At 53.6% G+C, this 61,274-nt stretch overlaps 5 protein-coding genes across 6 annotated transcripts in view; all 5 read left to right on the forward strand.

Moving 5' to 3' along the window:
* The window catches only part of LOC123032649 (solute carrier family 22 member 6-A-like), a 9,977-nt gene extending 4,147 nt beyond the window's left edge, over positions 1–5,830 (forward strand). Inside the window, exons 4-10 of the mRNA XM_044448720.1 lie at positions 917–1,085; positions 1,873–1,996; positions 2,326–2,441; positions 2,656–2,870; positions 3,620–3,728; positions 4,806–5,009; positions 5,743–5,830. Of these exons, the coding sequence (XP_044304655.1) occupies positions 917–1,085; positions 1,873–1,996; positions 2,326–2,441; positions 2,656–2,870; positions 3,620–3,728; positions 4,806–5,009; positions 5,743–5,830 (1,025 nt within the window). The remainder of the gene's footprint in view (positions 1–916; positions 1,086–1,872; positions 1,997–2,325; positions 2,442–2,655; positions 2,871–3,619; positions 3,729–4,805; positions 5,010–5,742) is intronic.
* Positions 5,831–10,144: 4,314 nt separating this feature from the next.
* On the forward strand, positions 10,145–17,815 carry LOC123032642 (solute carrier family 22 member 6-A-like). Of its 2 annotated transcripts, none has more exons than XM_044448702.1 (9): positions 10,145–10,546; positions 11,606–11,709; positions 11,895–12,049; positions 12,696–12,864; positions 13,432–13,570; positions 14,366–14,466; positions 15,450–15,664; positions 17,148–17,256; positions 17,608–17,815. In XM_044448702.1, exons 1-9 carry the CDS (start codon positions 10,145–10,147, stop codon positions 17,813–17,815), a joined length of 1,602 nt encoding a protein of 533 aa, XP_044304637.1. The 2 variants fall into 2 exon arrangements, with proteins under 2 accessions (XP_044304637.1, XP_044304638.1); XM_044448703.1 differs by having other exon boundaries at positions 13,432–13,555; positions 14,351–14,466.
* Positions 17,816–24,385: 6,570 nt separating this feature from the next.
* On the forward strand, positions 24,386–32,538 carry LOC123032475 (solute carrier family 22 member 6-A-like). The gene is made up of 10 exons (XM_044448371.1): positions 24,386–24,793; positions 25,466–25,569; positions 27,142–27,296; positions 28,351–28,519; positions 29,467–29,590; positions 29,993–30,108; positions 30,579–30,793; positions 31,150–31,258; positions 31,712–31,915; positions 32,454–32,538. Exons 1-10 carry the CDS (start codon positions 24,386–24,388, stop codon positions 32,536–32,538), a joined length of 1,689 nt encoding a protein of 562 aa, XP_044304306.1.
* Positions 32,539–36,602: 4,064 nt separating this feature from the next.
* On the forward strand, positions 36,603–43,801 carry LOC123032645 (solute carrier family 22 member 6-A-like). The gene is made up of 9 exons (XM_044448711.1): positions 36,603–36,998; positions 38,400–38,503; positions 39,089–39,243; positions 40,119–40,287; positions 40,587–40,710; positions 41,627–41,742; positions 42,120–42,334; positions 42,712–42,820; positions 43,594–43,801. Exons 1-9 carry the CDS (start codon positions 36,603–36,605, stop codon positions 43,799–43,801), a joined length of 1,596 nt encoding a protein of 531 aa, XP_044304646.1.
* A 5,095-nt stretch (positions 43,802–48,896) lies between these two features.
* LOC123032476 (solute carrier family 22 member 6-A-like) lies at positions 48,897–60,684 on the forward strand. The gene is made up of 10 exons (XM_044448372.1): positions 48,897–49,304; positions 50,960–51,063; positions 52,520–52,674; positions 54,583–54,751; positions 54,976–55,099; positions 55,931–56,046; positions 57,031–57,245; positions 58,016–58,124; positions 59,358–59,561; positions 60,588–60,684. Exons 1-10 carry the CDS (start codon positions 48,897–48,899, stop codon positions 60,682–60,684), a joined length of 1,701 nt encoding a protein of 566 aa, XP_044304307.1.
* The last annotated feature ends 590 nt before the right edge of the window (positions 60,685–61,274 follow it).

Below are 61,274 nucleotides of genomic sequence, written 5' to 3' on the forward strand. Positions count from 1 at the left end.
CCTAATCGCAAGCCCTGGACATTTATCAAAATGATAATGACCACAGAATTAATATTATCCTCATTCCATTGGTGTGCGAACTCTTCACCAAGTAACAGAAATAACAAAATAGGTGTTTCCACCACAATGTGAATTTTCATAAGGGAAGGACTGTAGTTCAGTGTGGGAAAGAACATAAACCCAGAATACGGAAAAGCTCCCTTTGGTCTCTGGATTGTTTGTTGGTTCCCAGAGAGCATCTCTGTGGATGAGGATGGACGAGAGAGAAGAACCTGGACCACTCCGGCACGTCTCACTGGCCGGGGAGCCGACGGCAGGCTGCATCTTGGGGACAGGGGTTGTGCCCTTTCCATGTGCAATGCTATATTTTTAAAATTTCAGGCCCGCAAGAACTGCCCCCAGATTTGCCAGTGCTGCTTTGCATATGTTCTGAAGTCTGTCTGGGAGATTCTAGGGGGAGCAGCAGGGGGCTTTTTACCTGTGTGCAAAAAGCCAAGAGATCCGACGCAACCGTTATCTCCAAGTGCCCCTGGATGGCGAGCCAGCGGGGCAGAGGGTCTCCCAGAAGTCCAGGCCTCATTTCTCGTGGGCTGCCCCTCAGTACCACCTCCCCACATCTTCCCCTGGGTGCTTCAAAGATCTCAAAAATAAGATAGACAAACTAGCACATGAGAAACGTCCTGCCCATGGGTGCCCTCTGCCTTTCTGGGCCACCATGTCCTGTTTCATGGTGGCCCCCAGCCTGTGCACGTGCGCACCCTCGGCCTGGGGACCGGTGCGTGTCTGAGCCCAGGAATGGCCCGGCACTCACCACCCACCTCCGAGGACCATGTTGCACAGCCCTGGTGCCAGGCAGACCGAGGCCTGGACGAGGCTCTGCGGATGAGGGTCCCACAGCCGTGCCTTTCCTTTTCAGTCGTGGAGTGGATTCCCACCCGGAGCCGCACGATCACCATCGCCTTCACCGGCTTTTCGTACACGCTGGGCCAGATCCTCCTGGCCGGTTTGGCGTACAGCATCCGCAACTGGCGCTGGCTGCAGTTCACCGTGTCGGCACCCTTCTATTTCTTCCTCTTCTACTCCTGGTATGTGTCGCGTGGGCCGAAATCCATCCCTCACTTCCCAGGGATGCTTTGGCTGCGGGGGAATGCTCGGCGGTGCTCTAAATCCGGAAGTTTGATTCCCAGAATTCCCAGGTCAGCCCGAAAAAAGCTTATCTCCTGAACCCTCGCAGGACGGTTGTGGCCGACCTTGTTGACAATACTGTTATGTCTCCATTCCCAAGTTCTTGTTTTATTTCTGGAAGCAGAGCAGATCAGGGGTCGTTCAGTGGCCAGACAGACCCTGAGCCCTTCCTCTCTCTCCTGCCAAATTCACCCCCAAAGTGCTGGGACAACGGGACGGCCCTTCCCCAACGATTTAAAAACAGAGGCAAGAAACTGGACAGCAAGAAAGCAACTTGAAACTGCCGGCAAAAGAATGGAAGCCGCAGAGATGAAATAATTTTTGACTGCAACATCATTTAAAAGGCCGAGGAAAGCGAAACATCTTTCTTTGGCATCAGGAAGATTGGAAGCAAACTGCTCGGAGGGCGTCCCTGGGGAGCGCTCACAAAGCCAAAAGCTGCTCCCGCAAAAGACAGCATGATACGGGTTGGCTGAGCCTCTGGAATCGTGTCGAATCTCTATTCCGGGCACACACGTGCCTGAAAACCATGCTCAGATTCAGGGAACACCGAGTCCAAGTGCAAGAGCAGCCAGGCAAGGGAGAAGCGAAGAGTTTCCTCCAGCCCCCAAACGCAACTTTGTGGGGTGTGCGTGTGGCTTGCTCCTGTGGGTGACGCCTCGGGGGGGTCCCTTGTCTTTTGTGCAGGTGGTTTGCCGAGTCCGCACGGTGGCTGATCCTGGCTGGGAAGCCCGGCCCAGCCGTTGCGGTCCTGCAGAGAGTGGCGCGGATCAACGGGCGGGAGGATGCCGGTGCACGCATCACCCCCGAGGTACGGACGGACGAGGGGCTGGTCCCACCGGTGGCAGCATCTGGGGCGGGAGGCCCGTTTATCTGTTTGCTGTCATTGCATGCTGCCCGGTAGCCCAAGGACTGCCTGGGCAGCTCAATAAAGCAAGAATGACAAGATCAAAAGCCACATAAAATCCAGTTTTTTATGGGCCAAATCAGGGAAATCGCAGAAACCGCAACAAAAGCCATGACGAAACCAGCAGCAAAAATGGCATTAAAAAACCGTAATTTGAGAAGCAAGTGTGGAAGGGCAGCCCTTACTCTCCGCCTGCATTTTTATAGCCCACCTTCTCTCTTGGTTTTGGGCAGGTTCTGCTGTCCAGCATGGAGAAAGAGCTCTCCACGACGAAGTCTTCGTACACCATCTGCGACCTCGTGCGCACGCCGGTCATCCGGCGCATCTTCTGCTGCATCTCCGTCGTGTGGTGAGTGGGCCAGACCAACGCGCGCGTCTCCGGGAAGGGAAGGGAGCTGATTTGGGCGTCTGGGTGCCCTGGAGGGCCTCTGCACACCGTTTTGGGTGCTGCGTGTCTGTCTGGTTGGGGATTCGCACGCGGCTCTTCGGAACAGCTCCTCCAGACCTGCTCCTCGCACGGGTCTTGTGTCCCCTGAACCTCCCCGTCTCCGTCTGTGTGGCAGGTTCTCCACCAGCTTCTCCTACTACGGGCTGGCCATGAACCTCCAGAATTTCGGGGTTAGCATCTACCTCATCCAGGTGATCTTTGGGGCCATCGATATCCCTGCCAAGGTCGTTGTGACCATCACCATGAGCTACCTCGGCCGGAGGATCAGCCTGTCCTCCTTCCTCTTCACGGCCGGCGTCATCATAATTGTGAACATCTTTGTGCCCACAGGTGAGGCTTTGCTCATCTGCTCCCACCTTTCCCCTTCCGCTCCCAGGTGGAAGGCTCCAATAGCACAGAAACACAGAAGCAGCGCGAGCCAGAAGGGGTCTCCGGGGCCATCTAGTCTGACCCCTGGCTCCAGCCAGCCCCACTCACGACACGCCCGCCAAGCATCTCCCCTTCCTATTTCATTTCAGCTGTCCCTGATCCTGGATGGTTATTACGTCTAACTTCCTCCATTTTATTCCCCCTTTTATTCGTAGTATATTCCTTGGCATCTTCCCTTTGGTTGTTATGAGGAAGCGTGGTAGTAACGCAATGGCAGATCTGGTGACGAAGGAGAAAGTACCTCTGCACATGCTCAGAGGCACTCGCTTCTTCAGTGGTGCAGCTGTCTTCAAAAGCACCGGCTGCAGCATGTGAAATTTCCTCTGTTGATACTTCGTTCTGTGGTTGCTGAGCGATGGTTTCTAAGCTTCCCCCAAGGAGGCTGGTGGGGGAGCGTCAACCAGCCTCTGGTGTTCAGGCCGTGCTTTCACTATTGCATTATTCCTTTTGCAAGGAATTCTGGGTGGCTTACCAGGTTCCCCCCTCCCTGTATTATCCCCACAACAACAACCCTGAGAGGTAGGCTAGGCAGAGACGTGGCTTGAAGTCACCCGGGCAGCGTCATGGGAGGTGAGGCCTCGAGCCCGGGTCCCCCGAGTCCCAGGGCAGCGCTGCAGCCGCTCGGCAACCCTGGTCTCCCCTCTCCAAAGAGCTGCAGACTGTCCGGACGGCGCTGGCCGTCGTCGGGAAGGGGTGCTTGGCCGCGGCCTTCAACTGCGTCTTTCTCTTCACGACGGAGCTCTACCCCACGCCTGTCAGGTGAGGAGCGGATCGGGCCCACTTGCTCTCTGGCGGGGGAGGCGGCTGGGAAGTTCGGAGATGGGACCCCCTGAACCACGCTATGGCCTGGGGTCCACCGGCCAGTGGAAGCCCCTTTTCTGCTGGATCACCGAAAATCTCGATGGCCCGATAGTCCAAGCTCTCTGGGTCAGGGCACTGCTTTGGAAGGGCTGGAAGGAAGGAAGGAAGGAAGGAAGGAAGGAAGGAAGGAAGGGTGGATGGAGGGGAAGGGAGGGGAAGGGAAGGGAAGGGAAGGGAAGGGAAGGGAGGAAGGAAGGAAGGAAGGAAGGAAGGAAGGAAGGAAGGAAGGAAGGAAGACACACACCCTTCCAAAAAGGAGGATGCTCATTTGGACTGGGTCAGGGAATTAGTTTCCTTTTCAGCCTCTGGCTGCCAAATCTCTCACGCAGGGCCTACCGGGCAGATGTATGCAGCATCCGGCTTTTGTGATTTCCTGGGAGCAAGATGGGCCCTTAAGCAGCACCTTCGGTGATCTGGGTTGCTCACTAGCTCTCAGCCTGGCCTGCCTCACAGGGGTGTTGTTGTGAGGACGAAAATTGGCACTAGGTTGCCTTGGGCTTCTCACAAAAGGAAGAACGTGAGCTTTAAATGCTGTGTGATCATAACTGATAAATTATAATTGAGACCCTTTGGGGGCAGGGGGAGACACATGCACCCAAGCACCCACCCCCAATCTCAGTGCAAGGCCCTCCGTCTCCATTTTATCCTCACAACAACCCCGTGAGGTAGGCTGGGCTGAGAACCCCAGGCCGACCAAAAGTGTTTCCTGGCTGAGTGAGGACTCGAACCCGGGTCCTGAGCGTCCCGGTCCAACATTCTCCCGCTGCGCCACACGGGCTGCTGTTTTCAGACCTCTTGGACTCCGGCATCCAAGGCCCTCCCTGGCACAGCCAACGGCCATGCTAGCTGGGGATCATGGGAGCGGGAACCCCACCGGTCGGAAGGGCGCAGGGCCGGGGGAAGCTGCAGCGGGAGGGCTGGGGGCAGCGCTTGCCCTGAGGCGCCTTTTCTGCCCCACTGTCTCCGCTTCCCCAGGCAGACCGGCTTGGGCTTCGGCAGCACCATGGCCCGGGTGGGCGGCATCGTCGCGCCCCTGGCGGTGATGACGGAGGACTACTACACCCCCCTGCCTGCGATCCTGTACGGGGCGGTCCCCATCCTCTCCGGCATTGCCGCTTGCTTTCTGCCGGAAACCCTCAACGTCCCGCTGCCTGATACCATTGAGGACGTGGAGAACAGGTGGGCGGTGTGCCATGGGGAGGATGGGGCGTCAGCAGCTCCTCGGCCCATGGGGGGGACCCGCCCCCCGGGGATGCCAAAGGGGCCGTGCCCCCTTCTTTCCCGCCCCAGGCTGGTCTTCCTGCTTGTGGGGGTCCCAGGGCAGGTCCGCATCGGCGCATTGGCCCCACTGGAGGCACGGCAGCGGGAACATGCGTTCAGGGTTGGGAAGGGAGGCTCTTCTCGTGACCGCTTGGGGAGTCCCCGAGGAAGATAAAAGCGACTGGGGACCTGTGTGTAAAGGACATTCTCTGCGCCTTCGCTTACGGCGTGGACTGACGCCGAATTATCTCCCTGGGGGTACTTTGGGCCACGAGATGGGCAGGGGCTATGCCCGCAGCTGCCAGGGCCTCCCTGGGTTGCTCCTGGTACTTGTCCCAGAGAAAATGCCAAGTTCAGAAGCCTCTTTTGGCTTTTGCCCTTAAAGAAGAGACACGGGGTCTCTTCTCTCCCCAGGCCCTTGAGTGGTGGGTGGGTTTCCCGGTGCATTTTTCGTTGTTTTGCCTCCTTTGCCTCCGGCTGTGCCCGGCCCGGGAATGCGGCCCCCTCCTTCTTGAAATCCAACCCTTAAACAGCCCCCAGTCCTAAAGAGACACCACCCACCCACCTGGGCATTTAATGAGGACTTGCACGGAGGGAGCCGGCGGTGGCAGAATTCCTTTTGGCCAACTCGTCTTTCCTTTTTTCTGAAAAGGGCCAGAAAGAAGAACACGGAAGAAGCCGCCCAGGAGAAAGTCCTGCTTCAGAGCCAGGATAAGACCTTGTTCAAGGAAACCTGCTGATCTCCACTTTCCCCCCACACTCATCCCCGGGGAGACACTGTGAAGGTTTAAGGGGATCTAGACTTTTTGAACGCACGTTAAAAGAGAACGAGAGCACCCTTCTGTACTTGTCTTCGCTCCCCTGCCCTTCTCAGGCCCTGGTCCCGGGGATGGGGAACAGGCAGGGCTTAAGTGGAGCCAAGCCTTTCTCTGGAGATGCATAGGGTGTCTGAACACGCACCAAGTGCTTTCCCTCACCCCAGGACGGGACCCCGTTGCAATTAAGGGCGACGCTGCTTTTTCTGGACGTGACCCCGCAGCCTGCAGCAATTTTGTTGCTAGAAACGCAGCTAGTCGCCACTGGTTCTCTCTAGCATATTATTCAGCACGGGGTGGGCAGAAAGCTGATGTCTGGGCACTTTGGCCCTGAGCTGCCTGCATTTCTGGCCGCGGGCTAAGCCAGCAAGGGCTTTTGGGAGACGTAGTCCCAAATGTCTGGAGATCTACCTTCTACCCATCCTGCATTAGCTTTTCCCACCTTGCAATCTACCTACCTTTTGAATTTGGGAGGCCGGTGACTCACCCTGCTTAAGCACCTGAGCTATGTTGTGTCTATCAGATTTTCAAAGAATAGTGGAATAGCACAGTTGGAAGAGACCGCAAAGGCCCTGGGCAGGCTCCCTGCTGTTGCAGGACACCCATTTACACTAACCCACTAAGATGTCCATCCAGCGTCACTTTGAATGTCTCCAGTGTGGGAGAATTTGCTCTGACAGTGAGGGAACTTTTCCTGATAATTCACCTGAATCTGGGGTGTCGCAACTTGAACGGATTACTCCGTGTCCTCCACTCCGGTACCAGCAAGAAGAGATCTTGACCTCCCTCTTTGTGGCAGCCTTTGAGGGGCTTATAGAGGGATATCATGTCCCCCTCAGTCTTTCCTTCCCAAGGCTGAACATGCCCAGTTCCCTCCGCCTCTCCTCACAGGGCAGTGTTTCCAAACCCTGGATCATTTTTGTTGCCCTCCTCTGGGCCCTTTCTAATTTTTCTGCACCTTCCTTAAATCTTGGTGCCCAGAACTGGACACGGTATTCCAGATGGGGTCTGACCAGTGAGGAGCATAAGGGAACTACTACTTCTCATGATTTGGAAGTAATACTTCTACCAATGCATCCCAAAATAGCATTTGTCCTCTTTGTAGCCGCGTCACATTGTTGGCTCATGTTTAGCCAGCTGTCCACAATCACTCCAAGGTCCTTTTCTTTTTCCATTCTGTATTCCCCATCTTGTATCGATGCCTTTGGTTCCTTTTTCCCAGGTGGAGAACTTGGCCCTCGTCCCCTTCTGTTGCTTTGGGCCCAGTGTTCAAGTTTATCAAGATCACCCTGGATCTTCATTCTGTCTTCTAGGGTGTTTGCTATTCCACCTCGTTGTGTATTGACTACATGAAAATACGTCCATGAAATTTACTACCCTGAGAAATTTGGTATTGCCTTCCTATGAGCAAAAGTAGTTTATAAGTCCTGTAACAGGTTAGTCAAAGAACTGAATTTCCCCCCCGGAGGGCTGCCTTGATCTCTCCTTCGCCAGCCCACGCTCTCCCTTCCGGGGAATTTTTGCTCCCCTATGGCGACCTGGAAAGCGGATCAGGGCGATCATGATCACAGGCCGCCTCAGTTTGCATTGTGTTTCTACCTTCGCTCATTGGCGAAACAATCTCAAAGAAGCCGATCTGGGCAAATCAGAGTGTGAGCATGGACTATGAATTCATATCCCAATAAAGCATGACGTATTCGGCCTTCCCTGGACTCAGTTCTTGTGTTGTCTCATTATTCCTACCAATAGTAGTATTATTTATTTATTACATTTTTATCTCACCTGCTTCAAGGAAATCAAAGCAGCTTACATAATCCACCTCTCAGTCTTATCCACACAACAACCCAGCGGGGTAGGTTAGGCCGAGAGGGAGTAACGGAGCCCGTGACTTCATCACTGGGAAAGGACTAGAACCCTTTGCCACAGTCCTCTGACGAAGCACGTGCTGTTTTTAATGCCTCGCTTTTCTGGGTTTCCCATTAGACTGAGCGTTTTTATATTCCGATGGCTGTTCTCAACAAGAGGCAGGCATTGCCCTGGCGTGGCTGAAGAACTGCGGTGCCTAAATATTTTAAATAAACTGTCGCACAATGCTAATGAAGAGGCTCGCTTTTTAACCGCAATCAAACGGGGAGCAGTGGGCGACGGAGAACAGTAGCTTAGTAGTTCCCCATGAGCTGGGCTATACCATATCAGTGGTCAAGGAAGGACTGCCCCAAGCCATGAGCGAGAGAAAGTGGCGGAGGCAACCACGGCTAGCATTGCCAAGCCCCCCGCCTCCCTCTTTTTCTCTTTAGCACTTAGAAACACAATCTCGGTACAGAGCGTAGCCAGTTAAAGCGCAGTATAAATCAAAGTTGTGCTCTCAAGGCAGGGCAGAAGCCTTTGCCCATGTGAAGAGTCAAATCCAAATGGAAACTTCTCTTATATTAGAAAATAATTCACCCAAATCTGTAAAGTTCACCATATTCAGGGCAAAATGGAGATTTAACGGTTCGGGTGCAGAAGGAGACAGAAGGGACGGATCCCTCCATCCGGACCTCGGGGCTTGAGTGCTTAGCACTTAAAAGTCTGGGTTTTAAGTGCTAAGTCTGGGTTTTAAGTCCTTATTCGGTCAAGTTTGGGGTGATGGTGTTGAAGTACCCCTTCATTTTTCTGGCAGGTTCCTCAGCTTGAACAGATACGCAGTAGTATTATGGGAATTATTGAATGTGGCTGGTGAGATTCTCATTTGTTGTAAGCCGCCCCGAGGCTTCGGCGAATGGGGCGGCATAAAAATGTTTTAATAAATAAATAAATAAATAAATAAATAAAAAATAAAACCGTTGGCCACTTTCGGCCTCGTGTACACTGCCTTTGCTCCTGCCCGTCTCTGGAAGGTGTCTCCCAAAAATTTCCAAAAATTCAGCCCTTGGAGTGAAGAGGTCCAACACCCCTCTTACTCACATCATCTTCAGGCAATGCACACCAACAAATTCACCAGCGCTGCTTTCGATCCAAACACTGAGTCTGAGGTCTTTCGCAATTATACCCAGGGGGCTGCAGCGAGCCATATTCGAACTGGGCAGAATCCCCAAATGGGCCGTGGCCAGCCTGAATTTGGGCCAGCACCTTTCTGCGCCTGGCATCCGTCTGTCTGTCTGTCTGTCTGTCTGTCTGTCTATCTTTAGAGCATTTGTATGTTGTCCCATCGCATAGCCTTGGGACGGCTTACATTAGCACCGGGAAGTTCTCCTCTGTTGAGGCACCAGAGAATGGTTTTCTAAGCGAGTTGAGAAAACATTTGGCTAAGTACCCAGCACACCAACGCCACTCCCCCGCTTCTGCCTTGACGGTGAAGTCTGTCTTCCTGTGTACCTCTATCTCCATTTATTAATTTCACGCTGACCCAAGGCAAGGAGGCAAAATGTTACATCCCAGGGAAAGCTCTGCAAGTTTGGACAGAGATTATTTTGAAGCATGTTTCTGGGGTTGTGGTAGGACAGCCGCATCTGTCAGAAAGCCGACAAGGGTGTGGATAATGCCCGGCGATCCCCCAACATTACTGGGGTTCACGAGAGCCTTCCACCTGCACTCAGGACAGGCTGGACCGGTCCCAACGCCAAGTTAATTCCTAACGCGGTTGTGTGAATATTGCATTTAGAAGCATGAACCGTGGGTCACAAAAAGCCCATTCTCTGGCCAAGGTCCCCTCTGTGCTGAAAGTAATGTGAGACATTTCCTGCCTTTTCCCCCATTGATACCCTTGGCCCGACCTGCTGTCACACTTTAACCAAGAGGAAGGCTCTGGTCTTTATAAATATCTCACCCAGAGGTGATCAAGTCCCAGCTAGTTGCTGGCAGGATGAGAAAAAGCAGGGGGGTGGAACAAGGCCCCTCGTGACCCCGTTCCCTGTCCAGGGAGGGGACGCTCTCTCAAAAGGGGCCCCATAACCACAAAAGCTCCCCATGCGGGGATGTGTCCATCACCCAGACAAGGAGACGAAAGCGGCTGTGCCAGACCAGGCCTGAGAGCCCCCCTCTAGCAATCCTGGGAAGTTTCTCAGTTTCCCGGCCTTTAGGGAACCTCCACAGAGCTCTCCTGGAAACCCACGGATGGCTCATCCCGTCACGGAGTCCAAACATCTGGGGGTCGCTGGAGGCTGTTGGTAGATCGTGGCCAGAAGCGTCCAACAGCTCCGTTTCCACCCACCTAAGCTGCTTGCGTGGCACGGCCCCGAGCCGCCCGTGTTGCTCGCCATGGGCTTTGCCGAGGTCCTGGAACTCGTCGGCAGCATGGGGCGCTTCCAGGCAGTCTACGTGACGCTGCTCTCCCTCCCGGTCTTCATGATGGCCAGCCACATGGTGCTGCAGAACTTCACTGCGGCCACGCCGGACCACCACTGTGCTTTCCACCACAATGCCACTCCCGGGAATCGCAGCCTGGCACCGGAAGACCTCCTCCGCGTCGCCATCCCTCTGGATGAGAAGCAAAGGCCGCAGCGATGCCGCCGCTTCGTGGACTATCAGTGGCAGCTGCTGAACGCCACCCTCTTGAACGGGACCGGCGTTCCCGGCCCTGCGCTGGAGGCGGCGACGGAGCCCTGCCGCGAGGGATGGCTGTACGACAGGAGCGTCTTCCGTAGCACGGTTGTCACCGAAGTGAGGCAGCTCTTTGCTCGTTTCCTGCCCTGCTAAGCAGAGATGGATGCATCTAACCATTCCCGCTTCTCTACAGCATTCCCTTTTTTCCAGCCTCCAGTTTAGGCTGTCCACATGAGCTTGGCCTCCCTTCCCTTCCCTTCTCCTTTTTCTTGTCCTTCTCCTCTCCTCTCCTCTCCTCTTTCTTGTCCCATCCAGTCTCATCCTGTCCCTGCTTTTTTGCTTCGTGCTTCGTGCTTTCGGCTTCTCACCTCTCCTTTTCTTTCATTTCATCTGCACAATTCTTAAACGTTTGCACTGCTCTTCTCTTCCTCCGGCAGGTTGGGGTGAAGTTCCCTGCTCAGGCTCGTACTTAGTTGTATGATGTCCACAGAAGTGGTCCTACTGTTTAGTTCTTCTAGCACGCTGGCTAATGGATGGCAGTAAACGTCTCCCCATTCCAGCTACTTCTACCTGCTATTTACCGTTTTCTTTGTATAAACCCAAATGCACCCCTTCCAATTAGCCCAGAAGGAAGCACATGGGCTGCCCTTTCTGAGCTTGTATTTGGCCCTTGGAGGGAGAAAAATGGACCATGAAATGGAGTGCACCCCCCCACAACCCAAACCTGAAGCCACGGGAGAAAGCAGGACTCTGCTGACTGTGAATCAATGCAGGAAGGTTTCTGTCGGAACTTACCTGTATTACCTGAATATGGATTGGAACAGGCCAGGGAAACATTCCATCCAGCAAGGCCTTTCCTAGGGCAGCTTGGCCTCAAGAGAGGCGAGTTTGCACCTGGAGTGCAAATTTCGCTGGATGCTTGTGTTTTCCTGCACCGCTTTGCCCGGCAGAGCGAGATCTTGCAAACCGTTTGCCTGTTTCAATGCACTTTGCCTCACGGTGTCTTTCCAGGCGGCTGGAGAGCCTGTTTGGCGAATGGGGTGGGATATAAATCTAATAAATAAATAAGAGGACGAGCGCCTGCTCCCCGTGGGTTTGCCCATGGCACGAAGAATCCACGCAAGGCCCCGGGCCTTTTCAGCTCGGCTTTGGTTTCTCTCTCCGCTCCCCCTGCAGTGGGACCTGGTTTGCTCGGCACGGACTCAGAAGCAAATGGCCCAGTCCCTCTACATGGCTGGGGTGCTGCTGGGCGGCATCGTCTTCGGAGGTCTCTCGGACAGGTGAGCGCACGACTCCCAGTCCAGGCGGAACAAGCCGAGGGCTCCGTGCTTGTGCGCCATCTCAGGCGGCGCGATGAGCCGGGGCCTGGAGCCGCTCCCCTTCTGCACCGCCAAAACCGTCTCCCCGGCACCCGCGTCCTGGTTTCGCCTCTCAAGCTCCCCTGTTCCCCCCCGCCTCCTCCCAGGTTCGGACGCCGGCTGATCCTCACCTGGTGCTACCTGCAGCTGGCCGTCACCGGCACCGTCACGGCCTTCGCCCCCAGCTTCGTGGTCTATTGCATCTTCCGCTTCCTGTCCGGGATGGGCTTCTCGGGCATCGTGCTCAACGGCGTCTCCCTGTGTGAGTGTCGGCGGCGCCCCCCCCACCCCCCCGGTGCAGCCAGGCCCCCTCGGCCGTGCGGGTGGAGCCAAGCCAGGGCATGAACGCTTTCTGAAAAGAGCGGGTCTTTCTGGCGCTTTAGCCACCGCTTTGGCCTTCAGCTCCACCTGCCTCCAGGAGGCGCCCGAGAACGTCTCTGTCGGCCTGGCAGGGGTCACACACCCTTGCTCGGAAAGATGCCGTGGGGATGGGGTGGGGCGGGATACACAGTGTGGGGCTTGTGGGCACCAGTGCACCCCCGGGGCCCTTCCTCAGGGCTCGCCAAGGGCCTTCCTCCTCCAGCTTAACCACAACTCATATTTTCTGACTGAAAACAGGGCTGGCGGTGAAATCGATTTTTGTTGGCGCTGGAACTCTGGACTTGACGGGGTTCTTCATGGCGCGGCGTCTCTGCCCCACCTCCTCCCTGGACTCAGTCCTTGGGGCAGCTTCCTCCCCCTTCGCCGTACCTCCCATGGCAGCCATTTTGTGGGAGCGCCCAAGAGAGTGTCTCCCGTGGCTGAATCGGCCCATGGTCCAGGCAGGCGGTCTGTCCTTGGGCCGAGAGAACGCTCTCTCTCATTCTCTCCCCACCACACTGGCATTTCTCCCCCCTTCCTCCCTACAGGTGTGGAATGGACACCCACCAGGACGCGAGCCGTGCTGGGAACCTTGAACGGCTGTGCTTACACCACCGGGCAGATCGTCCTGGCAGGGCTGGCGTACCTGATCCCGGACTGGCGGCAGCTGCAGCTCACTGTCTCCCTGCCTTTCTTCGTTTTCTTTTTCTACTCCTGGTAAATCCCCGAAGCAATCCATCCATCCGTCAGGCAGCCGATCCACCAACCAGCGCCCAAACTGGGCAGCTAAGGACCAAAATGTTGATTAGAGTGCAATGTAGAAATCATTTCCTCTAACTCAGTTCGACTTCTTTGATTCTCTAGAGAGGTGTTTCTAAAGGCTCCGTTTTATAACTCAACCTGGGACTATTCAGAGCCGGAGAAGGCATCACTGGCTTGAGGACGAGGGGAATTTTGTTCTTGTTGGCAAATTCACGTGTGCACTAATCTGTATTCGTGCCCAATTGCACCAATGTACAAATGCACACGTGCTCATATTCCCCAGACAACTAAAAAATTGGGGTTTGCAAGTCCATGCAGTCCTTCCACTTAGCAAAAGCAAGATATTCCTGTTGGCTGGAAGAGGGCGATTTCTTGCTGTCTTTGGTATGTAAACCTCCTTTATTTTCCGTGGCTTCTCAAATCCCTTTTTCTTGCCTGTTCACGCTTGGCCAAGCCTATTAAGCAAAAAAGAAAAAGAAAAAGAAAGACCCCGTGTTAATGCGATGCTTTTCTTGGACTCAGGTGGTTCGCTGAATCTGCCCGCTGGTTGGTGACAGCCGGTAAACTGGATCAGGCCGTGAAGGCGCTCAAGAGGGTAGCGGCCCTGAATGGGAAGCGCGAGGCGGCCAACACGCTGGACATGGAGGTGAAACTGGGAAACGTTGGTTCGGTATTTGCTTCTCACAGAAATCCAGTCTTCTCCCATCTGGTGGCTTCCGGATGGCTTAGACGGCAACCCGCAGCATCCCCAGCCCATGGGTTCCCAGCGGCTCCTTGTTCACAGCCTTGCGGTTCTTCAAAATCGCAGTGAAAGGCGCTAGTCCTCATTGGTTGTGGAGACATTTGTGAAATAGTTAAACACATGCTGGCTGGCTCTGATGGGAGTCTCAGTCTGACCTGTTTTTAGAGCATCAGGTCGAGGACGGCGGGAGGCAGCTCAGACACGTGTGATTCTCCATCTTTTATCTCACAGTCACCCTGTGAGGCAGGCTAGGCTAAGCGAGAGTAACTGAGTTCACACAAGTAAAACTTGGTTAGCAAACCATGTGGCAGGGTTCAGACAAGCCAACAAGCCAGCCTTGGGTTATTGTGTTGTATGAACCCTGCCTGCTTATGCGTCTGGGCAGAGACGGGGAAATTCCAGGCCGGAACCGGTGATGACTTGTCCTGCCCTCGCATGGTCTGAGCCGTCCACGTTGGTGACACGTCCCACATCAATGTTGTAGGATTCTTCGGAGTCCCAACCCCAAGGGACTCTAAAGCCCAAGGACTGACCTTCGCAACAGTCCCAAAAGGATCCATGGGGGTTGTGGGGGGATCACACTGGCCATACGAAGTACTAAAATCTCCGCGTTCAGAGGATTGTGGGGTGATAGGACTTCAGAAATGGGTAATTCCTCTCGCTGTCTCTTCATAGCATCTCCTCCTTTCCCCCCTCCAGTTCTTGAGATCCAAGATGAAGGAAGAGATGGCATCCATGAAGTCGAGCTATTCCATCCTTGACCTGGTGCGGACGCCGACCATGCGCCGCATCTCTTGCTGCGTGTCCCTTGTGTGGTGAGTTGTAGCTGGAGAGAGCGGGGAGGCCCCGGGGGTCTGGATTGCACATCGAGTGCATTCTCCCGTTGGGCTGAAGTTGCTGGCATTGCTTCATCCACAGCCACACTGCTGTCGTAAATCACGGAGAAAGGCTCTAGTCCTCATGGTTATGGAGAAATACATGAAAACATGTTAAAGGGCCTCTGGTCTTTCAGTGGTGGAATTCCAAAAGTTTGCACACTTTCTCCCCTCCCCTTCATGGCCTACTTTGCCAGCACTTTGATTCCATATTTGCATTTTTTTTTTGGAAGTGGGGGTGCTTTGCAGCCTCAAAAGAAAGGAATTAACACATGCATATTTATCCAAATTACGTTGGATAAGGGCAGAATGGAAGCATTTTCAATGTGATTTTAGAAAAAGTCAAGCCTCACGCCTGACATTGTAAGTTTATCATCTCATGAACTTTCATGAAATACAGTCCATTTTATCCACTGCCTGAAATTCAATCAGATGTAGAAACAGGGAGATAAGTGAGAGAAGTAAAACAAAACCGAGTAGAATAAAATGAAAACATCGCAGTGCCCCAGGTGCTCCTGTTCAGGCTGGGAGGAAACCAGCCAGCCACAACCCTTCCAGAATATACCGTTCCATCCCTGCAGATGGGCCACATTGAAATTGCTTAATTTGCTTAGGATTTAAATAATAAAGCTAAACTCGGTGAATGCTGATCCACAATCTCCTTAGCGTCCTTCAACATACACAGGGGAAGAGACATCCCTGGTCTTGGAGGAGAGAAGCAAACTCACGGGGTCCATTCTAGTTTGCTCATTTTGTGAGCTCTTTTTCTTCTTCCAAAAGTTTGGTCGAAATCTCCGTACCGGGTTCTCTTCCTGCCCTCACAAAGCAGAAGAAAACCAATTTAGAAAACCAAAGCAGTGGAAAACCAATTTGCCCATTGTCTGTGTGACACCGGGTGGATGGGGCGTATCTTCCATACCCAGGTTCTCCACCAGCTTTGCTTATTATGGGCTGATCATGGACCTGCAGAATTTCGGGAGCAACATCTACTTGGTTTTGCTGGTGTTTGGAGCCGTTGACTTCCCGGCCAAGTTCATCTCGGTGCTCACCATCAGTTACATCGGCCGCCGGTTCACCCAAGCCGTCATGCTCGGCCTGGCCGGCATGACCATCTTGACCAACATCTTCATTCCTCAAGGTGGGATGGCTTTCCAGCCTTACTGATCGGTTGATCGATGGATCGGTTCTTTTAAAAATGATGCATTTCCTTCTCTGAGCAGATGGGTAGATTTTTCATATGTGCATTTATACCGCACTTTTTCCCCTTCCAAGGCAGCACTGCACGACCCTCTCCTCTCCTTTTGATCCTCGGAAGAACCCTCTGTGGGGTAGATTAAGTCTGGAGTCAATTGCTGACCCAAAGCCCCGCGGTGTGCACCAGTACCACCACCACCACCATCTTGGACTTTATATCCTGCCTTTTCCCCTCTTGTTAGGACTCAAGGTGGCTTCCATAGCTCCACCCCTCAGAGCAACAACCCTGTGAGGTAGGGCAGACTGAGAGTCTGTGATTGGCCCAAGGCTGAGCAGGGACTTGGACCCGGGTCTCTTGGGCTTTTGCTCAAGCAGGTCCAGTCCTTGGTGGAACGACATGCGGGGAGTTAGGTTGCCTTGGATGGTCAACCTGGTGGCGCCCCGATGGTTGGACTACAACCCCCAGAATCCCCGTGCGTTGTAGTGCAAGACCTCTCAAGGGCACGAGGCTGAGGTCGGCTGGTCGTGGAGAGCGACCGGCGACCATGCTCAGCACCACGGACAGCTCACTGCGAGGGTGGCTGGAGAACCCCAAGAGAACATCAAGTCCCAGTGTTCCTCCAGCCAGCAGCTGGGGGTCCCTTCCTCCTCCCATTCTCCAGCTGCAACTCACATCAGCCCTGGCCAATGGACAGGGATTATGGGTGCTGTAGTCCAGCAGCATCCAGAGGGCACTAGGCTAGTCAGAAGGTCAGAAGCTGCTTCAAACGGGCTCAGATCGTGGGTCCCGTCTAGACCAGTACGGTCCACCCGGACCTGCAGCAGGTGCTCTCTGGGCAGGCATTTTGCTCCACCTCGTCGACCTGAAAGGGCCTCCTTTCCGTCAGCGGCGCCTCACAAGGGGCGCGAGCACTCTCAGAATGCCGTGGTGGGAAAATGCACACCAACACAAGCCAGGAAGCCCCACGCAATCAGGGGCTGTGGGAAGGGGACCCTGTCCCTCTAGGGCTCTCCAGAGGGTCAGTCTGGAAGGCTGGATTGGGCTCTCTGGCCGAGGATGGGCTCCTTAATTTCGGCGTTGACGCACTCGGATGGGCCACGAGCTGAAGAGAGCAGCGTCAGACGTTTCTGTGCCTAGCTTAGCACTGGCCCCAGCTTTTGGAGAACTCTTGGGACAGACTGCCCCCTAGGGGCCCCTACTGGGGTGTGGGCCCTTGGCAACTTCCCCACCCAGCTGACCACTGGCGCCAGCCCTGATCCAGGCTCCTCACGCGGGCTCCTAAGGAACGGCACTCACAGCTCCATCCTGCCCCCGAGAGCAAGGCGAAAGATGGGGTGGGGCAGCCCGGTGGGACTCAGAGCAGACGCGTTTCCTCGGTGAGGCAGGGAGGGGAATCACTCACAGGGGGCGCTTTCTCTTGCCCCAGACATGCTGACGGTGCGCACCGTCCTCGCCGTCTTCGGGAAGGGTTGCTTGGGCGCCTCATTCAATTGCATCTATTTATACACCGGAGAACTCTACCCGACCGTGCTTCGGTAAGAGGGCAGGAGCGGGGCCAGGGGGTCCAACGCCTCTTTGGGAGCGCTTTGGCGGAAGAGGTTAGGGTCAGGCCGAGAGGGCCCAGTCTGCAGTTGGGATGTCATCCAACTCTGTGGATGGGAAACCCATCTGAGGACTGAGGACTGGATTCAATTTCGGGGAAATTCTTGGGTCTGCTTGATGGGAAGGCCTAACCAAAGTGGCAGGGACAAAAACACAAGATCTCCCCGCACCCGCTCCAAGCCAAAGAGATGCAGTTATTTCTGCCCATGTGTGTCGGGGGGATTGTTCCTTCTCTGGGTCCTCCAAGGATGCTCCATTCTTTTGCTCGACGTCTTGGCTCACAGGCAAACCGGCATGGGTCTGAGCAACACCATGGCCCGCTTGGGGGGCATGATGGCCCCCGTGGTGAAGATGTCCAGCGAGTACATTCCTTTCCTGCCGCCTGTGATCTACGGCACTGCTCCAGTCGTGTCTGGGCTGGCCGCTGCCTTCCTGCCCGAAACCCGCAACCTCCCTCTGCTGGAGACGATTCAGCAGGTAGAGAACAGGTGAGCATGGAAGGACGTGCTTCTCCCCAGGGATGTGGGTCGGGGAAACTTGAGCTGGCCAACTGCAGGCCGGGCTCCCATCCTGACGGAAAAGTGGCTCTTGTGTCCCACTCAGATCGCAGCGCTGGAAGGATGCGAAGCTCCTGGAGCAGCCGCAGACGCAGACTCTGCTTCTCCCCACCAAGCCCGGAACGGGAAAGATCTCCATCTAAGGAGAAGAGGGGCCCAAGCCCATGGACTCTCCTTTGGGGATGTTCGGCTCTCCATCGACAAGGCAAAAGGGATGCTTTGGAAAGAGGCCATCACGCTGTGCATTGTGGGACATTTCGGAGAGGGGTCCCGCAGGATCCCATGCATTGACGGGGCAAATTCTCCTGGTTTTGGGGAAGGTGGCGGCTGGGGGGGGGGCATATGTGTGTATTTTGTTTCTTCGAGGGTTGCGTTGTGCCTGCGTTTTATCTCGTTTGCATCACCATCTCCGTGAGTCGACTGAGCTTTCGGCTGCAGGCAGGGCCAGCCCTACTGTGAGGCAGTGAGGCCTCGGGCGGCGGATGCTGGGGAGGCAGCAACCCTGGCAGAGGAAAGAAAGACCCCTGTTCCGCACGGCCTGTTCTGCACCCCGTGAATTAGCCTGCAGCCGAGGGGGTCCTTCCATCGCTGGCCAGAGTGGCCAGGCGCCAGGGTCCTCGCTGTCCTCTTCGCACAGGGAAGGGCAGGAACTGAAGGATACAGAAATGTCCCTGATTTAATCCTGGCAGCTCCAGGTCTTCTCTCTGTGACCCGCAAACTGCTGCCAGTCTGTGCTGGCCGTGCTCAGCCAGGAGCAGAGAGCCGTTTCCCATGTCCAGAATGGGCAGAGCTACAGGGCTGCCCCACCTCATTCGGGGCTGCCCGTCTCCCACGGTGCCTTTCTTAAAAACACCCCAAGTCACTGCCCTGAACGGCAACTCACGGGGGGCGTTCGCGGCTTCCCGGGACAGCGGCTGCCTGGAGTGCGGAAGGCCCTGGATCAGTCCTCAGTCTTTCCCAGGAGAGCTGAAAAACCCTCCCTGAAAAGTGGGAGGGCTGCTGCTAGTCCGTGCCAGCACAACTGGGGCAGATGGGGCAGTGCACCGCAGCGGCCCCGGGACTGGTCACTGGTTCTCCTCTTCCATGCCGAAGCCCCGCCTGCCTCTCACTTGGGTGTCTGGCCAAGGGCTCACCGAAACCTGGATCTGGCACGGATGCCATTCCCGGCTGCCTTGCCAGGCTGGCTTCAGAAAACCTGTCGGAAAATTCCCCTGGGGGGGCCTTCTTGCTCAGCCCCAGCTGTCCCACGTTGGCAGTGCCCTACGCCAGTGGCTGGACCAAGCCATCGGTTTCGCTTCTGAGCTTGAGCCCCTGCACGGGGGACAGGGTGGCCGTCGGGACCAGCCTCCGGTGCCTCTCGGAGAAATAATAATCGAAAGGAGGCCTGGGCAAACCCGAGGGTGCTTGCTGGAGGCTGGCCCTGTCGCCTCACCCCGGACGGCAGATCTGTTTTCCACAATCGCAGGTTAGCTGCCCGCATCTCCCCACCTCCCTGGGCCTTCAAAAGAGCCCCCATCCGGGGCAGAAAAACATGGATTGATTGTTCTCAGCGAAGCCCCGAAGCAAATAACAAACGCCACAGCTTTGCTGTTGCTCTTGGCGGCGGTTTGGCGACCGCGGGGAGAGAATGCAAGGCAAGGCGAATTGTTTCCTCTCTCTCTCTTCCCCCTGGTCTCGAAAGCGCTTCCCTTGCATCCTTCCTTCGGCAGCGTCTCCTCTTCCCACCCCCGATCCCTCTTGTTTTGCTTTCTTGCTTGTTATGGAACAACAAGGTTAAGTTACAGGGCTGGGAGATGGAGGCGTTTGATGCCTCGAAGGGGGTCCCAGTTGCTCTCGGAAATCCAGATGCTGAAACCCCGCCCCTGTTTTGTAGCCCCTCCTCTTGCCCGTCGGCTCGGACCCTCGGAGAGACATGCCAAGGGTCTCCGGTCCGGGAGCGGATTTTCCTGCGAGCCTCTGTCCAGCTGGCGTTCCGATGCATCGGCTTAACGCGAGCCCATTAAAACCCGATGTTTTAAGGCCCGAAAGTAGACTTGGTCTTTTCATTATTGCTCTTTTGATTTCTGATGTCCAGCTTGTTGCTGGAAGGGGGAAAGGGGGCACGGTGGGCAGTGGGGAGGGGAGGGGAGGGGGCCGGGGCCGTGATGCTCCTTCCTGGAATCTGGCCCTCTTGTGCGTGTCCGATGTTGTGTCAGATGTCTTCTCAGGCTTGGTTCTCACTTAGGAAGCGAGCAGAACTGCATGAAGCCCACAAAGGCTTTTGCCAATTTAAATGGGCATCCCTGCCCCATTCCTGCAAGACAGAGGCCCCCACCGAGCCTCTTCTGGGGCAGAAGACACTGGCGGTCCTCTAATTTGCGGGTTTACGTGCATCAAAGGCAAGGGTGATAGGATGCTGCCCGGCCTGTTTGCAATCCAGTCGGAGAAGGTTGGTTATTGGGTAGATGAAAAGCATAATAAACCGAGACAAACAAACGAACACGCAGACACCTGAGTCCCCGCTGCAGCTTTCCGTCGCAGGCCCTGCTTGCTCGGTTCAGTGTTGCCCTGTTTCCAGTCGCAACACCTCCTGATCGATTTATTAAAAGTGAGCTGGCAAGAGCAGTGGTCAGAGCTATGGGGCGGTGTATGTCATCCCAAACGGGGCGCTGCGGATGTGAAGAAGGGGGTGCGTGGATAGACGGCCTCTTTAAACTTGCAGGGGCCATCCAGCGTGCTCGGCCAAAAGCCCAATACAGATCCAGTCCTATGGGACTAAAACCCGGAGTGGATACACCGCCCCATGGCCATCCGCTTCCCCTGCAGCCTGAGAGGCCACTAGTCCAAATGGCTATTATTAGCTCAGTCATTGGGTCCCTCTGTGCCGGTTGCTGGGGAACATGGGTAGGGAGATGCTCTTGTTTTCATGCTGTGCTTGGGGATCCCCATCGACAGTTGGAGGACCGTGTGGGAATAAATGAGGGAGCAGAAATGCTTTTGGTCTGTCGCCAAGGGCTGCGTGGTCAGGTCCACACCTGGCGGGGGCGAGAGTTGGTCTGGGCCCCCAAACCTGCTTTGCAATCCAGCCCAGAGCCAGTGGGGTTTGGGGATTTGAGTTGGAGATCTGGGTTCGAGTTCCACTCAGCCACAAAACTGTCAGGGTGCCTCTGGGATCAAACAGAGCAGGAGAAACTTCTTGGCTGCCCTGAGTTCCTTACAAGAGGAAGAAAAGTGAGGTACCAATGAAATATAAGAATAGCAGTTCGTGTTCATTCTGCCAGCAGATCTAAGACATTTTTAGAGAGAATAAATTTGTCCCGACAATATCTTTTAAACATGAGCATTGCACTTATATCCATCCCATTTTTCCTCCAAGAAGCTCAGTGCTTTTTAGACGGTCTTCCTTTGCCCTGTTTTATCATCATAATAACCTTGCAAGGTTGGTTCAGTGCCACTCCGGCCTCCTAACCACTAGACAACACTGCTTTTCCTAATAAAGGAGCACACTGGCACGCACATTTTGCTTTCAAATTGCCTGCCTCAGCTCCAGAGTTCACCTCCCAGCAACCCCTCTGTTGCAAAGAAATTTGTCAGCTTTCTTACCCTAACGCGAGTGTCCACACTCACATTTGCAAAATATCTCACCACTAGGCATTTCTTCCTGGAATCTAAAGTTCTCGGCCCAGAGTTCAAGTTGGAATAGACCCCAAATCCACTATTTCTCTGTGTCTGGTCCCTGTGCAAACAAATCATAAAGCAGAGGGGTCCCTTGCACATGAGCAGAGTGTAATTTTCCTTTGTCTGTTGATAATCATAACCCTGTGAGCTTCTGGGCCGAATGTCGTGGGGGAAGGACAAAGCGCAAACCCCCACCCAGGCTTGGAGGAAAAATGGCTGATGCTTCATTTTCCACCCAGTGTCCAAATCGCCGATCCATGGCATCCGAACGCGCCTCACCGCACATGAACACCCGAGTGCGCTTGAGACGGCGCCAACGAGCGCATCGTGACGAGGAAGCCAGTACGTCTTCGTCAGCATTCCTCTCCGAGTGGCCGGGCCAACAACCACCATCTTCCTGACCCGGGGATTGCATAACTGGACTTTGGCCGTAGTTCCCGAGAAAGAAAATGGTCGACCGCTTTTGGGCCGCTCCCAAGCGGCGGAAGTCGGACTCGAGCCGGAGAGCAGCGAGTTCCAAGCAGCTCAGCTTGACTCACTTTTCCTTCCCCGTCAGTCCCGCAAGTAGAGCTTGGGGGCAAAGTGGAGCCTCCGGAGCCACGAAGCCAAGAGGGCACGTCACCCTGTGCCCGTCAGGTCTGTCCATGGGGCAGCCACCGGGTTTGGAGGGCCAGACACCCCCTGGGCCCCTTCCTCACCGGCATCCTCCTCAGCTGCCCTGCCTCCTCACCCTCTTTCCATTGTGGTTACCCCTTGCTGCAAAGCTGGGGGGCAAGAAGGACAGGCCTCCCCCTGGATAACCTGGCAAGAAGCCCTTCCGCACGGCTTCTTTTCAGCCCCCTATTATCTGGGGCAGAGTGAGCGGAAGCAGAACAGCAGGTCAGATGCTTAATTCTTCCTTCGCTCATCTGAAAAAGCTGAGAAGCCGATCGGTGAACAGAGCCAGGGACGGGGAGAGGCCTGGCTCCGATAGCAGCCGAAATACGGTGCGGCGACCGAATGAATTTCCTTTGCTTCTCGGTGTCGCTCTTCAGCAATACACCTCTGTGTGACAGAAACCGCCGACACGAACCACCAGCCTCAAAACGGCCAAAATTTAGCAGGTGGACACTCGCAGCCCTTCAAGAACACTGCCGTTTGGGCGACCTGACGCAAATAAATCTTGACAGCTGCACTTTCCTGTGGCTGCCCGTACAGTTATATAATTTTTAAATGACCTTCAGACCATAGAGTTGGAAGAACATTTAATTCACGAATGTTCCCTAGAGAGTTCATCGATCGATCCTCAAAAGAGAGCGAAGCACGTTGCGTAAATGTTGTGCAAGCGAATTTTGAGAGAGAAGGAAAAATCCAGAAATTATCCTTTAAATGGAAATTAGGTCCAATTCATCTTTGCTCTGGCCAGCTGATCTGAGCATCTCATCTTCTGTCTTAATGTCACTAAATGTGGATCATGGAATCACAGAACAGAAGAGTGGGGAGGGCCATCGAGTCCAACCCCCGGCTGTTGCAGGAGGCCATACCTCGGTCACTCCCAGAGCGCCTTTTTTCCTGCCTCTTCCTTCTGCTGGACTTGGACTGGAGAGCTTTTCCGATGGGCAACACTTCTGTAAATTAGGACCCTTGACCATCCCATGGGACCAAACCCTTTGCATTGGTGCTCAAAGAAGCCACAAGAACTAAATGTCGGTGCGTCACGCTGAAGCCATATTGAAAATAAGTCCAGTTATTCAACCGCTAGCCCGTTAACTCGCATTATTTCTGGCCAGGCATTCTGCAACTTGCCACGGGTTATCTCCCCCTTAATTCCCCCACTGGCAAGTGTCCCATAGGCCTCTGCGACCCTGAATTACCTTGGGTTCAGCAGTTACTGTGAATTTGCACAATCCCCATATTTTAAAGTTTCATTTGCATAAATCTGCTCAAAGAGGCAACCCCCTCAGCTTCACACCTGCACTAAGCTCTTTCCAGCAAACCACACACAAGCCACTGTTTTGGGTTCTCACATCCCGTTAAGTCCCTCCCCCTGGATAACCTGGCAAGAAGTCGTTCCGCACGGCCAACAAACCACAGTGAGGAAACCGTTCTGGGTTTAGAAGTCCTGAGAACAAACCAGCCTGAAACAACGGCAGGTTTTCATGTTGTGTGAACCAAACTGGCGTGTGATTTTTATGACTGTAAGATGTAAAATCTTTGCCCGAGGATCTGGGATTTAAAAGCTCTGTTTGGCACATCCCTTTCATGCAACAAGCAATGTGGGTATTTAAGGCATGCTCTTGCAACCCTGCACCCCTAATTTTGTGTGCTTTCTGAGCTCCAGTATACTTCTCGGTTTTTACGTCAGTTTGCTGATGTAATCTAAAGTTCACTGGTTCATTTCACTCACCCCTTTCCCCCACATTTTGTGGATCTTTCTGCTCCGTTCAGAGCGCAGCTGCCCCTTAGAAAATTGCCCGTTTACGTAACATTTTAACTTGTGGGAAGTTTTAAAAGACGTGCCGGGCATACGCAGAAGCATTTCCCGGTTGATCAGCCAAGAGGTTTCTTAACACACAAATGGCATCTTCTCAATGCCACGGAACTGACGGCTCTTGGCACCTTGCGTGATCTGCTGAATAATAGAGAGTGGAGACAGGAGCAAAACTGTTTGAGGGGAGGAGAAATTGAGGAGTCCCACTGCAGGTTCGGAGGGGTCAGCCGACAGATCGCGGGGAAAGCAAACTGCAGCATTTCCACCTTCCAAAAGGCCCCGAAACCGGAAAGCCACTGAGGAGCTCCGTGGGCCTGCCGGTGACCCCACGAGGCGCGATTCTCCAGCTCAGGGCTGCTCACAGGGAGCCGCTGCGCCATGGGCTTCGCCGAAATTCTCGACAGCCTGGGCGGCATGGGCCGCTTCCAGAAGACCTCGGTGGCCTTCCTGGCCCTCCCGCTCATGATGCTGGCCAGCCACAACCTCCTGCAGAACTTCACGGCCGGCGTTCCCCGGCACCACTGCCAGATCCGCATCACGGCCAATCACACCCGCCAAGCCGGCAACAGCAGCCTGCCCCTGGGGGCGGACAGCCTTCTGAGGGTCTCCATCCCCATGGACGGCAACCGGCGGGCGGAGAGTTGCCGCCGCTTCGCCACCCCCCAGTGGAGGCTCCTGGACCCGAACGCCACCCTGGGCAACGACACCGCCGCCCCGGAGACCGAGCCCTGTGCCGACGGGTGGGCGTACGACCAGAGCGTCTTCGCCAGCACCATTGTCAGCGAGGTGAGGGATCGGGCCCCTTCTTGGAAAAGCGCGGGGACAGCGCTGTGTGTGTGTGTGATGGTTGCTCTGGGAAAGGGGGAGAGGGCGGTGTGCGGAGGGGGAGGCAGCGTTTGCTTGGGAGATCCGGGATCCGGTCCCCCCCGGGCCATGCAGCATTGGAGCAGTCGCAAATGCTCTTGCTGGCCTACCTCACAGGGTTGTTGCTGCGAGGATAAAATGGAGGGGAAGAGTGCGGAACTGGGACTTGGGGGATGCGGGTTCTCGCCCCTGCTCAGCCATGGGCCAACCACAGACCCTCAGGGTGCCCTGCAGGGCTGTCGTGCTGATAAGATTGAGAGGGGAACACTGTGAGCTGCCTTCAGTTCCTTGAAAAGAGAGCAAGCAGGATATAAATGTAACAGCAGGCAAACAAACAGGGGGCATTGATTGGCCTGGCGCCCATCCATTTCTGCTCTGCAGCTACGGGGCCGGTTGGATCCAAGCAGAGAGAACGGTGAGGGGGTCGCGTCCTGCTGTGGCAAAGGCCCTGGGGCCACATCCCCACGAGCCCCGGCTTGGCTACACCACCAGGTTCTGAGAGCAAATTCTGGAAGCCACTGAGAGCTGGTTGGTGCGATGCCAGGGGTCTCTTGCCTGGCGCCGCTTCTCATGTGCCTCTTTTGGGGTTCACAGTGGGATTTGGTGTGTGACTCCTGGACGCTGAGACAGATGGCGCAGTCGCTCTACATGGCCGGGGTGCTGATTGGGTCGATCATCTTCGGCGGCCTTTCGGACAGGTGAGGCCCCTGGGCTCGGGCTGGTTGCAGCACCGCCGGAAGCGAAACCCAGAGATCTCTCCCAAGCCCCAGTGCGATAAGCGAAGGTCGGAGAGTCCAAATTCAGCTTCTTTGACTGAAAATTGGAATCTGCTCGAGATATTTGCTTCAGGCGGAACCCCCTAAAAATGCACCACCAAAGCAGAAATGGCTGCCCAATAAAAGAAAGGAGTGCCATATAAGACATAAACAATTTGTGATATTATATTCATTTTAAGTGTATTTACCCTACAGTTTAATGTTATAGTCATCCTTCTGCTGATGTCTGCCGAGACCTCATTAATCAGCATATGCAAATTTAACTTAAGTCTCTTGGGACAAGAATGCCCAGATAAATAATAGAAACACAGAAACAAGAGCGAGTGAGAAGGGGTCTCCCAGGCCATCTAGTCTGACCCCGGCTCCAGCCCGCCCCCTTCATGACATGCCCACCATGTGCATGTCCAATGAATTCAGCACAAAGTCTGAATTTCCAATTAGACAGCACCCAGGGGGTGTGCTGTGGTTAAAAGTGTGAGTCTGGGACTCAAGTGGTCCGGGTTCGAGTCCCTGCTCAGCCACGGCACCAACTGGGTGACTTTGGGCCAGTCACAGACCCTCAGCCCAGCCTACCTCACAGGGATGTTGTGAGGGTAAGTTTGTCAGTGGGAGGAGAAGAGAGCCCCTTGAAAGGAAAAAAGGTGGGATATTGCTATAATATACAAAATATAATGCCATGCAAAGTTATATCTCCAACAGACATAAATTTCAGCCTCACCAGTTAAAAGAATAAGCAGATTTCATTTATTTATTTTTATTTATTTAAACAACTTATACGCCGCCCCATCACATGAGCCTCGGGGCGGCTTACAATCATTAAGCCTCAACTCATTAACCACCTGCTCCAAAGTTAGAACAGGAAAATGGAGTCCCAGAATAAGCAACAGAACTTACATCCTAAGAAACACGGCATAGAGAATAAATTTATATTCGAGCACCAAACCACAAATCTACGAATGGCAGGATTTTCAATTGTTTTCAATTTCAATTGTTAAAACATATGATCTGGCCTGGGCAACTTCTTCTTCCTTCTCTTTCTCCTCCTATATTTTTATTTTATACTGATAATTTTAATTTTGTATTTGTAAATCAATGTATTTTTTGTATTGTTATATTTAATGGTAATTTATTATGTACTATTGTATTTCAATGTATTTTATCATGTTGTAAGCCGCCCCGAGGTTTCGGCAAGGGGCGGCATAGAAATGTTATAATAATAATAATAATAATAATAATAATAATAATAATTTTGTGGAACAGCGAGGAACGATAAAGTGCTATTCCCCTCTCAGGATAAAACCCTATAAATGTTCTGGCAGAAAGGACAGTTCCTACGATGCCCCGTCCCCAGGGTTCGTGTACCACTCGGCAGACAAAACCCCATGTATCCCAGGGAGGGGGCCGGGTCTGCAAAGGCTCTTTGGAGCCTTTCGCAGGCTCCGTGAATGTTTCTAATGGGGCAGACTAACCGACTTCCCTCTCCTGGAAATTCAGGTTCGGCCGGAAAGCCCTCATCGTCTGGTGCTACCTGCAGATGGGGGCAGCGGGAGCCTGCACGGCCTTCGTGCCAAACTTTACTGGGTACTGCCTGCTGCGCTTCCTGTGTGGGATGGCCATGTCCGGGATTTCGCTCAACTCCGTCTCTCTGTGTGAGTGCCAGAGTTCCCCTCTCGCGTGGACACCTGTCCCCCAGGCGCCCCGCCGGGCTCACATAGTTCCTGAGCATGCATGGAGTGTGGTTCGAGCGTCGGACCTGGACGCCGGAGATCCGGGTTCTAGTCCTTGCTCAGGAATGGCGCTCCCTGGGTAACTTTGGGCCAGCCTACTCCACAGGGTTGGTGTGCGGACGAAATGGAAACGGGAGAATTATGTGTCCTTGTTTGGGTTCCTTGTGGGTTAAAAAGTGGGGTATAAATCTATGAACCACTTTTCTCCGTAAGTGTGTTAAGGGCAAAGGGCTGGACTCAGGCGAGCTGGGTTCTAGTCTCCACTCAGTCAGCCCCAGAGTCTCAGCCCAGCCTACCTCAAAGGGTTGTTTTGTGGGGATAAGACTGAGAGCAGGAGCAGCAGAGTGGTGTAAGCTGAACTGAGTTATTTGTTTAAAAAAATCAGGATCTAAATCGAAGGGAGGAAGGAAGGAAGGAAGGAAGGACAGAAGGAAGGAAGGAAGGAAGGAAGCAGCCTTCCTCTGTACACATTGGACAGAAGCTCTGGTCTCTGGCCATGCTGGCTGGGATGATGGGAACTGTGGTTCCCAAAATACCCACAAGTCGCCAGGTCATGGAGAAAGGCTGCAGTTTTGGGGACTGGCCAGTGGCCAAGCCACCTCGGCATCTCCTGCAGAACTCTCTGGACGCAGCCCAACTCCGAGCCGCTCCAGCGACCTGGGCCACCGCCTGCCACGTGAATCAAGCGGGAAGCGATGCTTTCCATAAAGCCGTGCTTGCATTCGCACAGACGCCCGTTCCACCAACAAGCAGGCGACCTGGCTGGAAAGCCCGCGAGAAGCGGGCTCGGCCGCTCGAGCAAATGCGCGTGTCTCTCCCACAGACCGTGCAGCTGCTGGAAGCCCGGCCTCGCACGGCGGGAGGTCACGATGCCGGGAATGCTTTTCGCCTGTTGTCTGTGCCCTCCGTGGACCGCCGGCCTCTGCGGACGACCGGACGGTCAACAGCTCTTGTCTGTGTGTTTTTTCCGGCCCAGGCATGGAATGGATCCCGACCAAATACCGCGCCATTGTTGGCACCATCAACGGCTACTGCTATACCATCGGGCAGTTCATCCTGGCCGGAGCGGCGTACGCCATTTCCGACTGGCGTTGGCTGCAACTCACCGTCTCTCTACCTTTCTTCGTCTTCTTCCTCTACTCCTGGTAGGTCAGCAGAAGAGGCGGAAGGTCCACGGGGTGCGTGCAGGATCGTTTGAGCAAATATGGACAGAAAGATGCTCTTCGTGGCAGATTCCAGAACCACGGACAGTCGCAAAACGTGGACAGTTCCATGCCAGTAAACCAGTTCTAGCAGTAATTAATGGTCTGGTGGAAAAATTAAGAGCCTTTTTGGCCTTCGTTTGGATGCCTTCCATGTCAGCTGGACCGTCTTTTTTAAGGCTGGTTTCTCCAAGTTTTGCTGTGATCTTGCCCGTTGAAGAAGCTGCATCTTCTTTCCTTTAGGACCATCACAAACGGCATTTCATCTCGAGGCTGCTCTTATTGATGAAAAGGGGTGGGTTGGCATTCAGGGAAGGGTATTGATGGCCGGTGGGGTCCACCTCCATGGCAGTTTTCTGTTTGAGTGTCACAGAAGTGTGGCTGAACACCAACCCCAATCAGTTCGTCACCACGGAGAGCTCCCAGAAGCTCAAAAGAACAAGCTGCCATGGATAAGGAACCCCTCTGACTTAGACGTCACCATGTGCCTGTGTCAGCACTGGGGACCCGCTTTGGGTTGATGGAAAATCCCATTCTTAAACGGCTGCTCGAATGGGATGTGGACTTCTTTCTTCTCGAGGGCTGAAGCCCATTTTGCAGAAACGCTTGTGGGGGGTGCATTCCAATCAAGGTGAAGGGCAAAGGAAAAGGGGTGCGGGGGGAAAAGGATCCATGCCCCAAACGCCAGCAGAGTTGAGCTGAAAGCCTTTAGGGTCGGCGGCCTTTGAGGGTGGGGAAAAGAACTGGACAAAAGCCACAAAATCATGGCGCAATGGGTGATTGGGAGCATCTGCAGCCCTGTGCTCTCCTCCCTGCCTAATCTAACCACTAGACAGTGCTTCCTTCCAAGTGGCGCTCGGTGACTCTGTTTCCATCTCTCTGGCCTGCAGGCTGTTTGTGGAGTCAGCCCGCTGGCTGGCGATTTCGGGGAAACAGGAGCAGGCTGTGCGAAGTCTGAAGAAAGCTGCCTGGATAAACGGGAGGAAGAAGGAAGGGGAAAAGCTCAGTGTGGAGGTCGGACACCGCGGGGAGAAGGGAAATGAGGACCGGCTCGCTGGGAAGTGAGCTGGGCATGATGGTTGGAGGGCTGGATGGGGGCTCAGGAGACCTGGATTCAGAGACTGCCTAGATATATAAAAAGGTGACTCCTCCAACGCTGAGTTCATGAAGCCAGCTTCAGATCGTGCTGCTTGTCGCGAGCTCGAGCAGGAAGACTTGCGTTGTTTCCAAACTTCATTTTGTAAGGAAAGCCCCTGGCTGCACAGGTCGGGCTGCTGGCCAACAGGAGCAGCGCTTCCCCACACGCTTTGCGAGTTAGCTCCCGTCCCTCGTTCGGCAGCCCGTGAGGTCTTTCAATCTTGGCCTCCTGCTCCGTGCATCCCAGCTCTGGCTCAGCTTTGCTCCCTCCTCTCGCAGTTTCTGAAGGCCAGCATGCAGAAGGAGCTCTCGTCCACCAAGACAAACCACAGTATGGCTGACCTGGTGCGGACGCCGGCCGTTCGCAAGATCTCCTGTGGGGTCTCCTTTGTCTGGCAAGTAATTTCTCTCTCTCCTCTTTCTGGGGGAATGATCACACCTCACACAACAGATAGTTCTCTGACTGCCGCCAGTCAGCCTGGGCAGGTTTGGCCAGATGGACCAATACACAGGGTGAGTCCTGTCCCTGTGTGAATCCACCTTTTCTTCAGAACCATGAGGACGAGAATCTTACTTCGTTTTTTGGGGGGCAATCCATAGTTCAGTGATAGGGGGCATATTTGCAGGCAAAGGTCCCAGCTCTGATCCCGGTGCCTCCCAGGTAGGGCTGGGAAAGACCCCAATCCGGACCGGAGGTGCTCGCCAATCCATCCGTCCAGGATGAGGCAAATTCTCATGTCCCTTGATCCTTTCACCTGGACTGAACTTAAGACTCGTTGCATGTACAACATGGCTTAAGATCTCCAGCACTTTCCCGCCACCGCAGATCAAGTCACGCCTCCCAATCCGTCACGCCCCTCCCCAGGTTTGCCACGAGCTTTGCCTATTATGGGCTGGCCATGGATCTGCAAAACTTCGGCTTCGACCTCTACCTAACCCAGCTGGTCTTCGGCGCCGTCGACTTCCCAGCAAAGCTCATCTCAGTCATAACAATCACCTACGTGGGTCGGAGGTTTTCCCAGGCGTTGTCGCTCATCCTGGCCGGCCTGTGCATCTTGGTCAATGTCTTCGTGCCTCAAGGTGAGGGTCCGCTAGGGAGGGTGGGCTGTGGGAAGGGCACTTGGCCCTCAGGGACGCTCATGTCAAAGCCAAAAGACCCTTTGGCTTAATTTTAAAAATAAAAAATAGAAGAACACTTGGAAAGGAAAAGGAGTGTTAACAGACTTTCTGCTTTCAGGATCCTATAGAATTTCTGCTTTCAGGATCCAAATTTAGTGGTCAGCTGTTAGCTCTGTTTTAACCAGTCCATGTAAGACAACAAACTGGACTCTTTTGTACCCTGAATTTGTTTTAATGCGAAAAGACTGCCTCTCCACCCACTCCTTGCCCTCCAAACAGCCAGTTCTGTTTCTGTCTGACTGTTCTTTGTATCCCAGATTTGGCCAACCTGAGGATGACTTTCGCGGTGATCGGCAAGGGTTCCCTGGCCGCCTCTTTCAACTGTGCCTACATCTTTTCCGGGGAGCTTTTCCCAACTGTGATCAGGTAGGATGAAGCTCCTGGGTTCCTTTCCCTAAAGCCAGGACCGAAAAAAAGAGGACTCTCTCTCTTTTAAAGATCCATAGCAAATTGCTTAGGCATTTTGCTTAGATCCTTGGGATGGGGAACAGTCATGCCTGTTCATTGCCGAGCCAACGCATAGGTAGCAACATGTTAATTTGCTGGCATTTCCAAAAAGACACGGAAACACCCACTGGGAGAAGACCTAGATATTTCCCTAGGTCATTTCTCGATGAGGTTTGTACCTGATGGTTATTTTTAATGTGGTGCAATTGTTTTTAAACTTTGCAATTGATTTCCTTTGAATCCTTTGACTTTATTTAATGCCGCTCTGCAAAACTCTCAGCAAACAAAGAAATGAGCCGTGATTCCAAGCGGGAACTCTTGCAAGGGAGGGAAAATGGAGAGGCTTCATGTCTGTTCTGTTTCTCGTCGCAGGCAATCAGGGCTGGGGCTCGGGGGCACCATGGCCCGCGTGGGCAGCATGATCGCCCCTCTGGTGAAGATGTTGGGGGAGTTTTTCCCATCGCTGCCACTAATCATCTATGGGGCTGCCCCCATAATTTCTGGCATCGTCACCTGTTTTCTTCCGGAGACTCGGAATGTCCCTTTGCCGGAGACCATTGAGCAAGTGGAAAGACAGTGAGTTTCAGGGCATTCCTAAAATCTTGGGAGGCTTCTACCCTGGAGGGGTGAGAAAGCAAGCAGAAGTCTGTATATACCCAGAGGCACTGTTTTTAGAACATAATGTCTTTTTTATGGACAAATTTCAGTGGCTTTTCATTGCTCATCCCAGGAGTGAGAACCTCAGACTGGGGAGCCCCCACTGACTGTTTGGTGGTCTAGTTTTTATGTCGTTTTCTGCACCCCATTCTAAAAAGTCAAAATGGCTCTCCTGTAACATGCTGGTGTGCACTAGTGTTTTATCGTCGCATGTATTTATTATTGTCTTTTTATCACTCTCAGGGGTGTTTTTGTGCAACCAGGAAAACAAGGCAATCTTTGCCCCATGCAGTCTTGGAATCTAGAAAAGACATAGCATGTGAGGAAAGGGGGTGGAGAGGGAAGAGGAAAAAGGAAGTGGGCTTTCAACAGGGTGGGTTGGAGGAGAGGCTGTTCCCCTGGAGCAGGCCGTGATTTGAAAAATATTGATGATTTCTCTGCCATTGTTTCTTTTAAGGTCACGGCCCAGCCAAGAGGATGAACAGCAAATGAAGGTTTTGTTTGCCTCCATCAAAGAGGATCCCAGCAAAGAGGGGAGCTAAGCCAGAAAAAGGCAGAAAAGCTTTCCGAGCACACCACTCCATGTACCACACCCCACAAAGGGTGCCAGAGCTCCCCCGGCTCTCTTCAAAGAGGGAGACCACTTACACATTGTCGAAAAAATGTGTGAAAAAGGACACCACTTTGCATGATATTTGCATGTGCTTATTTATATATGCATAGATGTAAATTTAAGAGCATAAGAGAAGCCCTGTTGAATCAGAGCAAAGGACTCTCTGGCTAGCATTTGGTTTCACAGTGGCTGCCAAATCCTACAGGAACCATCTCGCAACAAGGCCCTGAGGGCCAAAACACCCTCCTACCCAAGTTCCTCAGCAGCTGGTACTCAGAGGCAAAGACCGGACACTGTAGGTCATGTGCAGCCATGAGGACTAGTAGCCTTCTCCATGAATTTGCCCAACCCACCTTCCCAGCTAACTCAATTGGACCATCACTATATTTCTTGGAAGGGAATTTGATAGTTCATACACAGTGTATCTCCCACCAGTCATGGGGTGACTAGTTTGGGTTCTGGAATTAGCAGAAAACATGCCCAGGGCTTCCTTATCCAGTTTCTCCAGAGAAGAGTATATTTAACTTCTTCTCTGTGTCCCAAACTGACCTGAACGATTTTTGTCCCCCTTGAAATGGGCTGTTTCGCTTTGGTGGGTGGGATGAATTTATTTTGGGAGGGGAAGAGAATTGGAGGAATCAGCATTTTACTTTTCTACAGAAGGACCTGTTTGGAGGGGCTTTTGGAAAATCCCAGGGAAATTAAAACGACGCCTGCGGTACAAGTTGGCAGATTCCCTCCTCACTCCCTGGGAACTGCCATTCTGGTGGAGGGCTGGCCAGGAAAAAAATACACCTTTTCACAGAACGAACAACTCTTCTCTCAGCAGCTGAAAGGAGCAATATGAAAAGCCACTCCGATCACAGGGCCATGATCGAAACAGATGTGCTAAATGTTGTCCCCGAGTTTTGTTTCCGAAGTCTGAACTACGAGGAGAAACGTTTGGCTTTCTTTTTACATCTGGATTGCCTTCCTGTCGAATCAGGAAATCTTGCAAGATCCCACCATCCAGAACAGGCATAATTTGAAATGTAGTTGGAAAGATTTCAAAGGCAGTTAATGTGCTTTTGGAGGGAAAGTGTGATGGAGCACTTGAGAATTAATCGTTCAGTTTTAGTCTAATCTGCAACAGGCCTTTGTGTGGAGTGATACAGACATCAAAGGTGAAAGAAGATGGGTTTGGTGTCAGTCCCCCCACTTTTCTGAGCCCCCTGACCTAGCCAGCTTACCCATCTTTTATTTAAGATCAGTAACAGTGGCTGTTCTGTTGGTGTCCAAGGAAGCTCAGATTGCCAACGTCATCGGCTCTGCTCACAGAATGGGCGAGACCCCCTTTTCGTCTCTGCTGCAGATGCCAGAAACCTTTCCTGCAGTGGTGAGCAAGAATCCTCTACCCGAAGCAGGGCCCAAATTGCAGACTGAGGTCCATCACTAAGCCCGCTCCCACATTTTCAGGAGCAAGCAGGTCTTCACCGTCTATTCAAGTCTTTGTATTGCAATAGGAACCTATCCATAATTCCTGGGAAATTTCATTTCCATCTTGTGGCTCCTGTACGGATTGCAGTTGAGACAGGAAAGGGCAGTCTGGTTGGCGTATGTGTTGGGCAGATGCTACATGCCTCCTTGCACATAAAAACACCACCCAGCCATGGCCTCATTGGCTTCGATGGGATTTGCTCCCAAGCCACCCCGAGGAAGGGTCCATGAAACGGTTCTAAGAACCAAAACTGGGGAAGCGTCCATTTCACCAAACAACATTTCTCCTCAAATGACTGGCTCAGTTTAATGGATTTGGGGGTGTCGTGCACCACCCCCCCCCTTAGTCTGCTGCTAAACTGAACAGCTGTTCCTCAGGCAGAGCATCAACTGCTTCTTCCAACATCAGCATTTCCCCCTCTGCCCCGTCATATTTGATGCTTTTTGTCTACGTTTCAAATCAGAAGCAGAGTTTGTTCTCCCAGAAGCAGGTATTAAACAAACAGTGCGAAGCTTGGGAAAGGTCTAGTTATTCATGCTGAGAATGGTCTCTGTGCTTATCGTATCCATGTCTGGATTTTGCATGCACACAAACACCCTTTCCTTTCTGCATTTATTTTGTGGCTGCTGAGCCCCACGGTTTACAATGTTCTCTGTCGCTGTTTGTATGTGTCTGTCAATAAAGGCAACGGCTCATGGATGTGAGACCAAAACAAATTAAGATGCTTTCAAGATGCTCTTTGTGTTTTCAACTGCCTTAGATTCACCCAGTTTGTCTGCCCTCCTGGAAGGTGTCGCAATCCATCTATTCCTCTTTTATCATTTATTTCTTTATTCGATTTATATCCTACTTTTTTGCTTCCAAAGAATTCAAGGCAGCTTGTACAAGTCTTCTTCTCCCAACAACAACCCTGTGAGGGAGGCTGGGCTGAGAATCTGTGACTGGCCCAGTCACCCAGTTGGCTCCATGGCTGAGCGGGGACTTGAACCCGGATCTCCTGAGTCCTGGTCTCACACTCTTGACTACTTCCACACCAACCTGGTTCTTTTAGGCCACAATGGAATCTCTGGAGTTTTTGCAGGATAGGTTTTAACACCCACTTGGAATTCCAATTCCAGTTCTAGGAACTAATTTTGTACATAGTCAAGATGCTTGGTCCATCCAGCTCAAGAAACCGGATATCAAATGGCTCCGTCCCTCTAGAATTTCTCACGTGCTTTTCTGTAGCTCCACCTGGGGATGCCACAAACCAAGCCTACTTTGCTAGCTGTTTGCTTGCAATCCTAATGATTCTCTAACCCAGAATCCACGGCCGACAGTGTTAGGATTATGAGCAAACAGCTGTCAATATGCAAGATCAATTCCCGGCGGCCATTCTTGAGGGGAAAACACCGAAGCACACAAGTAGAGAAAGCAGGATGCTAAGTCAAGATCAGAGCTGCCACGAAATCCCCTTTCTTCTCCATCCTACACTTGTCTGATCAAACATGAAAGCAAATGGATGCCATGGATTCAGAATGAACATGCACTGAGCCAGATCTCCACCCCTTTCTGCTCAGAAGGGACCCTAAGATCTGTTTCTTGGCTGGTCCCTCGTCCTGAGACTCCAGGGATGCATCTCGGGCCAGGAGGAAAAACATCTCCCTGGCTTTCTCCAATCTGGCATCCTCCAGAAGTTTTGGACTTGAACTCCCGCAGGCCCTACCCTGCATGGTCAGGGTCGGGAATTCTGGGAGTCGTAGTGCAGAACATTTGGTGGCCCCAAGGTTGGGAAGGCTGCAGCCGACAGCCGTGGGTGGCCTGAGCTGGTCTCACTCTGCCCTTGAAGATGGGCACCCTGCACGTTGAGCCTTTTGCCGTGTTGCTTTCTCTGCAACCAGAAACGCACCGACACGAGAGGGGGAGGGCTCCTTATGCGGGTCTGACTCGTTCCTCCTGCAACCCTGCCGAAATTCCTTTGAAATAAATTCTCTCTCCGCTTTCGTTAATACCTCCAAACCTCACAGACCTGCGCGTCTGATTAAAGCAACTAAGCCGTCTAAGACTCAGCCGGCTGGGAATTGGGGCCAAAAGCAGTCACCTCCCGGGGACCTGGTTTCGTCGCTCCCCCTTTTGACTTGCTTGCACCTTCCATGCCTTGCGTGGGGAGTGGGAGAGGGAGAGGAGCGAATCCGACTGGTTTCGTAAGAACGCCGCCACGGAGAGGAGACGCACTTCTGGGTGACTTCGGGGCAGGCTCAAAGACAAAGAGCCCAGCGGGGCAGCAGCCGGTCTGCATTGCCCGTCAGCAGGAGAAGTGCAAAAACATCCTTTTCTTAACTGTTTCCTTTCTCCGGAGCTCCAGGAGCCCAGCAGAACTGTTGCATAATAATCCGCCTTCCAGGTTTCTTCTCCACATTTGGCAAGTCAGTCTGAAACCGGCCTCTCCGGATCGCCAAGCCCACACAGGTTCTGGGGAGCGTCCATCTTGGATGCCCACCCGCTTCGGCCCAGGCCCGCTGGGCGCTTGAACGACCATGACCTTCGCCGAGCTTTTGGAGCAGGTGGGCGGCATGGGCCGCTTCCAGGTGCTCAACGTGGCCATGCTGTGCTTCCCAGTGGTGATGATGGCGGCTCACAACCTGCTGCAGAACTTCACGGCGGCCATGCCCGGGCACCGCTGCCGCATCTCCGCAAACGACACCTGCGGCGTGGACGGCGATGCCCCGGGGCGCTGCGGGGAGCTGCTGAGAGCCACCATCCCTACAGACGGGGGCCGGATGCTGCAGAAGTGCCGCCGATTCATCACCACCCAGTGGCCCGTACTGGACCGCAACTTCACGGGGCTGGAGGCACCGGGGGCAGAGCTGGAACCGTGCCTCGATGGATGGACCTACGAAGGAAGCGTCTTTGCTTCCACCATCGTGACAGAGGTAGGCGAACGCCCTGACTGCCTGGACATGGCGGGGGGAACGGGCCAGAGGGACGTTTCTTGTGTGTTGCTAGGCTTTCTCTGACAACAGAAGGGGTGCGCAACACAGGTATGCGAGCCACATATTCCCCCCACAAGCCTTAAATGGGCCTGAACTTCCTGCACTTGGAACAACCCCCCCCCCTGCCCCCGGCGTGTTGCCCCTGAGATTCGGAGCAAACTGCCCAGTGGCCCGAAAAAGCCAACCCTGAGCTTTAAAATACACCGAGCCGCTTTTTTTTGAAAGCTGCATTTTAAAGCCACCCTGTCAGTTCCTGGCCAAATGTCGGGGTAAGTTCTTGCTTTGCTTCTCCACTGCAAAATGCGCTGGCAGAACCCCAGGGGGATTTTGAGGGGGCTGCAGTTGGCCACTTGGGTCCTAGAACAGATCACTGGCTCATTTAAAAAAAAAGGGGGGAAAAGCAAACTTTCCATATGCAACAGGACAATATTCCTGACAAAGGAAACAGGGTTAAGAATGCATTTAATGGGTTTTTAGCTGTTTCAACTTGGCAGAACCTGCATGCTTTATATTTTATACATTCCTCAAACACTCCATGATCCCTGACCATGGAATCCACAGATCAGATTTGCAGATATCCAAACTCCTCTGAACCTATTACAGGTTTTTTGGGCATCCCTAACTTTTTCTTTCTAGTTCCTAACTAAGCTTCTCACATTTTAAAAGATGTTCAAAGTACTTGGAGTGAGGAAGAGCTAATAGGTGGCTCTAAATGGGCCTTATCTTCTAACAATATCTGCATTTTTCCCATCCTCGTGCACATAAAATATCACGAGGGAATTTAAAGATTTTTTTTCTTCAAATTTTTCAAAGTCACATCTTTGCAATGATTCGAAAGCACGTGACTTAAATGTTTGCATCAGGGTGGGTGGATTTGAAACTCTGTGGCACACTGGGTTTTGTGGCAGCTTATATCAGGGAAAGTCCTGGGTTCAAATCCTGAATCAGCCTCTGAACATGTTAGGTAACTTTGGGCCAGTCACTGTCTCCCTTTGGGACCTACCTCACAGGGGTGTTGTATGGTTAAATGTAGGGATGCATGGATTTTGTTAAATATATGATATCTGCATTTCAAGAATTCACAAGAGGCTTTCTGTTGACCTCACACTGAAGGAGTCTGATTTTTATCAATTTCCTAACTCACATTTGTGTGCATGTAAACCAATTTGCACTTCTGAAAAGGCACAATTCCCCCAAATGCGCCTTTTCACACATTAACCTATAGGAGGGAATCCACATTCTGCTCCTTAAATAGCTTTCCTGACTCCAGTCTGTTCCTGCATCCTGCACAAGTTTCTAGTCCTCACCAATCCCTAATTTCAGTTGCCCTCTCTCCTGCAGTGGGACCTGGTGTGTGACTTTCGGAACCTGCAGCAGATGGCGCAGTCGATCTACATGGCCGGCGTGTTGCTGGGTGCGGTTGTGTTTGGCGGCCTCTCGGACAAGTAAGATCTTCCCCGTTTTCTAGCAGTCACTCCTATAAATATCCCAGCTGGGGAATCTGCGATTCAAAATACTCTGGGTAGATAAGCAGAACCTCCCAAAAATGTCACGTCCAGCAAATAGGGTGGCTGCGGGTCAAAAACGAAGGAGTGCATCACATGGGAAGAAAATGAGGACGACCATCTGCATTCTATTTGCATGTGCTAATTTAGAGAGAGATAGAAATAGCAGCTAGAACCGAAAGAGGGAGACAAGGGTGGGTGGGTTGACTTTTGAAGGCGAGGCCCAAGTCCCACTTCAGAGAAGCTCTTAGGGGTTCAGAGATGCTCTTAGGCGTTCGAAACAAACAAAAGGAGTCACCCGCTCCTCCGGTCCGGAGGCCGTGACTGGCCTGCAATATGGAGCTCCTGGGCCGGCTGGGCTTAATTCCCGGAAGCTGAGCCCACGTTCATTGCGTCGTTGGCGGAACACACACTTTCCTTCCAGGCCCCAGCTTCCAGATGACAATTTCAGACTCCTGCTCCTCAACATCTTCACAGCTAGCTCCGAGCTCGCAAGCTAACGAGCCCCCCTCTCCCCTGGCTCAGGTTCGGCCGCAAGGCGTTGCTGATCTGGTCATGCTTCCAGGTCGCCGTTTCCGGGTGCTGCGCCGCCTTCGCTCCGAGCTTCACCGCCTACTGCACTTTCCGCTTCCTCTCGGGAATGGCTTTGTCGGGCATCGGCCTGAACTGCACCTCACTGTGTAAGTTCCCCTGGAGCCACACGGCCCTGCCGAGCAGGCGCTGGGGAAGCCCCTGAGCATGCACAAAGGGCCTTCTCTTCCTCGTGGGCCACAGCTGTGCAGTTGCACCAATGAGGACCGGGCTAGTATCTTTTCAATCAGCAGGGACGATTGGAGAGGCCGCTCAGTCCGAAACGGGCACAAAAAACCCATTCACACACCAGCCCCTGCCAGAGATGGAAACGAGTCGTCAGCTAGTGTGACAACTAGTTTGTCAACAAGGAACTACCAGAATTTCTGGACACCCCTTAGAAGTGCGGCTATGGGGACTCTCGTAACGAGCCCCTGAACCTCGAAATGAGCCCTGCACCACCGCTGTCCTGTTTTGGGGCTTCTCCCAAAACCAGTCCGGTTTGTCTTTGCCCAGTGGAGATGGAAGCGCCCGTGTGAGGTGCACCCAGGGGCTCCTCGTGGGCGAAGCCGGAGGCTTGAAGGAGCTGGGCCCTGGTGCTGCGCAGGTGGCCTTCAGCACCATGGAGAGCTCCTTGAATCCACCGGCCCTCGAGTGGCGCACGGGGTCCCCCGCAGAGGAGGACGAGGCGGCAGCAGCGGCGGCTGTCGGGGGAGGAAGCTGCAGGGCAGGACGGCCGCTTGTCTGCCCCACGGCTGGCTTGACGCCCTCCGGCTGCGTCGCAGCGAGGAAAAGCAACCGGTTGGCTTTTGCGCACGGGACAAGCCGTGAGCTCGCTGTCCACCCAGGCCACCAAATCTCCCGGGAGCCTCTCCTCCTTCAGCACCCGCCTCGTGTGTCCGCACACGGGGCATCATCCGCCAAGCCGAAACGCCCAGGCAAAAGCGGCTCTCCCCCAATGAGCCTCCCCGGTTTCCTCTTCCAGCGGTGGAGTGGACGCCGATGCGCTCGCGGGCCACCGTGAGCATGGTGACCGGCTACGGCTACAGCGCGGGGCAGTTCGTCCTGGCAGGCGTGGCCTACGCCGTGCGTGACTGGCGCTGGCTGCAGCTGGCCGTCTCCTGCCCCTACTTCGCCTGCTTCCTGTACAGCTGGTAAGTGGCGCCATGTCGCCCCCGCGGCCTTCCGTCGGGGTGCCAGCCAGAGGAAGGAAATCATTCCTGCGGGAGGCAGGGAGCTCAGAAGGGAGGAGGAGACGCAAAGGGAAGTCCTTTCGCTTGGATACTTTGCAGGCCTGCCGGCTGCCGCAGGAGAGCTCCTTTAGGGAGTGCGGAAAAGCGATCAGTGGGCTGGAATCCTCTTTAGACACACTCTGCCCCCTCTCCTCTCCTCTCTTCTCCTCTCCTCTCCTCTCCTCTCCTCTCCTCTCCTCTCCTCCACCTTCCTTGGCCAGGTGGTTCACAGAGTCGGCCCGATGGTACACCACGGCTGGCAAGCTGGACCAGGCACTCAAGGAGCTGCGGAAAGTTGCCCGGGTCAACAAGAGGAAGGAGCAAGGAGAGAAGCTCAGTCTTGAGGTAACAAGACACGGTTGCCAACGTTTTCCCTGCCAGGGCTCCAATGCCTCCTGGACAGCTAGAAGCTCAGCACTTGCCTTTCATCCCACCTCCATGCTGCAGAAATTCAGAGCTTGCCAGAAGTTCCCAGCAAAGAGGAGCCTGCCAGGAGAAAAGTGATATAATGTGGCAAGTGGAAAGCTGACATTAGCTTTAGAGAATTTAAGCAAGCTGGAAATTCCCTTTTCTCCCTGGCCAAAAAAGCAACCCTTTCCCCCCACCTGCTATCACACCTCTTAATTCTGCAACCGGGTGGGATTTAAATTCTGCAACCAGGATCCAACTTTATGTATAGAAAGGAGAACACGTGATTTTCCAGCTTGCTCAAATTCTCGAACATTAACGTCAGCTTTCGACTAGTTTTTTTGGCCTGACAAAATAGTATGTTACTCAAAAGTATGCATTTTCCCCTGACTGAATAGGGTGAGAAATGGCTTGTGTGCAGGGTGTGTGTATATTTTAAAGGGTGCTTTTTTCAGAAAGATGCTTTTTTAATGAGCCGGCAAATTCGGGCACTTGCAAACTCTCTTGAGGACAAAAATATGAAGTGGCCTCGCTTAGAGTTTGGGATAGAAATGAAGCATGTTTGCACAACTTTTGAACAGAAACTAAATTCTTACACACCCATAGTTTTGCATATTTTCTTTCTTTGGGGAGTTTTTGGAGTCTTCTTTCTGGAAGGTTTGGGATTACTTTTCCGAGCTGGAAAGCTGCAAGTTTGGGGGAGAGAGTGAAAGCAGATGCGCTAATTTTGTCTCTCCTCTAAATTCAACAGGTTAGACCACTGGTCTGTGGATTTCGGGGCAACGCTTGTGTAATTTTGGCAGGATGCATTTTGGGAATTTGGATAAGCCACTCCCTTTTTCTGCTTCTGCAGGACCTGAAAGTCAGCATCCAGAAAGAGAAGCCCACCCCCAAGTCCAGCTTCATCGTTGCCGACCTCGTGCGCACGCCGGCCTTACGTCGCAGAACATGCTGCCTCAGCTTTGTGTGGTACGTTGGGGTGGGAAACATTTGCAAACAAGAGCAGAAACAAGGACCCAGAAGGCAAAAACACTCACAGTATTACCTGGGTAGCATCCAGCTCAAAGTTGCTGAGCTTTGGAATTATGATGTGTTATCCAAATTCTGCCTTTCCCCCTCCAAGTTGCCCGAGGTGGCATGCGAAACCAACTGTCACTCTGATGCTCACAACAGCCCTGTGAGGTGGGCCAGGCTGAGCTTCCATGTCTGGGGCAAAGCACCCCGGGGAGCTTCAGTGCGGAAGGGGACCAGAACCGGGCCCCGGGTCCCCCTCTCACTCACCTGTATGCTGCCTGGGCCCACCCAAAACCCCACACGTTGGCGCGCTTTTTCTGCTTCAATGGCAGGTTCTCCACCAGCTTTGCATATTATGGTCTGGCCATGGACCTGCAGAACTTTGGGGTCAGTGTCTACCTCATCCAGGTGATCTTCGGGGTGGTGGACATCCCGGCGAAGCTCATCGCCTACGGTGTGATTTCCTATTTCGGCCGCCGGATCACGCAGGCCCTGGCGCTCATCCTCGCGGGGCTGTCTGTCGCCAGCAACATCTTTGTGCCCCAAGGTAAGACGCCCAGGCCTTAAAGGGCCAGCTCTGAGCTTTGGAGGCCCCCGGGAAAGATTCCCTCCAGCTTCCCACGCCCGTGGAATCAGCACCGTCATCACCTTATATCCCAGCTTTCTCTCTTGCGAGGAAGTGAAGGCTGCTCACATGGTTCCCCTCTCCATTTTCATCTTTGCGACAACAACCCTGTGAGGTAGGTCGGGCTGAGAGTCTGTGGCTGATCCAGAGTCACCCGGTGAGCTGGGGGGGGGGGCTAGAACCCGGATCTTCTGGGCCCTCAGCCCAACACTCAAGCCGCTGTGCCACACAGGGCTCTTGCAGCTTGGCAAAGACGTTGGGGGCGGATGCCAACCTTGCCCGTCGATCGATCTCCCTAGATCTGAAGACCCTCCGCACCATCTTTGCTGTTTTCGGGAAAGGGTGCCTGGGAGCTTCCTTCAACTGTGTTTTCCTGTACACTGGAGAGCTCTACCCCACGGTGATCAGGTACCTCTCAGTCTTCCGCTTCTGGGTGGCCTTCTCCAGGGGCCGCTTTGTATGCCTTGATCGGGAGCAGAGAAAAGTTTAGCCCCGTCCAGGGTCTGGCTTGCTGCCCGGCTCACACCGAGGGGCATCAAAATTGGGGTCCGAATGGGCCTGCCCTCCTGACACCCCACCAGTCGCCCTGCAGCCCCACACCGTGGCATCCGGGGGCATTTCTCCGCTCTGCCCAGAGCATAAATTCTGCGAGTCTCTTTGCCTCTCTTTGCACAGAAGGTTCACACACAGCCCAGGGGCTGCGGGGGATCGCGTTGTGGTGGGGGTGAGAAGGAGGTGAGCGAGGCGTCAGTCAGGCACCCTCGAGACCCCTGTCCCACCGATTCAGGCCTCCTCCTGCCACCAAAGCATTCTGGGGCAGCAGAAACGAAAAATCGCCTTTCCACTGCAAACCACCGTAGCACGTCCAGGTTCCCCTTTTGACATCTCCACTGTGGATTGTGGCAAAGGTCTGGGGGCAAAGCACCGCGGCCAGATTCAGCCTGTTGCATGCAGGGAATTTGCACAAGAGCCTGGAAGTCCCCAGCTGATTGGTGGTTGAGGGAAAGGGGGCGGCACCAGGGGAAGGGGGCGTGGCCGTCTAGAGGTGGCGGGGTGGAGATACCCTACACTTGCAAGAGAGTAATAGCAAAACGCAAGGCTGGGTGTTCACATTCTTGCGGTCATTGCTGCTTCGACTGCTCACTTGCCTTCGTACGGCCATTTTGCCCCTCGCATGGCAGGCAGACCGGGATGGGGTTCGGCAACACCCTGGCCCGTGTTGGCGGGATCGTGGCCCCCCTCGTGAGGATGACGGGCGAGTACTCCCCGTCCCTGCCCCTCCTCATCTACGGGGCGGCCCCCATCGTCTCCGGCATCGCGGCCTGCTTCCTCCCGGAGACGCTGAACGTGCCCTTGCCGGATAGCGTGGACGACGTCGAGAGGCAGTAAGTGGCGGGGCGGGAGGGCGGCTAGGGGCAGGGAAGGCGGCCGTGCGAGGGCCGAAATCCCTGCTGGGGCCGAGCCGGGGGCCACGCGGCCCAAAAGCCCGGCACGTTTTAGCTTAACGCTCCTGCAGCCCGTCATGAAGATCTTGCCCTCTGGAAAGCTGCCCAAGAGTGGAGCCTGTGCTGGAGGAAAGGGGTGGGGCCTGTGTTGGGGGAAAGGGGTGGGGCCAGTGTTGGGGCGTGGCCATCTAAAGAAACCCAGAAGGCCAAGCGGGAACCTCTGTAGGGCTGGATTTGACCCTGGCTGGCATTCCTGCAGCCCAGAAGGGATCCCTGCCTTTTCTTTGTAATTTTACCAACATATCTGCGCCACGTTTGGAGAAAAAGCCTCACACTCCCAGCATGGCGGATGGGGAATGCTGGGGATTTTCTGACATTTTTCCTATGCGGGCACGAATTGGATCATGGCCTTGGGGCGCCATCAGAAACTGGGTGTGTTGGGGGAGAAATTAACAACCGACTTCCTTAAATTCAATTCCACTCAGGCCCCAGGGTTTTCCCTCAAATATTCCATCAGAAAGACTTGAAAGGGGAGATGTTGGAGTTCTCGATCTACCTCTCCCTCAATATTTTCCAGCTGTCCATCGAATTTTTCCTCCACCTCCAAGTCACACTCCAGGAGCCACAACAGTATTTAAAGTGTGCTGGGGGAGAATTTGGGGAGGTTGAGTTGTAAAACGAGCAGTGTCAGGTGACAGGGTGAACTCTTCTGTTGCAAACAGCGCTAGCTCTCTGGAATGAAGGTAAAGTCTACATTTAGTCTGGAGTTATCTCTATACATTTTCAAGGGAGAAATTATTAACCAGGGCTCGGTCAATGTTCAGGAGCCTAAAGGTGTGCTAAGCCTTTAACGCGATGGAAACTTCCTCACATCGATTCTTTCCGGAGGGATTTCGGAAATGGCTCCATATTCCTGAGCAAGAAACACGAGTGATGCTTTTGGCTCATCAGTGTCTTCACATGTTGGCTGAGTTCACACATAACGTTAAGCTAGGAATCTTGGCTTGTTAAACCAAGAATGCCGGTGCTGAAATCCCTTTGCTTTTCTACTCTTGCTTGCCCGGGGGGTTAAACAGCATCATATTATCCAGGATTAGTGGCAGGGGAGAAAATTGTTCAGTTGGCAGTGTGAATTTAACTAAATTTGCTTTCCTGAGCCACTAGAGAAATTGAAATTCAGTAACCCTTCAAACTTCACCCTTTTCCAGATGTTGCAAAGTGATTCTGCAATCAAGAATTATATCTTTTAGGGGAAATAATATCCAAAAATACAAAATTCCTGCAAAAAGTTGTTCTCTAATACCCATGAGATGAACTTATTAGGAGAAATGTGTCCAGAAACCTTACAAATTTTCATAAAAACTACATTTAAAAAATCTGAACATTTAAGAGAAAGAAAATGTCAGAGCACACTCCTATGCATATTTGGACAGAAAAGGGGACTACGAATCCCATCCATGCTGGGTGGGGAATGCTGGGCTTTGTAGGACTTTTTTCCCGATCTAAACATGCATGGAATTATGTCTCTAAACTGGAAGAAATGAGAAAGTGAGAGGAATTAAAATGACAGGTGCATCAAACCCTACCAAGGATGTTGGTTTATTGCTCTGAAACAAGCCAAGATCATAAGCCAGCTTGAATCCAGGGCTTGTTGCTGGTTTGGAAAGGGAGAACAAGGCCCTGTATGTTCCCATCCACAACTTCAGCACCTGGACAGCAACTGTTGTCCAAACTTCTGCACCTTATATTGTTTTCCAATTGAAATTTCAGTGAAAATTTTAGCTTATTGTTTATTTAATTGTAATTTACCGCCAATTGACTTGCAATGATTATTTCTACATTTTCAGGTAGCCAGGTGCAAAATTGCATAAATTTAGGCACATTTATGGCTTCCTTTGACCTCTGTGGTTTGTTTGTTTGTTTGTTTGTTTGTCTGTCTGCAGGCGTGTGTGCGTTTTCTTTTCTTTTTCACAACGTGTAACCGGCCAACCTTAAGTCTCACCCGCATTGTCCCCCTCCAGAAACTTGGAGCAGCAGAAGAGAGACGCAAGCTGCAGATATGACGTCTCCCATCAGGAAGCCGTCCTCCTGCATACGGCAGAAATTAAGGAAGCAGTCACGGATTCCTTGCCGCTGGAAAACACGGAAGCGAGAGGAGCAGCCAATGAGAGCCGGGGAGGGAAAAGCTCCCCATAAGTTGGGGGGCCACTGCGGTCTGTGATGTCCCACATTCCTGGAGTCCACAATAAAAACCTTGGTGCCTTCGTCTAGCGCAAGGATGCAGAAGCTCCTTCAGTCCGAGGGCCGCATTCCGCGTTGGAGAAGCTCTTGGGCTGCATCCCAATGGTGGGCGGGGCCAAAAGACCGGTGGGGCGGGGCCAAAAGAGGGGCGGGGCCAAGGGACCAGTGATCTGTACCTTGCCAGTCACTCCCCCTTAGCAGAGGCACTTTGAATTTCCAGAATAAGGAAGGGAAATGTCCTAAAGCCAGGAATCTCCACATGGGCTGATGGTTGCGGGGGGGAGCTCTTAGTGCCAGCGGGAGGGGGGCATTTCAGCTTTCTGGCAAAAACCAGCAAAAGCCAACAGTGCCCCCCTCATCTAGGGGTGTGCGAGGGATCCTCCTTGGGGGTGGGAATCTGTCGGATCCACTCCGCTTGGCTCCCCAGACTCTGCCCCGCTTCCTCGCAGCCGTGAGTCTTTCAGGATCGCTTTCCTGAGCGTGGGACTTGCAGCTGCATGTGCTGTGGAAGATGGTTGCTGGTTGCACAAGCAATGTCCTGTTAGTATTCGGGGGCTTCCTCCAGCTTGGCTCACTTCCTAAGCCAGGGCCGAGCACAAAACCTGCGACAAGCAGCGGACAAACTGGAGGCTCAATGCAACTCTACCTGTTCCCCAGCAGCCTGCTGGGTGGGGAAGAAGAGGGAAGGGGGGAGGCGAGAGGTGGCTGAGAGGGAGGAGGTAACAGTGCATTTCCTCTGGGCAGCTGGGTGGTCCCTCCATGTGCACAGAATGCTGGGCTTGGTGGTCCCTTGGCCTGACCTTGCACCTTGGATGCCCTCCAGAAGCCTGCGGTGTAGGTTTCACACTCCAGACTCGAAGAAAAACCGCTGTTCGCAAGCATTCCCATCCCTCCCAAGACCTGAAACAAAATATTGCAGCGCTTTCTGCCCCAAACAGAACTTCTCCTGTTATAGTTTCCAGCCATGCAGTGCAGATCATAGCAGCTGTAAGCATTTTGAGAAGGGTCGCCCGAGTAAACAGCACCGGTGAGATGCTCGGACTGGCCAGTTTTCGTTTCTTTTCCAATAGACACACCAGAGCAGGCACCAAAATATTCTGGGGAGGTGGGAGGCGCTGTCTTTTGGGGTTTTAAGGGAGTGTTTTGCATTCCTACGAACTTTGGCCTCCCTGGGAGCGCCTGTTCTCGTCCCCATGGGACCAAAACATAAGTTTAGAAGAAGGATTTGCAATGCTGCACCCCCAGAAATCAGTCGAATCAGACAACTCCTGGTTGAAGGGGTGTCGCGAGGGCCAAGAGATGCGAAACAAGCTTTGCTCACTAGATTCACGGATGCAACCGGTAGATGCCCAAGAAGGTGTGCAGAGCTGTTTTCCCCATACTTAACTGTGCACACAGAGAACCCCAAAGCTTGGGGGGGCCCCATGGGCCGTGCATGTGAAGAAGAGGAACGTTTATGCCACAATCCTGGGAAGGGATTCTGGGAGGCTTCGACCCATCCAAAGCCACAAGGCAGGGGCATTGCCGGCTTCGGAGGGCGTGTGGGCAGGACCTCCCATGGGGGGCTTATGGGGTGAGTTTGTCTCCTCCCTGCCACAGGATCAGTGGATTGCCCCAAGCTTTGGACCCACTGGCTTCCCAGCCCCACCAGCTCCTGGCAGGGACCTGAAACGGGGTGTCAAAGGGGAGTTCCAAAGAGAAGGGAATCATACACGGATGTACTTGAGCAGGGGCAAGAAAAGCGTGGAGAGAGCCCCCTTTGATCGCTTCCGCCCTTCTGGTGAAAATCTGGAAGGCCTGTGTATGAAGCACATCTTCCCTTCAAGTCTTGCTGTGCACTCGGTGGCAAATTTGGTTGACCCAGTTACGTTGGCAACACCGGGAAATAAATATTGAGAATTAAATGTAGCAGGCCTCAAAATCCACCCCCTCCCCAGGACACTGCCTCTCCCTGGTGCCGCCCCCAGCAAGCTTTCAGAATCCTCAACACGCTTCTCCAGGCCAGTGCAGTGAAATTATTCTGTGTAGCTCCAAAGCTTGCCTACTGTAACTGCATGGTGAAAACAGCCGTCCTTTCCCAAGTTGCGTTGCCTGCTTTTATTGTTTCGGGGCACGCAGTTTTCTGGTGGTCCGGTTTTCTTTCCTCTTGAACACAAAGCGAGGAACAAAAAGCCATCTTTCCCGCAGCTGAGAAAAGCCGGCCAAGTCCCCCCTTTCCTTTCTCCCCACAGCCGCTCCAGCCTCACACTGGTTCCTCAGAGCTCGCTGCCCCACATTAACTGAATGTCTGCATTTTCCCGGCTGTCCTTTCCTTTCGAGCTAATCCTTGGAATGCCTCATTAGAACTTTGACCCAAGTAAAGTGATTAGGGCTTGCATAATCCCCCTCCATGCTGGGACACCCACCCCCTTCCTGCAGCCCCCCCCCCCCCCGCCCCCCCCCCCAAGGCTACAACATACACGCAGGGATCTATAAACACAGTTCGGGGAAACAGTTCCGTGCAAGGTGACTCCAGTTCGCACAACAGGTTACGGCCCATGTGCTTTCTATTTTCTCTGCGAGGCCCGTGAGCAATGCTTTCAGCTGAGGCCAAGATTGCGGGGCGGGGGGAACTGTGGCCGCCTCACCGTCCAAGATCCTGACCCCGAATTAGCTGGAGGAAATGTTTCCAGGGAGGGTGGGAGGCATTGGAGCCACCTGGCATGAGCTTTGGAGATCCGGGCTGCGAGCGCTCGCCTCTGCGATCGGGAGCTCCGCAGCCCTCCTCGCCGTTCCCACCCGAGCATCCCCCGCTCGCCATGACGTTCGCCGAGCTGCTCGACCGGATTGGGGGCATGGGCCGCTTCCAGGTCCTCCACGTGGCGCTGCTGGTGACCCCCGTGCTGCTGACGGCCAGCCACAACCTGCTGCAGAACTTCTCGGCCGCGATCCCCGAGCACCACTGCCGGATCCGGCCCTCCAGCAACGCCACCGCCAGACCCACCAACAGGACTCAAAGGCCGGGCTCCGAGGAGGAGATCCTGTGGATCTCTATTCCCAAGGACGCTTCCGGGAAGCCCGAGCGGTGCCGCCGGTTCGTCACGCCACGCTGGCATCTCCTCAACGCCAGCGCCGCGGGCGAGAACGAGACCTGGACGGACACGGAGCCCTGCAGGGACGGCTGGGTGTACGACCGGAGTGTTTTCAGCAACACCATCGTCATGGAGGTGAGCCGAGGGAGCACGCGCAAAGGTTAGCACGGTGTGGGGTCGCGGCACGGTGAAGCTTCGGCCCGGGGGCTGAGCGGAGGGTTGCAACCCCGAGAGGGGCCCGGGCAGCCTCGCCAGTTTGAAAGCGCTTCTCGGGCATCCCAGTTTCTCTGCCCGGCTAGGAAGTTCCAGGGTCAATGTCATGACAGTGAAGAGAGGCGCCGGACGGATCCCTCGGGGTGTTTTTAATTTATTCTTAAATATAGCAAGAAAGGCAGTTTTCTTGAAGAAGTGTGAAGGATGAGCAGGGTGCAAGCAGCTCCCAAACAGCTCCGTTGTGGCTCTGCAAAGTTCCAGCAATATGTGGGCCATTTGGGTGTCGGTCGGCCTTTTCGTCTTCTTTCGGAAGGGGGGCCTCTGCCCAGTTGGCCGCAGTGGTGGGAAAAGCAGCCAGGCCGCTCTGAAAAGAAACCAAGCACACAGCGGGGCTTGTGTGCCCGGTTTGGAAACACAAACGGGAAGCTGAGAAGTGTTCTCAGTGCCTCCTCTTGGATCCACTAGAAATTTCCCACCCCCAGCTTTTAATTGGGGTTGAGGTTTTAATCTGAATTAAATTTTAATTGCCAAAGTGCAAGGGATGCTAGATCATGTCTTTGTATTCGGTGGATACTTTTTGTTTCTAAATGCAAATTGATCCCAGTTGCAGGAGGGGTGCTAGAAAGAATCAGGGTTACAACAGGTAGGGTGTGTGTGTGTGTGTGTGTGTGTAACTCTTTCCTTTCCTACTGCACCCCAAAGGAAAATCTATGGCCTGAAAATGCTATTGATTTTGGGATGAAAATTCCCAACTGAATATAAGAAATAAGCTTTAGGAAATTAGATTTTCCTTCCTAGCTACAGCAGGGTAGGAAAAAGTTAAATTCTTCCTCTGTGTCTGCTCCTATCCTGCTGTCTATAAAATATTATATAGTCCTGAAAATAATAAAAGTCAGGCCAGAGAAAAGTGATCAACAAAAGCGAGTAACTGTGCTTTCCAGTGGCCAGTGAATTTTTAAAAATCTTATATGCCATATCATATCATACCTTATGTCACAGTGTAGTTTCGGCTTTATGCGATTTTCCTATTTCTGATGTTATTTTAACCCTCTTTGGGACAAAGGTCTGATGTGGCAGAAACTGCAAATGAAGCCGTGTCTCGGCTCCCTTTCGGAATTTTTTGTACTGTTTTGTCTTTTGGCCCAAGGGGAGGTGGCGAGGTTGACAAACAGCGGGCAGAAATCTCCGCTTGGGAAGGGGCAACGGAGAGCTGCAACTCTTCGGAATGGGGCAGCAGGCCACGGGGATGCTGGGATGCGTGGAGAGCTCTCCCGGGGCACATGGGCTCAGTCCTCCGCCAACCCCAGCAGGTGACGGCGCAAGCCGCAAGGCCGAAGTCACACGCACAGAGCTGCTGCAGGACTCGGGAGGGATGGGGGCGTGAGTTTCTCTCCCCTCTTGCAAGACGCCTTCCTTAGGTTCTCCTGCGGGGGGCTACCAATCAAGCCACATTGCCCCCTGGTGGCAGCATGTTGTAACTACACCCTGCAGCGGCTGCCGGAGGATTGTAGTTTCTGAAGTTCTGCCGTCTGTTTCTCCCCCCTCCTCCTCCATCCTCTTCCCCTCTGTCCATGCAGTGGGACCTGGTCTGCGACCTACGGACCCGGAGGCAGATTGCCCAGTCGATCTACATGGGGGGAGTTCTGGTGGGTGCTCTTGTGTTCGGGACCTTAGCGGACAGGTGGGTGCGTGGAGCAGCTTTGCTTCGATCTCTGCCAACCCTCCTCAGCCGCTTGTCCTCCAGATGCACTGGACTGCAGTGCCCATGCTCCCCACCAGCACTGCCCATTGGTTCAGCGTATCTGGAGAGCACCTTGGGGAAGGTTGGTCTCTGCCAGCATTTGGTATGTCCGCAACGCTTGGGGCAGTGCTCCAGCGGGAAGCTGGGTCTGCACCCCACGGCTGCCACCAACACCCCTGCGTAGGCTTGGCCGTCTCCCCCTCCCAGTTCCCTGTCTGCCAAAAGGGGGCAGTGGAGGCCTCCCTTGGGGGTTGCCATGGAGACAAACACATCGGAGACGGGCAGCACCACAAGGGGTAAGTACCTGCCTTGGATGAAGAGAATCCGTAGCACATCTATCTCGGATATTAATATCCCACCTTTTTTCCTACAAACAACCTACGATGACTTGCCTAATTCCCCTCCTCTCCATTTTTAACCTCAGAACAACAACCCTGCGAGGTAGGTTAGGCTAAGAGGCAGGGAAGGGCCCACAGTCACCCAGGGAGTCTCCCAAGCCCCAGTCCTGCACTGTAAGCACTGGGTCTCGAACAGAAGGACTGGAGATCATCCAGAGACACTGGGCTGCTGTTTTCCAGGGGATATAGGGCTGGGGGGACCCAGGTGGTCTATGGAACAGCGCCCTCTATTTCGTTCCCCAACACTGTTGCCTCTGTCTCAGCTGTGCCCCCAAAAGCCTGGCTCGCCTGCCTCAAACACTTCCATGACTTTTCCTTCCTTGCTCTTTTTTCCCAAATCCTTTCTCAAAACCTGGATGAGAGAACAAACCACAAACAACCCACAGTTTACAACCCAATCTGGTTTGTTTGTGGTTAACAAACCACGAAAATAGCCCACGTTTTGTTTGTGGGTTGTTTGTGGGATGTTATCTAGCATGATAAGCCATGTTTCAGCAAGAACCGTGGTTCAGAGGGAAGCCACACTCAACCCTCCAATGGGTGAAGTGAACTTGATTGCTGAGTGCTGTCTGAACTCAATCAGTATCTAAACCAGGGTTTTGAATCCTGGATTTGCAAGCCAGATCCAGCCATCTTCCCAGAATCCCCCATGTGGCACCAGCCATTCCTCACTGAGGGCTTCCCTGGCTTTTGCACCGCTTCGGCCATTCTCAAAGGTCAAATAGTGCCAGCTATCGGCATGGAAGATTTTAAGCCAAGCTTTACATTAGTCCATGAAAATTTATGCAAACGATGCCCTCTTTGCAGGGGTGGGCTTTTCCTCAACATCTCCTCTGCTTTCCCCATTCATCATCCAGATTATTGGTAAATCGAACGGCCAAACGAGGCGACGATGGCCTACCTACATCGCAACAGCCATCCTGTTCTTTTTCTGTTTTTAAAATGTATATGCCGCCCACTAGTCCATAAGGATCCCTGTGCTCGGTCCTGTGTCACAGGTTCGGGCGCAAAGCCGTCCTCAGCTGGTCGTACCTCCAGATGGCCATCGCGGGGCTGTGCACCGCTTTCGCCCCGAGCCTCGCGGCCTACTGCGTGTTCCGCTTCCTGGTCGGGATGGCGCTGTCGGGAATTATCCTGAACTGCATGTCCCTAGGTAAGCGGCACCGCAGCGCGGCGTGAGGGGGGATGAGGCGAAGGGGCCGGCGAGCCCCGGGCCCAGCACAGCTTGGGGAGCATCCCTGACTCACCTTGAGGCGGCACACCTGTGTCGGGGTGCTGAGAGGCCGCGGCTGAGCAGCCGCCAGCGCAAAGAGCCGGACTGGGGCCGGATTGCCAAGAGCCGGTTTCGGCTGTCTCTTCCTCTTCACGTCTTTTCCTTCTCCATCCTTGACCTCTCCCTCTCTCCATCTCCTCTCCCCTTCTACCTTCCCTTTTCCTTCCTTCCTTCCTTCCTTCCTTCCTTCCTTCCTTCCTTCCTTCCTTCCTTTTCCGCTAACCTTTTCCTGCTAATCCCCTACCTTTCCTTCTTCTCGTCCTCACCTGTGAACTGCGACCCAAACCTGGACCGGTCCAGCTTCAGGGCACACAGAATCCTGCAGACCTGAGCTCCCCACAAGCCGTCGTTCCTCCTTCAAGCGCTCACGAGTCACCAGCCTGTGACCTTGCAAGGCTTCCTTCATTGCTCCCAAATACAAGTCCTCTAGAACGGCCCTCTGAGCAAGCACAGAGTGGTTTTTCGAACCCGATCTAGAGTTCACCTCCAGGAATACATGCTTGGGTCCCTCCCGTCCCCTCGGGAAGGCCTTTCTGGAGGACTCGTATTTGGGACTCGTATTTGGGACTCGCCTCCGATAGAGCTCTGATGAGGCCATCCCCTTTTCCCCAGTCCCCGATCCAGCCTCTGCGAGCTTCAAACACTTTCGAACAATTGTCCAGCTTTCGTAAGCCACAGAATAAGAGCTCTGAGCTAAAATGTGGGGCCATTTTGGTATTTTCGCCCCATTTGTTGCCTTTAGCCTCACCCAGCACAGCAGAGAGCCCCCCAAGTTTCTCCTAAATTGTAGTTTGACACACACACACACACACACACACACACACTGGAATAACCATGCCTTACTGGCAGCGTGGGCCCTGTGCAGAACTGTTGAAGCAGCCTATGAGGAAAGTGATATTTTAGCCGCAGAGATGTGGTTTCCTCTGGTGGGGAAATGGAGACCCAGCTGAAACTGCACCCTCTGGATTTCTGCCTGCCAGGAAGACAGGGAAGGCGAAGCCTCTTCAAGGTGGAGTGTTTTTCATGTTTGCCACTTGGCACATTCCTGACCCACTGGCGATGTTCGGCCCTCCGCGCGCCGTTTAGCTGCGCAAATATTTATCCCTGCAGCTTGGCATGCCGGATCTTTTTATTTGCTTTTGCACATGCTGTGTGGGAGGAAATCACGTGCTGTGCACACCGCGGAGTCGGGCTCGGCAGAGGGGTGTGCAAGACACACCCGGCCCGCTTGGCCCTCAGCGAGCGGCTCCGGCAAGCAAAAACCGCATCTTGTCGGGGCTGTGCTCAAGTTGCCCGCTGACCGAGCTTGCGTGGCAGAGGAACATCCAAGCTGCTTTCGTGCCCTTGAAGAGTTTGCAGAAATGAACAGAAGACTTTTCGGGTGGGAGGGGAAAAATGAAGCCTTCTCCCCTCCCTGGGGCCTGCGGAGCAAGTTAAAGGCAGAGGAGCAAAGGGCAGGCAGAAAGTTGGCAAAGGGCAGGCAGAAAGTTGGCAACCTGACTACCTTAACACACGCACCGATATGTCAGGGGCGTGGATCCTTGAGTCGGGGGGGGCTCTCTGGAGGCCACACGCTGGCCCACCAGTGTTCCCCAGCTCTGCTCCTCCGCCTCTCCCCAGTTACCAGCTTTTGCTGGTTTCCCTGCTTTTCCGCAGCTTTTGCAGGAGACCCTCTCAGCCTCCGGCCCCCTCCTTGCGCATCATTCAGGAGCGAGCGATTTGTGCATCGTTCAGGAGCGAGCGATGCTAACCCCGCAGCTGCTTGACGCGTTCCCTTCTCTCCCTCAGTGCTGGAGTGGGTGCCCACCAAGGTCCGCACTGTGGCCGGGACCGTGGTGGGGTACTGTGCGACGTTCGGGCAGATCCTCCTTCCCGGGCTGGCCTATGCCCTCCCGGACTGGCGCTGGCTGCAGTTCGCCGCCTCCATACCCTTCTTTGTCTTCTTCATGTACTCCTGGTGAGTGGCCAGCGTCCCTCCGTGCCCGAGGCGGCCCCCCAGGACTCGGCCTTGGCCAAGCGCCTTCATGGGAAAGATCCCTCTTTGGTGGCTCCGGCTGGAACTGCCCCCTCAACTCTTCCGCTCCGGTTATATTTATTTGTGCATTTAAAGTTTTTATATGCTGCCCAGGCACCCTGGCACGACCAGAAAACAGCACTCTGAGGCAGGGCTCTTTTGAACAGGTGGTTTGCCGAATCGGCCCGGTGGCTGGTTCTTTCCGGCAAAATAGAGCAAGCTGTCGAAGTCTTAAAGAAGGTAGCACAGATCAACGGAAAGAAAGAAGAAGGAGAGAAGCTCAGCACGGAGGTACAGGGGCGAAACGGGCTGGAGGGGAGAGCCGAACTCACAGGCCGGAGACAGGACGCTCCCTGTATCTCTGGGTTAATTTGGGAGCAAAGTTTTGACCCATCTAATTATTTTGGAGCGCAAGTGAATGTGGTTCCCCGGGAATCTGGTCCGGCCAAGGCACCCACTTCAGATTCAGGGATAATCCGGAAGAAATGAAGCCACCTGTGTGAAGGGCAGCAATCGGGGGATTGTGGATCAATGAAATTTGGGTGCATGTGATCCCGAGAAGGGCAGAGGAGCAGCTCAGGCATATCCCACCTCGGACACGGACATGGTCCGTGAGCCAAGCAGAAAGCCAAGGACAGCTTTGCAAGCTGGGAATTTTAGAGGGATCTCCAGGAAAGCCAGAAGCTGCCAGTGGGAAAAAGGGGGGGGGGGACAAAGGAAGAGCAGGGTGCCCCAGGTCTCATCACGGGAAGAGTTTCTATGCTTCCGCATCTGAGAGATCCAGAGGACACCTTGCCACCCAATAAGCTTCTGCAAAGCCATTAATTTAAGCAATTATCCTCTTTTTCATGGTGAGTAGGCCATACAAACGCCTTCTCAAATGGAAGCTTTGAATCGGGGGTGGTTCTGACTTGATTTGGAGGGTCCCAAGAAATTTATAATTTCAAGAAGTCGGGACGTGCAATATGCATAATGGAGTTGAAACGCCTCTCCAGACATGTTTTCCAATGCATTTTTGCAGATATATTTAAGCACTGCTTGGATTTTTCTGCATCTCACTGTGTGCCACCTTTCCCGATCCAGTGCCTCCCAGTATTTGCTTTTCTCCTTAATCTCCCGCAGGTCTTGAAATCAAACATGCAGAAGGAACTGACCCTGGTTCAGTCGTCTTACACTCTCGTCAGTTTGGTCCGTACCCCCACCGTGCGCCGGATCTCCTGCTGCATTTCCAGCGTTTGGTACGCTTAGATCATCTCTTTTCATTCATCCTGACTTTCCAATACTCTGGCTGGGCATAAGGATTAGAAACTTGAGGTTTTGATTGCATTTAGAAAGTTAAAGTGGAAATGGCTTTGTTCCGAATTGCGTGATTTTAGGGCTGCCTCAGTTAGGAGATTTGGATCAACTGATGGAAGAAAAACATTGATTAATCAGAGCAGATTTTAATTTTTATGCTTGTGTGATTTTGAGGTAAGTACTGATGAATCCCATGAATGGCATGAGAAGAAGAGCTTCTTTCGCTCTCACATCTGTCGAGAAATGCGAGCTCTGAAAGCAAAATATTTTGTTCCTGAATATTTGTTGATTCATTCCTGTGCAAATGGAACGGGGGAATCGATTGCAGCTCAGATGACAGCTGATCTTTCGTAGGTCCAGTGTGTGGAGTTTTTCGGTTAGCAGACAAAAAAATTCCTAAAGGAGAGGATTGTGTCAAAGGGCTGCAGGCCTCTCTGGAAAAAATATCAGCACGCTGGACTCAGCTCAGCATAATGTATCTTATGAATAGCAGCTTTTTCCAGGTCCTGTGAGATCTTCAGGTCAAAGCATAGATGTTTTAATAAATAAATAAAAAGCTGGAGAGTTGTCCTCAGCCTGAGGGAGGCAAGATTCCCTGCAGCCTTTATGAAGGCCAGAATTTAGCTGTGTTGTGTTCAATCATCAAAGAACAGACACCATGAGATTCTTCTCAAGTATCATGAGGACTAGAATCCTCAGTTTGGTCAAATCAGGAAGGAACAACTCCCGTGCAATTCTGCTCTGCTTCTCTACTTCCATGAGGACTAGCATCCTGCTATATCATTAAGCCAGACAAAAGCCTGCAGTAGTCACTCACTGTATCTCTTCTCTGATACTGTCACTGGTTACATCAAGGTACATTCACAGACCGTTTGCATCGCCTTCCTTTCTCCCTGTCCCCTGCTCCTCCTCGTACCCGATTCCAGGTTTGCCACCAGTTTTGCCTACTATGGTCTCGCCATGGACCTCCAGAACTTTGGCTTCAGCATCTACCTGATCCAGGTGGCCTTCGGTGTGATTGACATCCCGGCCAAGCTGGGGGCCGCCATCGGCATGAGCTACGTTGGGCGAAGGACCACGCAAGCGTCGTCCGTCATCGTGGCTGGACTGGCCATCTTGGCCAATATTTTTGTGCCTGCAGGTGAGCCGGAGCAGGGCCTGATCGGGACTGGCCCCCGAACTTCAGGCTCCGCACCTAGCGCCTGAGGCTGGGACCTCTTCCACCCCGAGGGCCAAGCTCCATCTCTGCGAAGTCCTCGGGGGCCACATTCTGGAGCCGACGGCAACGATTTCAGGTCCAGCCCCACAAGCATATTGTCCCTCGAAGCTCTTTACCCCGGGGTGGAGCTGGACTAATGCTAGAAGCACCAAAAGCTCTGCTGTCCTGCTGCTCTTTGGCTGGAGCATGTGCCGTGCTATGGGGCAACCCGAAAAGTAGAGTCCCAGGGCAAGTAGCTGGGACTCCGAGCTGCTTCCAGCCCCGAAGAGGCGGACCCTGGAGGATGTTATCCTGCTAGAACCGGCTCAGGGCTCAGCTGCTTCGCGTCGTTTCTCCTGGTCTTCCGGCGGTGCAATGCCGTCCATCTCCTAGGTTTCTCCTACTCTGAGGGTTCCTCCGGCAGGGGATCAGCAAACGAGGACAGGGGAACGAGCCGTGCCCCTTTTGGGGTGGGGTGGATTGAGCCCCCAGGTGCTCTGGACGTCGCTCCGGGACCTCGGGCTTGAAAGCTTCTGTTGGAAGGGCTGGGCTGCAAAATAGAGCCAGGTCACTATTTCTAGAAATGGATTGGGAAACTCACAATGTCTTTCTCCTTCCTTCCTTCCCTCCTTCCTTCCTTCCTTCCTTCCTTCCTTCCTTCCTTCCTTCCTTCCTTCCTTCCTTCCTCTCTCCCGCTGCTCCTCTCTCCCAAGATCTCCGAGCACTCAGAACCTCTCTGGCGGTACTCGGAAAAGGCTGCTTGGCCTCCTCCTTCAATTGCCTCTACCTCTACACGGGCGAGTTGTATCCGACGGTGATCAGGTACGTCTCCGGCCGGGCCTGAGGCAAACCGCGGCCTCGAACGCTGGGCACTGGATCTCTTTTCAAAAGCATAAAAACCAACGTTCATTTCAGGATAGCTGCTCCCGGCCCAACCCTTCTGCATGTTTTGGGGGGCAGCCTCCATGCTGAGGGGGTGCTTGTGTTTGTCCATGGCCCCGCAGCAAAACGGAGAAGCGGCTCTTTCCACCTGGGAGATACCTGACGGAGCGTCTCCTTCCCTGTGTGCCTGGCCAACACCCAAGCGCTGGAGCAGAGGTCCCTCTTTGGGAGCCCTGAAGGAGATCGGAAGAATGGCTACCCGGAGAAGGGCCTTCTCTGCGGTGGCACCCCAGATATGGAATATGCTCCCCAGAGAGGTTCGCCTAGTGCCAACACTTTTTTCTTTTCAGCACCAGGCTAAAACCTTCTTATTCCCCCCCGCCCCCCAAATTTAAGGTCATTTGATATTTTAACTGGGGTTTTATAGAATGATACAATGCTGGATTTCACCTTATGATTATAAGATGTCCTGAGAGTATTGTAAATAGGAAGATATGGGAAAACTTTAAACAAATAGATAAAGCTGGTGAGACGAAGAACCTGATGTAGGATTAGGCAGCTTGCAGGGTCCATCTAAGAAGCTTTGCTGAGAGAATATTCCCGCTTTGCCAACTGCAAAGTTGCTGTGTGAGATGCCCCAGGGCCGAGGGGTCTCGAACAGAGAAGTGGCAGGTAAGCCGACATCAGGGGAAGCCATCCACACCCTATTCTGTAGGGCCCCATTCCCTTTTCCTGTCCATTGCTCAGCCTTGGGGCACTTTCCCCCATTCTAAAAGACTGAAATGGACCTCCAGAGCCTCCGTTCTTGGCCAAAAGGGCTGGAAAATAGGCTGGCCGGCAGCGCCCCTTAAAGAAAATTGGCCCTCGGGGTGTGGAAAGATGCTCCTCAGCCCAGTTTTATCGGGGGTCATTTCAATCACTCATCCCAGATACTGAGTCTGAAAACACCCACCTTTGGGCACCGCCATTCGCCAGTGGCACGACTCACGTTCCACAGACATTCATCCCTGGCTTCTGCCCACCCCGTGCCACTCCTGTGGAGAGGGGTGACCTAGCACCCCCCACCCCCCCGCCTCCGTTTTTACATCCCTGCGTCTCTGAAGAGAGCAATCAGGCCGGCATTGTTCACTGTTCTATGATTTCTCCTTTAAAGGGTGTTTTCTACACTTGCAGACAGACCGGGATGGGGATGGGGAGCACCCTCGCTCGCGTGGGGGGCATAGTGGCACCCATGATAAGAATGACGGGAGAATATTTCCCCTACCTCCCACCGCTCATATACGGGACGGCCCCAATCCTGTCTGGCATCGCCGCCATCTTCCTGCCAGAGACGCTCCACGAGCCGCTTCCGGATACCATTGAGGAAGTCGAGAGCGGGTGAGTTTTTATTTTGTTTGCTTGTTTATTTATTTATTTGGGAGATTGATAGTTTGTCCATCCCTGTCGTCTCTGGATGGCCTGAGTTCCCCCAGGGGCTGTCGCAAAGGGTGGGGCTTGTTAATTGACAAAAATACCCCCCCCCAAATGCGTCTTAGTCACAGGAGGGGAGCTATTTGGCTCAAAATGCCTGAGTTGGCCGTGCTGGAGGTTAAGGATCGCCGGGCCAAGTGGCTGTACCTGCGTCAAAATCGCAGCCTTGGGGGCCTTTCCGGAAGGCCCCACTTGCTGGTTTCCTGGATTTTGCACCTGGCCTTGTTTTTAAAAGGCTGGGATGACTTGCCTAAGACTCAAATGCAAGCAGGTGCAGGCTTTAAAGCTTCCCCGAAAAGTAATCCACCCATCTGGCTGGAGGGTGCCAGGCTGGGGGAGGCTGGTAAAACCATGGGGCCAGAGGAGCAGGGCCGTGGGGTCAGTGGGCGCATATGGGTGCTTGATGCCACAGAACGGATGCTATGGGGCAGAGGCTTGCGCACGGATAAAACGGGTGCCCTGGAGGGCATGGCTGGTTCCCCAGAGGCCCACGGGGCGAGGCTCACAGGGAGGCACGTGCCCCAGGCGGAAGGAAGCCGGTCGCCCGAAGGCAGCAAAGGACCATTTGGAACCCGAATAAAGATGGCGCTCCGATCGTCCAGGCCAAAGGCAAAGCGGGGAAGTCCAGATCCCCGAAGAAGCAACCTATTGCGGCTTCCAACGTGACCAGCCCTTAGCTGAGCCTTGGGAGAGACGTTTCCACCGTTCTGAATGTGGGGAAAGCCCGTGAAAAGGCGGGAAGAAGTCAGGGCGGGAAGCGACTCGGCCGGGTGAAGTGGATGCCGCCTCCGGGGGAGCTCCAGGGGGCTGCATTTGGCCCGAGCGCCTGACGCTGCCCGCCCTGCTCCGCACGGGCCGCGAGAGGAAGCGGGTGGCACTGGCAGCGGCATCGGGCTTTCTGCTGAAATCTGCCGGCCTTTTCTCCCCCAGCAGAAAGATACTGGAGCACAGCTGCGCTGCCAAGGGGCAAGACCAGATCCTGCTGCGGAAGGTGGCCCAGGAGGTGACGCGAGACGGCGGAATGTGCTGAGCGAGCGCGGCTGGGCGGCTGGCCACCTGCTCGGCACCTCGTGGCCCCGGCCGGCTTGTGGACCTTTCCTGCTTTTCTTCTGGAGGGGCGGGGAAGGGGGTGATCCAATAAACACAGAAAACACCTGGCAGCAGCGTGTCTCTCAGGGGTGGGAACCGTCACGGGCCGCCGACTGCAGAGGACTGGGCACAGCCGCTGCCCCCCGATTGTGCCGCGGCAAGCAGCGCCCCCCGAGAACCGGAACGGGAGGCAAACGTCCTGAAAACCTTTGCATCCCATTCCAAAAACAAAACAAAGCAAAACCATTGTGAGGACAAAATAGGGGGTTGGAGCAGGGGGTTGACCCAGTGAATCTGATGTATGTGATGTTTGATGTGTTTAGTGTTAGTTTAAAATTTTAATAAAAAAAATTAAGGACAAAATACGGGACAAGGAGAATGATGGGTTGTCATACTGAGCTCCCACGAAGAAAAAAAAAATCAGGAACATTTATTATATACACATATATAATATAAATATAACATATAATTATATAATAATCATATATAATACTGCATTATACAATTATATGCTATACAAATATAAAATAT

Source organism: Varanus komodoensis, unplaced genomic scaffold, assembly GCF_004798865.1.
Source record: "Varanus komodoensis strain SLA01 unplaced genomic scaffold, ASM479886v1 scaffold55, whole genome shotgun sequence".
Taxonomy (NCBI): Eukaryota; Metazoa; Chordata; class Lepidosauria; order Squamata; family Varanidae; genus Varanus; species Varanus komodoensis.

What these genes read in the sequence shown, in the direction of transcription:
- LOC123032645 (XM_044448711.1), top strand. Translation starts at nt 36,603, where the DNA reads ATGACCTTCGCCGAGCTTTTGGAGCAGGTGGGCGGCATGGGCCGCTTC. An exon ending in TTTGGCGGCCTCTCGGACAA is followed by an intron (nt 38,504 to 39,088) that starts GTAAGATCTTCC and finishes CCCCTGGCTCAG; the next exon opens with GTTCGGCCGCAAGGCGTTGC. An exon ending in GAGAGAAGCTCAGTCTTGAG is followed by an intron (nt 40,711 to 41,626) that starts GTAACAAGACAC and finishes CTGCTTCTGCAG; the next exon opens with GACCTGAAAGTCAGCATCCA.
- LOC123032475 (XM_044448371.1), top strand. Translation starts at nt 24,386, where the DNA reads ATGGGCTTCGCCGAAATTCTCGACAGCCTGGGCGGCATGGGCCGCTTC. An exon ending in TGTGGGGTCTCCTTTGTCTG is followed by an intron (nt 30,109 to 30,578) that starts GCAAGTAATTTC and finishes GCCCCTCCCCAG; the next exon opens with GTTTGCCACGAGCTTTGCCT. An exon ending in CTTTTCCCAACTGTGATCAG is followed by an intron (nt 31,259 to 31,711) that starts GTAGGATGAAGC and finishes TTCTCGTCGCAG; the next exon opens with GCAATCAGGGCTGGGGCTCG.
- LOC123032642 (XM_044448702.1), top strand. Translation starts at nt 10,145, where the DNA reads ATGGGCTTTGCCGAGGTCCTGGAACTCGTCGGCAGCATGGGGCGCTTC. An exon ending in GTAGCACGGTTGTCACCGAA is followed by an intron (nt 10,547 to 11,605) that starts GTGAGGCAGCTC and finishes CTCCCCCTGCAG; the next exon opens with TGGGACCTGGTTTGCTCGGC. An exon ending in CAACATCTTCATTCCTCAAG is followed by an intron (nt 15,665 to 17,147) that starts GTGGGATGGCTT and finishes CTCTTGCCCCAG; the next exon opens with ACATGCTGACGGTGCGCACC.
- LOC123032476 (XM_044448372.1), top strand. Translation starts at nt 48,897, where the DNA reads ATGACGTTCGCCGAGCTGCTCGACCGGATTGGGGGCATGGGCCGCTTC. An exon ending in TGCTGCATTTCCAGCGTTTG is followed by an intron (nt 56,047 to 57,030) that starts GTACGCTTAGAT and finishes ACCCGATTCCAG; the next exon opens with GTTTGCCACCAGTTTTGCCT. An exon ending in ATTGAGGAAGTCGAGAGCGG is followed by an intron (nt 59,562 to 60,587) that starts GTGAGTTTTTAT and finishes CTCCCCCAGCAG; the next exon opens with AAAGATACTGGAGCACAGCT.